Source organism: Coffea eugenioides, chromosome 6 (assembly GCF_003713205.1).
Source record: "Coffea eugenioides isolate CCC68of chromosome 6, Ceug_1.0, whole genome shotgun sequence".
Lineage (NCBI taxonomy): Eukaryota > Viridiplantae > Streptophyta > Magnoliopsida > Gentianales > Rubiaceae > Coffea > Coffea eugenioides.
In genome coordinates this window covers 44,133,108-44,205,196 of record NC_040040.1, presented here as the reverse complement: position 1 = coordinate 44,205,196, position 72,089 = coordinate 44,133,108, and the positions used below count along the sequence as shown (strand labels likewise).

The following is a 72,089-nucleotide window of genomic DNA, read 5'->3' as shown; positions in this document are numbered from 1 at the left end:
AATCCGCCTTTCAACCTTGAACATTTTGCATAGACAAAAGTAGCATTCACCATATGAGCCCAAGAATCATGCACCACCATAACATGAAGCCGTTGTTCGTAATTATGAAGACCATTAAAATGAAAAGCAGACCTCCAAAGGACCCAAATTTTATTAGATACATTAAAGAAACAAAAATCAAAAGAGAGTTTTATACGAAGAACTTCAATGCTAGATGCCTTCGCCAATGGTTCAAGAAGAACAAGAACAGAAATACTATGTAAATGAATTAATTGCTTAAAACGACGAACAGAAGATCTGCCCATTGCTCCCCTAATGTTCCAGATTAAAACACTATTCATGAGTTACAGACTGCAACGAACCATCAATGGCTTTAGAAGCTTGCCTGGTTAAGATTTGTCAGGGAAGCCTGATGTGATTCCTCCTGTTCCTGGATTTTTTTGAAACCACAGGAGTCAACCCTTCCTCGTCTTGAGTAGCCACTGGCTTGGATAAACGTAGATTTAGAGAATCACTGAATTGCTTAAAGGATTTGAACAGTGAGTTGCTAGCTGTACTCCGTATCGGCACTGGTACGTCTTCACAATCCAAAAAAGAACCACCATAGGCAGTCTTTTCTTCTTGACTACTGGGATTAATTATTAATGTGTCATCAACAATCTTACTCAGCACTAATTGATTATCTGGAATAGTCAATTGATGATCTCTCAATTCACTTTCAATAGAATGCTGTACAGGAGCAGCACGATGGGGTATTTCACCTTCTTCTATTTCGCAATTATCAGGAGAATCATTCTGAACAATATCCTTCCCTTTTAGTTCATCTTTTTCCTTTGGAATATAGGCTATGCGATTGTCCTGAACCACCTGGGTTATTTCCTTCTTTTCCTTTTGTTGCGTGTTGTGACGAAAATCCGAGTTTGCGTGACCTTGTTTGCTGCAGATAGAACAGTAAGATAGCAGATTATCATAAACCACCTGCCAGAATCCACTTCGGTCAACTCCAATCAGAATACGATTGGGATGCTCCTTTGAAAGATCAAGATCTACACACAAGCAACATTCGGACGAGATAAAGATGCTATAGCTACATCTAGCTTGAGGGGAGTACCAATTGCACGTGCAATAGAGAACAAAGACAATTTGTCAAAAAAAAATTAATTGGTAATAGTTCGAAAGAAATCCAAATTGGCACATGAGATGATTCACTATTGATTTGGAAATCGGACATCCACTTAAAGACTCGCATTGGGAAATCTGATATCATCCAAAGTCCTTTTAGCCAGCATCACTGATAGTCTTCCTCCACCAAAAATCGAATAAGAATATGCCTCTGATCCAGAAAACCTTTTGAGAAATCAGATTGAAAACCAATTGCTTTAAAAGACTTCCTTCTTGTATCAAGATTGGGTCTTCCATGTGAAAATTCTCCCACGAGTGCACATTTGAATGGCGTAGCCATTTTGGCGATATCCTCTTCAGAAAACAAGACCATTAGTTCTCTCTGAATTGTGAGACAGGCTTGATCTTGCATGCAGAAAAGGTTGGCTGATCACGCAGCACATCAGCAAAAGAATAGCTAGGGTGACCTCCAACCTCCAACTGAAGAACAGCCATGGAGGCTTAACCCTAAAACTTCAAACTTCAAAATTCAAATCCTGAGAGAGAAGGAAGAAGGATTCTAACGAATCTAACCCTTCAATCTATTAAATACATATTACCTAAGTAATTTTTTAAAATCTTTTTGTATAGTGAATGTTAATTTTATTGTTTCAAACTTCTTTGTTGCAATTTCCTCATGTCATATTGGAATATTTTTATTTCCAAATTATTTGTTCCTATTGCATTTGGTCAGATTGGATCTTTTTTTTTTTTACTCTAAAAGCTTTCTGTTTATGGTAACTAATGGGTTTCTTTTATGGAGCAAATTATCCGATTGGCCATTAAACTTTTGCAATCGTCGAGTTTTGGTCACTCAACTATTAAAAATCTGGTTTTGGCCACTAAAATGTATAAAGTTAAGATGTGAGGCTATTCTGTTAAATTTAGCCGTTAAGTTTGCCGATCTGTCTATTCGCACGATTTCCAAAGTAAAAGACAGGGTCAATTTAGGAAGTTCAACGTAACATTGAATGCTTCTCGCAAAAATCGTCACTCTTCTTCCTCCCCTCATCAAATCTTCGTCAGACCCTTTTCATCCACCGTAGGCATCAGGACCAAACCCAGAACTTCCTCTCAAGCAACCCAATCTCCCCGCCACTCGTCCCCAAATTCTCCATTTGCTAAACTTCCTTCCTCCAGTCCCTCCACCAGCAGCACCTTTTATTCAGGTTCTGCCCCGAATACCGGCTCCGGTTCTGATTTTCAACTAAATTCGTCGGTTGGTACAACCTCCGCTTCAAGCCGTACATCCCTCTCCAAGCCTCCATCTCTCCCTCCCAGAACACGCCTATATTTATGACTTCTCCGAAATCCGTTCTGCCACCAACAATTTTCTCACCAAACGCTAATCCACTTCCTCCTCCTCCTCCCAGTCCTGGCGCTACGAGCTCAACGAAAAGGACGTCATTATTTTTCAATGGAAAATCCATTAGACAATCCACGAATCTGAGCTGAGATCCAAATTATCGGTTATTTGTAAAATCCATCATAAATGCTTAATCAAGCTCCTCGGAGCTTCCATTTCAAACATCACATTTACTTAGTTTATGAATTTATCAGCGGCTCGAATCTTTCTACTTGTCTCCGAAATCCAAGAAACCCTGATTTCACCATTCTTTCCACCTGGATGTCGCGAATGCAAATCACAACGGATTTAGCTAACGGCTTGAATTATATCCACACCGCAGCCGGATTCAACATAAGTTTGGTCCATAAGTACGTGAAGAGCAGCAAAATTATTATCACTGGGCCTTCCTTGAATGCCCAAATTTGCCATTTCGGAGCCACTGAGCTATGCTCCGAGACGGAGAGATATGAATGAGGTGAGATAATGGAAGAGGAGTTGCCGGAGCTGCGGAGGTCGGGGAGTAGGGGGAGGCAATTTGAAGGAGTGAGAGGATACATGTCGCCGGAGTTTAAGTCGACCAGCTTGGCGACACAAAAGTCTGACATGTACGCTTTTGGAGTGGTGATTCTGGAGCTTTTGTCCGGGAAGGAGCCGCTGAAGTATAAATATGATAAAGCGAGTGGAGATTATAGGAAGATTTCAATTATCAATTCAGCGACGGAGGCGGCGGAAACTGACGGAGAGGGTAATGAAACGGTGGAGGGAAGTTTTGAGGATGAAAAGGGTCTGACAAATATTTGACGAGGGGAGGAAGAAAAGCGACGATTTTTGAGAGAAGCATTCAATGCTATGTTAAACTTCCTAAATTGACCCAGTCTTTTACCTTGAAAATCGCGCGGATGGACAGATCGGCAAACTTAACGGCTAAATCTAACAGAATGGCCTCACATCTTAACTTTATATATTTTAATGGCCAAAACCAGACTTTTAATAGTTGAGTGACTAAAACTCGACGATTGCAAAAGTTTAATGGCCAACCGAATAATTTGCTCTTCTTTTATGTGAATTTTAGTTTAGTTTTTAAGAAGATATTCTTTGGTTAGGTTCATAAAGCAAAGTCTAAAGAGCAAAATTAATTGCGCATTTACGAATGTGGCCTTATGTTAGTGCCTGATGGAATTTTTGGTGCTAAAAAATCTTGTTTTATTTTTACCTTGTGGGATATTTGTATCAAAGTATATTTATACCTTTTTCTTTATATATTGTTTTTGTTGCAGGAAGAATTTGGTTCCTAATATTGAAGGTATTGCATAAATAAGAGAAAAAATATAAGAAAAAAGAACATTATACTCATATGGTTTGACATTTTCAGGGTTTATTTTTCACTTTTGCTTTCTTTGGTGAGGAAATGTTTGGGATTTTACTTTGCCTTACTGTTAACGCGATAACTTCTTCATTAATTTAGCTATTGGTCACCAGATGGGGCAGTACAAACCATTTTAAAAATTTTTGGTACTTCAAGAATTGTCTTTAAGTGTCTTAGGTTGTTATTATACTTTTTTTCCCTTCTTTTTTATACTTTTGCAATAAGGAAATATTGTTTTCATAGAACCAATAAGCCTATGTTTCTTTTTTTTTTTTTTTTTGTCTGCATATACACGAATTACAATAATGATGCAACTGGCTAACTATTGTGCAAATGAACTATTTAAGAAGAATTTCTATTGTTTATTCAAGAAGATTGTTTAATCATTATATGCTTTTGTTCAGTATATTTAGGTTAGAGAATTTAAACAAATAAATTATTGGGTTGATTTTTTTAATTACTTTGACTTTGGATCCAATGTATAAAATATGTTGTTCAATATTCATGCCTATCCCTATTGTAATTTTTAATTTTAGCATATCCTTTTAAATGTTTCAAACTATTTTTGGATAATTACACTCTTTGAAGAGGTTACAAAGTTTATCTACTAAATGAATGTCTTTGTTTTCGAGATTTAAGTTAATAATAAGTTAAATAAAAAAAATAATCCGTGCAAGTGCACGGGATAAGAACTTGTTCTTAATAGAAAATATAGTACTAGTATGCTCTCATGGGATTTCAACCAACAAGTTTTTACTATTTCTTGAGCTGAGTTTGTAGAGTATTTTGGTTGTGAGAAAATCTGACACAAAGTATAAATCAAAATGGAGCTTAATGGTCGGCAACAACTGTTTTGGACATTAATTTTGTTTTAATTGTGATCTCAATTTATAATTGATAAACTTTGCAAATGCTATCACAAATGAGATATTTTGTACATAATGAAAACTCAAACAATTTCTCCTAACGCTCAACCAACAAGACCTATAGCACTTTTAAAGATGGTATAGATATAAATAAATACAAAGATAGATAGCGTAGATATTGGACTGATCAAGTAGGGTATAAACACTTTCTCGTTTTAGTCTCTTGCCTTTTGAATTGAGAGTGCCAAAATGTTAAAGCTTGAAGACGAAATCCTGTGTCGGCGACATGGTAATGAATTGTTCCAACCTAGTTGTCACAGGTCCAAAAGGTGAACTACAAAAATATCTTTTGTAGTAAATGGATTTTCTAGAGACAACTTAGATATCTTTAACTATGTTCATTTGACGATTCTCAAATCTCTTCCAACCTACAACCCTCCTACTCCTTTCTCATTTCTGGATCATTGGCCAATGGGATGATGATACCAGTAGAGCTAACACAATAACCCTACACTTGTTCAGCAGGCAAAAAAAGTAAGTGTAAATCTCATATACACTAACATTGTAGGCATCATCACCGCTGAATGTATTACACATATCCAAAATTTAAATTTTCGTGTTCAAATTTACATTAGTTGTCATTCATCTAAAACTATCAGTGTACACTGTTTGTGTATAACAAATTAATCTAAAAATTAAAAGGAAAAAAAAAGTAAAACTAGAACAACCATCCCTTCATATAAGAATCCAAATAATTCTTGGTCTTCTAGCCCTCTTTTTCTCCCTGAAATTCTTCACCAGACCTATCACTACTCAAGAAAATAATTGGGATACTTTTACAGATGTAGATTGCAATTTTCAAGAATTTGAGTCTTTTCCACCTGAAAAAACTCCAGCCAGCTCTTTTTCACCCCGGGAAATACAAAAGGTTTGGGAATGTAAGGCCTTGTTTGGATTGCGGTTTTTCGTCGGAAAATTACGTCATTTTCCGTAATCACATTTTCCTATTACCTTTTCTCCTCACATACATCAAATCGCTACAGTAATTTTTCCATGAAAAATCATGAAAAATGCAATCCAAACACAACCTAAGTTAAATGGGTTAAATGGGTTAGATGGGTTACCCAATTATACCCATTTAATAAATGGGTATAATTGGGTAACTCATTTATACCCATATATAAAAATTTAATGTACCCATATTCAATTATTAATGGGCGGGTATGGGTAAAATTAGTTAAATGGTTTTATTTGACACCTCTATTAGCCACTAAAGACAGGTTGAAATATTTATCCATATTCATCAACTTAAAAATTTAAAAAAAAATCTCCATGAATTTGCAATAGAATTGCAATTTGCTACTCTTAACTTTCAAAGAAACTCTCCTAACCTTAATGTCAATCTAACGAAATATGAATTCTATCAGTTTTTTTGAGTTTAATGACCAATTTGTCCATGATTAAGAAGTTTAACCTATTTCTTGAGTCATTTTTGTAGATGAGATATTCAAATTTCTTATGTATATTAATATGATAATTAACCATAAAACTCATCGTCTAGAAGAATAGATGTTTTACTAGTGAGAGTTGAGATTTTTGACTTACTTAATTGTGAGAGTTGTTTTTTTTATTTTTATTTTTTTTACCTATCCGAGAGAATTTTTTTCCCTTTTGCTATGAATTTGGTTCAATAGGCAAAAATCAGTATATCATTTATCTGCTTAGAAATTTTTTTGCGGGCAAGATTTTTAATGAAGCATACGTTTTGTCGTGGAATATAACGGTCAATCACTTTTTGGACATGGATAACTTGGTCATTAGACTCCTAAAGTTTGCCGCATCTATGTTCTGCTAGCTTAACCTTGACTCAAGGGTCAAAATACAAATTACAACTAGGTGCAAGTTCAGGGATTTAATGCATTTAAACCAAAACAAAACACTGTAGATTGTGGACTAAATTTTGTAACAATCACATCAACTGAAGATAAAGTGGACAAGCATCTAAGTATGCTGGTCCCAAGTCTCCCTCCAATACTGTTTTATTTTGCTTTGTGCTTTTCTAAAGATGCTAAAACTATGCTTTCTTGTCATTGACTCTATTGCCCTCAGTTGTTTCTGACACTTTGCCGCCTGAACTATAGGAGCAATCACACTTTACCCACTCGAAAAAAAATAAGGATAATTTCAGAAAACTTTGTTGAGATTTTCTACTATTTCACTTAGGACCATCAAAGTTTTAAAAACTACACTTACCTCCCTTGATTTGATACTTTTGATAACCAAAACTTAATATATGGTAAAAAAATTTAATGAATACCCTAAAATGTCTTTATCTTATGAAGTTTAATATATTATTCTAGATGATTGTAAAGTAATTTGGCACAATTACGAAGAAATGAGTCTCAAGTTTTAAATGCTAATATTTGTTGTTTGATAATAATTATAATAATAAATATATCACTATAATAGGCAACTTTTTATTGTACTTTATCAGAGATATAGATTCTTTTTAAGTTAGATAATAAAGTATCATTTCAATTTTTTTAAAGTTTGTGGGCTAGTTGAGTGGTGGAACTACCATCGTTTGGTAGTGACCTTGTTTTTAGGTTATTGTTGATTTATTCTTGATTTTGATATAAAAAGGGCGTTACAAAAAGTTAGATGATATTAAAAGTTATCAAAAAAATATTACTAGTTTGATGTTTAATATGGATAGAGATTAGGGACAACATTGATAGTTCTTCAGTTTTTCTGGTGAAATATAAGAGAAATGAATATGGAGGGAAAAGGAAAAAAAATTATAAAATCCATCCTTTGTGTAAATAGGAGTTTCAATAGAATGTTAAGGCTAGTATTGCCATTTTAGATGAACAACGTAGGTAGTTGTGATTTTTGAAATTTCAAGGGTTTTAAGTGAAATTGTTAAAAACTTCAAGGGCAATTTCTGAAATTATCGCAAAAAAAGCACTTTGCCCTTATCCTAGTAAATGACAGGCCTTCAAAACCTGTAAAAAAAATTTTCTTCCTACTTTGCCCTTACTATTATTCACACTTTGTTCCTTCCTTCAGCCGCCAAAAAAAAGAAAGTACACTTTGTTTAATAATTATCAACTCTTTATATAATATATTGAACCAGTATGAAAGTTGTAATATAATTTTAATATATAAAACTAACATATTTTATGCTAAAACATTATTGATGAAAAGTATCATGTATACAGTTCTTCAAAATAAACTTTCTATAACATTTCTATACAATGTAATTTTGTAAATTTTTTATTCAAGATAGAATTAAAAACATTTATAGTTAAAGATATACTCTAAATAATTTCTTATGCCATAATATCTTTTGCAATATTTAAAATTAACTTTAAAATCTTTAACGTCAAAGAATAAAAAAAATGAGTAATGTAAGAATTTAATAAATTTGATTTTGACAAAACATTATCAACAAAAAATTTAAAAGCACTTATCAAAACTAAGTATCAAAAGATAATGTCCAATATAAGTTTAAACATTAAAAAAGAACAAGTATGTGTTTTTAATTAATTAACACTAAAATATATGAGCATGTTTTAAAATTGTAATATTTGCTCTAAGAGTACAAAAGGGTATACGCATTTTGTTGATATCAAATTTATTAAATTTTTATATAAATTATTTTTTAATTTTTTGAGTTTAAAGATTTAAAAAAGTTAATTTTGCATATTTTAAAAGATATTATGGCACATGAGATTGTTTATAGTATGGAAGTTTCTAACTCTATCTTGAAAGAAAACTTACGAAACTACATTGTAAGGAAATGTTTACAATAAAGTTATGATTATATAGAAACCAACGGATGTTAGTGCAAGTGGAAGGGGTTTGCATCCCTTAATTACGAGGTATTAGGTTTAAAACCCATGGGAATGAAAAGAACAACGTTGAAAAAGTTTTATCCTGTAAGGGGTTCGACTCGGCTTGAACAAAATTAGCCACAGATCATAAAACGCGGGTACATGTGGTTTATACAAAAAAAAAAGTGATTATATAGAAAATTTATTTTAAAGAACTATATATTTTGGGGCAATATTTTTTATAAGAAGGGAAGAAGTATTGTAAAAGGTTCAATAATATTTCATTATTATCCCATGAAATGAAAATAAAGTCAAGATTAAAAGGAAGAGGAAGAAAAGGTTGCATATTATTTTTCTTAAATTGAAAAGGTAAAGTGTAAAAATAAAATTATTACTATCATCGTATAACTATGAAATTCTGTGAACCTCGCATCCTTGAACATCCAAACAACATGACTCTGTATTCCCTGATTTCATCAGGAATGAATCAATAAGGTGATTGATTGTTGTTAATATAGCAAGTATTCTAAAATATGACCAAAATTAAACATAGTAAGAATGTAAATTAAGGATAACAAAGTGGGTAATAGATTGTTGCTAAAAAAATGCTACACCTAAAACTTGAAAAAGTTTAGGATTAATTATTGCTAACAAAAATAAAAAAATTTGAATCTGACCAAATAAATTAAGGTAATATATACACATGGCAGAAACATAGGACGTCCATGACAGGACATGAGAATAACTAATTTAGTAACCTACCACATAGGAAACCCAACATCGTTTTATTGGAGTTTTTGGCCAAAACACTCTAGCTCCATTTGGATTTGAGAGTTTTTCAAAAACTTGTTTTTCATCTACAATGCTACAGTAAAAATTTTACAAAAACAACTTCAAAAACACCATATCCAAACAAATATTTTAAAAACAACTCCAAATATACAAAAAATATATTAATATATATTAATATATAAATATTATATACAAAAAAATATATTTTGTTTAATAAATATATAAATACATATATAAATATTAATACAAAAATTAATATACAAAAATATAATATATATAAATATATATATAAATATTATATACTAAAAATATATTTTGTTTAATAAATATATATTTATATATAAATATTAATACAAAATATTAATACAAAATATTAATACCAGACGGGACGAGGGGTTAGCCCCTTAAACCAGGAACAAGTAAAGAATAGAGGAGGAAAGCATAAAAGTTAGGAAGTGGGTCGCAGCCGGACTGCCACTAGTTAGTATAGGCGGTTGAACCAGCCATGTATAAACAAAATATAAAGAATATTTAAAGACAAGTTAGAATGTTAGTTCAGGCGGTATAACCAGCCATATATGGTTAGTATAATCAAAACAAATAAAAACAAGTAAATGAATATGAATGTAGGTGGCTCAACCAACCATTTGATTGAATTAGAATACAAGAATATAAAAGAAAACTTACAAGGATATGAAGCTTGGACAAACTCCTTTGTTTGATCTAAAAACTAAAATATAAAAACTAAGAACTTGTTTGTAGAGAGAGGGAGGAGGATTCTTCAAGCTAGAGAGAGAAGTAGCTTTGAAGAATTGGTGTAAGAATGGTGTGTGGAATGTGTTGGGTTTGAGGGGTATTTATAGCAAAATTTTCGTAGTGCTACAGTACCCGCTACAGTAATTTGCTACAGTGTCGCTACAGTGCGCGCTACAGTGCAACGTTTGTTTTTTGTTGCCGTGTTTGCATAGTAACTTGCCGGTATTGCTACAGTGCTTCCGGTGTTACAGTAAAAATGATTTTTTCTGAATTTTGTTCTTGATTGAACCAGCTTTTCCAATTGAGCCAGCTTGAATATTTTGTTTTTAGAAGATAATTGCGGATAGCTCTTGTTTTGTCTCTTGAATCATTTTGTCAATCTCAGGTGCTTGTGTTCCCCCTTGATGCTTGATCCATTGTTTGTGAAGAATTAGCCTCTGAATTTTTCTTCGCCTCATGAAGCTTTGATCCTTCAAACTGCGAACTGTATAGTTTGTTGGTTTTGCCACAATGTTGTTATGTTGATACCGAAGATAGGGAGGAATTCTTTGTCCAGTTTCAAAGTTGTAAAATACAACATTGAAGAATCTGATCCTATCTTCCCTGCATTGATGTTTGTGAGAATAATATTCTTTTTGCGATAGAATTATTGGTAAGATATTGAGGTATCCATTCGTCGACTGTTGCTGAATTTGTCATTCTTCCTGCAAAACAGAATTTGAATCAAGAAGTTGGGGTATTATGCCCTCGTTTGTAGTGAGATAAGGAACAAGTTTTTGAATAAAAGGTGTTCCAAGAATAACATTATTGGATAGTTTTTTGGCTAGAAGAAATATATTTGGAATAGATAAGGAGGAGAATTGGATTTGAACATTTGTTAACTTGAAGTTAATTTCAAGTTTGGATCCATTAGCTCCTCTGAGAATTTCTTTGTTTTGTTCAAAGAATTGAGGTGGGATAAGGCTTTCAAGAATACAATTTTGGTCTGCCCCCGTATCAAATAGGGCTTCAGTTTCGATCACGTAATTATTATTAATTAGCAATCGAATCTGGACCAAATAATCCTTGTCTTCCTTGGGCTTTTTAGAAAGTTGTTCTAGGAATTCAGAATCCTCTTGATTGATAGGTTCCTCAATTGGTGTTAGGTTTTGAAGAACAAGGTTGTTACGGTCTTGTTTGGCTTTAATTGATCTAATCTCTTCTTTGAGCAGATCAATTTCTGTTTGAAGGTGTTGTAGGGTTAAAGGTTTAATAGATTTGGAAGGAAACCTTTCAAGAATGTCTGTGAGATTATAGGTTTTAAGAATTCTAGGATCTCTGGCTAAGGGATTTGAAGAATTTGTGGCTTGGTTCAGGGATTCTTTGAATTTGTCTAAATAGAGTTGTCTTTTCTCTATTTCAGAAGTATCTTCAATGATGTCAAGAAGAAGGTTTTGATCTTTTGTCAAAACATTGATGGTAGGACCTCCTTCTTCTTTGTCACTGGTGGTATGAGAGGAAGAAAATGTTAAAATATCATCTTCTAACTGATTGAGATAATTCTCTTCTCTTTCAGAATCATCAGTTTCTGATTCGATTAGAAGATTTGATATTTGGGTTTTAACTTGGTCTTCTAGCCCTAAAGTACTGATCCTTTGGTTAAGTTTACAGTAACGGGCTATATCATCGATTTGAGAGGGTTGGAGACGTTTTTGCTGAACGATTCCTGAACAAAATTTGGTCATGGGTATACAGATATGGTGGAGAAAAAAAACTCCCTCAAAAATCAAGTCGGAAATTGATCTGGAAGGCAGCTGGTTGACCAGCCTAATCGAAGCTTTCCAGCCGAAAAAAAAAATTTTTCCTTCCTTCGCTGATTTCCTCTCGCTTTTCTTTCTTTTGCCTCTTGTTTTTCTTCCTATTTTTCCCCTCTGATCTTCCCCAGATTTCCCCCTCCTCCTTTCTTTCTTTTCTCCTTTTCTTTTTTCCTCTTCCTCTTCCTTTTCTCCTTCGTTCCTGAAACCCTCTTTTTCCCGAAGCCTCTCTAGCTCTTCCCTTTCTATTCCAGATTTTTCCTCAACCCCTCTGCAGTCTCTCTCGCTTTCTTGCTCTCCCCAGATCCTCTCTTCCCTCCCTCCCAGTTCCTTCTTTCTTTTTTTTTCTTTCCCTTGTTGCCCGCAGCTTCTCTTTTTTCTTTCTCTCTTGTTTTTTCTTTTCTTTTTTTCTCTGTCGAAGCCTCTCTAGTTTCATCCTCTTTGTTCCAGATTTTCCCCCAAGCTCTACACCTATCTTGCCACCTAGCCCCTAAATGTTGTGGTGTGCAAAAAGCCAAAATCACATGGCTCATTTGCATGCATTCCACCTAACTATGTTACATGTATTCCACCTATTTTCATTTTTTCATTTTTTATTTTGTTTTTCAAAACAAATTTAGGGTAAACAAAAATGTTAAATTCCTTTTTTGAGGTTTGCCTTGCAAATTTTCATTTTATTTTGAAGAAATTGAATTTGAAAAGATAAAAACAAATTTTTGTGAGAATTTTCTTTTTTCAAAAATTTAATGCAAAAAACGTTTGTTTTGTTGATTATTTTTTTAAAAAAAAGAAGATGAACCTAATTCAAAAAAAATAGCTAACTATCATTTTGCACTTTGATTAAATAAAAACATAATAAAGTAAAATTCAAATTCAAATTAAATGAAATTAAAATTTTGATGTCTACAGCCTGCTCATCTTTGTCTGAGTTTCAAAAAAACTCGAGACAAAGACGTAGACACCAAATACTTATCTGTAGTTATTTTGTTGCGAACTAAAACAAGCAAACATATAATGGTCTTCAGTGGGAATAAAACCCAAACCAGCCGTAACAATTGGTCAACGGGATAAAACCCGAACTTGTCATGAAAATTGGTAATTGGGATAAAGCCCAAGTCTACCATGAAAATTAGTCAGTGAGATATAACCCGAGCCTGTCGAAAAGTTGGTCAATAGAATAAAACCCAAGCCTGCCGAAAATTGATCAGTGGGATAAAATTCGAACCTGCCATAAAATTGGTCAGTGAGATAAAATCCGAGCCTTTTTCGAAAATTGGTCAGTGGAATAATATCCGAGCCTACCAAAAATTGGTCTTCAAGTTTGCAAGATTCTGACTTGCGCTTTTTCATCGATTTCAGTCATAAACACCTGCATAGAGGGGTTTAACATGCACTTGAATTTTTTGCAAAATATTTTGTTTTATTCTGAAAAGTAATGATGTCAAATTCTGAAAAATAGATTCGAATGTATGTTACTTGACTCTTGGGCGAAATCCCACAAATTTGTTACAAAAAATTTGCTCTAGTTTGAACCTATTTGGCGAAATCTCACAAATGTATCGTAAAAGTTATTGCCCAAATTTGGACTTATCGAGCGAAATGTCACAAATTAAAAACTTTGCCCCAGTTTGGGCCCATTTAAATTATAAAATTTCATTCGAATGACTCTCCATTTATTTGGACAAAACAAGAAAAATGTGTTTCCTAAAATTTAGAAAATGATCACATACTGACATGCAATGTGAATAGAAATTGCATTTTTCAAATGAAGAAATTTAAATGTCGTATTTAAACTCATATTCAAAACAAAACCAAATTGTGAAAAATTCCTCCCTCGCTTTATAATCGGTGTTGAGGGTAATGGGTCACCACTTCTTGTTAGCTCATCTTTCAGAATCAATCAAATGGGTGTTATTTCTGATTTTGAGATGGCTAAAGGAAATGGTATTTCATGATCTGCCTAGCTTTTGTGTCCAAATTGTATCTAACCCACTCAATATCATATTTTAGTGAAACCAAATAGTTTGTTATCCTTATTTCTTGAGAAAACTCAGTCAACATATAAGCTCTATAAACTTGTAATATATGGGTAGGAACGATAGCTAAATGTGGAAACAGATTATGACCTTATGATCACGAGTGATTGGTAAATACCTTAGACGCATGATCCTTATTTCAAGTTGTCATGGAAGACAAGTCAGCGATGGACTTTATGAGCTTGTAATATGGTTTGAAGACGATGGTTAAAGAAATAAGATTTTCAAGGACAATGCATTTAAGATCACATTTCTTCCCAAAAAATTGCCTCAGTTTTGGACTAAAAAATCTTGAACTTTATTTGACTTTTATCATCGCTCACTAGGGGATTCAGCATTGAATCTCTCTGCATTTTTTCATTTTCTCTACTCTTCTTCTTTTCTTTTCACATTTTCCTTTTTCTTTTCTTCTCTTTTTTTCAATATCGAAATACCAAAAATGATGGAATTGAGGATCCCCTAACTTTTGAGATTATAGAGGCCCCCCCTCTCTTCTTCTTCTTTTTTTTTTCCAAAATTGGAGTCCAAATATTAATGGTAGAATCAAATTTTCTCAACTTGTGGTTCCCTCTCTTCTCTTTAATTTTAGCATTTTTTGCTTTTTTTTTTTGAAAATTCTCCACTCTCCTTCCCTAATGTGGGGTGCGATCATAAGTGCTTTTGAAAAGAACCACACATTTTAGCTCAAATGAGGATGCAAGGGACAAATAGTATTTAGATTGTAGAAACGATGGCCAAAGCATCATTCTTACGACTCATGACAACCAAAGTAAAGAATAACTCATTGAAAATCCATTCCTTTTTTATATTTGAAAATTTTACCAATGTAGGGTAGTGATCATTAAGACTCTTATTTGAAACAAAATTATTCCTTTAAAGGCTCAAATGGTAAAACCTGTATAGATAGAGAAACGAATGCTTGAAACATCATTCCAAATTTTCAAAACAAACAAGAATAATGTACATTTTTACTTTCACTTAGATGTGGATTGAATCTGGTTAGACACAGTGGACATTTCTCAAGCAAAGATTGCCCCAATTTACAGTTTGTCAATCAATGTGACTGATTTTTTGGGAGATTAATAGAAGTGGGCAAAATATGAATTGTACAGTAAAGGAGAAAAAGGTATTGCATTGGGTCTTTTAAGACAGACCAATCAGTTTGAGTGACCTCTTTTAATTCCGAGCACTCTTATTGTATAGTTTGGATCACCAATCTAGTGTATGCAAAGATTTTAGAAAACATACACTTGTGAATTTTCAAGCAAGAGGTTGAAAAATCTCAACTTAGTCTTATTTCTTAAAATTCATCATGAAATCTCCCAATGAGCAAAATAAAGAATGAAATGTACATAAATATATACAAAATAATAATTGTCTCAATAAAAACTTTATTATTGCAAATGTTTGAAAAAATTTTTTATACCACTATAATACAAATGAGAAAGGAAAAGTCTCTAAAGAGCACACTTTCAAAAAGGATTTTTTTTTAACAAACAATTATGGAATCTCTCAAATGCTTTAGATTAACGCCTCCAGATGGATTCTTCAAATTTTCATTGTAGGGTCTGCCCAAGAATCAAGTAATACTTGTAATTTTCAAAATTTATTAGATCAAAATTGTTATCAGATATAGAACAAATATTTTTACCTTATTGAGACATCTTTTATAAATGCAGGGGAGGGGAGAAAAAGAAAAAATACCCACAGTTAGTAAACAAAAGTATAAAATCGATATGCATATCCTATGGGAGAACCCTTTTATGCCAAGGGTTGGCCTAGAATGAAAATGCAATCCTTTAGGATAGGCACCATACAATACCTGATGAATCCAGTCAACTTGTTGAGATTCGGGTGAAAAGTAATTTGAAAAATTTGGCCAATTAGAGTGACAGGAGACATTTGTCCTAACAAAATGAGGGCAAAATCTGAATGGGTTGATTACTTTGATTAACACATAAAGTGATGTGTGAAAGAGCCTACTCTTGAAAGGATTGTAATGTCTCGACCAATTTATTCAGTGAACCTTAGATCGAAACCCTAAAAGAGAATAAACGGGCCAAATGGATCGGATAAAATTAATAATTTATTCAAAATTGACTGGATTACCCTAAAAATGGGTAAACTGATCAAATGAACTGAATGAAATTGATGATTTATTCAAAATTGACTGGATCACCCTAAAAATGAATAAATTGGTCAAATGAGTTGAATGAAGTTAATGATTTATTCAAAATTGACCGGATTGTCCTAAAAATGAATAAACTGATCAAATGAATTGAATGAAATTGATGATTTATTCAAAATTGACTAGATCACCCTAAAAACGGGTAAACCGGTCAAATGAATTGAATGAAATTGATGATTTATTCAAAAATAGATTGAATTGTCTGCCCATTGGTAGTTTCAAAAATTCATTGCGATGCATTAGTCTATGAGCCTTCTAAAATCAAGATTTGGCCTCAATATATTTACCATCTCAACAATGAGGAATTATTTGTGAATTTCTTCAAATTAATGTCCTTTACGTAAGCAATTTTACCAGTTTTGACAAAATGGCCAAAAATGATTATTAGAAACTCATATTCTAATGTGCAAAAACTGTTCCATCATTCTCAATGTCGTCATCGCAGAAGGGATCGGATCCTACCTTATCTCGTGTACTACTCTTTTGGACGGTACAAAAAATATAGACGTACAAGTCTCATTGGATTACATATCCGAAACACAAGGTAGCTTATTCCTAAAGTGGGATTCCCTATGTGGCATTCCCTTCTAAAGTTTATACATGATGCCAATTTATCAAAACAATTAAATATGCAATTTTGAAATGAAAAACATGACCTAAAAGGACCCTTTGTATGCCAGGGTGGGCCTAAAATGATGTGCACTTATTAACCTACAAATGTAATACATCGAAATTTAAACATGCAATAACCTATCTAAGAGGGTTAGGTTCTAAAAGAGTATCATGCCAGAACTCTTATTTCTAAGGCTTAATGAATGCAATAGAACAAAGAAAAATTAGTTCAATTGATATATGACACATAACACATTAGAGTAAACAAAAATAATATGAAAAAATAGAAGGCAAATAAAGAAAGAATGGTGTAATCCCTCCCCTCGTGCCTAATGATCCTATTCGGGTAAGGTTGACTCTATCTTAGGTAATTTCTAATATGGATGCATGAGATTGGATTCACTAATACATTTAGATTCGATAAAGTTTCAGGTCCCCAAACCTTCAGACCAAAGGCGAAGGGTCATCAATCCCAAGGCCTAAGAGTCGATGGTTCGAATGATCCCTCGGACATTGCTACGCGCACGTTGTGCCACGGCCACATGTCCAAGTGGATCGATCCTAATCCTAATAAGGAAGAATGGTGTGACAACCACTAAAAGTAAAAAGAAATGAGGATTATAAGGTAAAACATATGCACGTATGAAGTGCTCATTTTGAAGGGAGGGATTAAATACCATCAAATACGGGTGAAGGTTCTAGGGTGGCTATCCCCTCCCCCAAGATGCAAGCATGATATGTAAATATAAGTGAATGAAAATAAACACATTATTCATCATATACACGGATATCGAGATGTTGGCGCGTGTTAAGTGCAAAAAACCCTAAAAAGGAAAAAAAATGCAACCTAAAACCTCCAAATGTGATATGAAAAAAAGGTTAGAAAAAGAAAAAGATCGACATAATCAAATGCTCGGACTCTCTAAAAGTCCCCAGTGGGGTCGCCAAACTGTCGCATCCCATTTTTAAAGAAAAAATAAAATTACGGGTTTATAAAATGAATTTTGATTTATTTTGAATGAAAATGAGTTTTTTTATTTTTAGACAATAAATAAAGACAAAGGGCCTAAAATGGGACTTAATAGGGCGACGATTTTGGCTCAAAAATAATAGTTTAGAAAGGGTTTTTAGGAAAAAATAGAAGTCGCCACTTAGTATAGAGTTAAGGTATACCAAGTCACCTAAAATGAATTTTAAGTAAAAAGTAGAGAAAATTCTTTTTAAACGACTCCAAGTTTTCGAAAATCAAGAGAAAAAGGCTCGGGAGTCACAGTTGAAGAAAAGGAAGGCAAGGATAAAATCCAAGGCACCCTTTCAACCTAACTAAGGTTAGTTGCGTGAATTAGTCGAAAAAATTTCTTTAGTTTAACCTAAAAAACTTATCATACTTGGATGTTACTATATGAATACAAACCAAGATCTAATGGCTATCGGAAGGGTCAATATGTCTTTTCGAATTTTAATTGGTGCAAATCACATTAATTGCGACGCCCAAAAGTGATTCTTTGAAGAGGTCATGAATATGCAACAATGAGACTTGAAAAAAATAGAAAAATTATAATATACAAATATACGTGACCTAAAAGAGAGGGATGCAACATAACGGGTACGGGGGCTAAAATTCGTGACTCAATTTTCCTTTTTATAGAGGAAATACGAGCGTGCTAAGAATAAGAAGTCATACTCGTCCATATCCCATATTTAACGGGTACTCCCTAACCTAATCAAGCAAATGCACTAACCTATTTCTAATTTTTCTTACATAGAATGCAAGTCTAAATGTCATGTTTCGCACATATGGATAAGGGATATTCACATAGAGGAAATATCATGCAAAAATGGTAAAGATCCTAAAAAGTAGAAAATATGCATGAAAATGTAGTGATTGTCACTCAAACATGATCTAACGTGTAGACAGTCCCTAAAGGTCTAACATTGGACTAGCCCATGTCTATAAGTTCTCACTAGCGTTGGACTAGTGAGAAATCGGAACAAAGGACCACAACTCGTATTGGACTAGTGTGGTGATATCATGCATTTATTATAACTAAATAAATCATATAAAACATAATAAAAACAAGTAAACACATAAATCACATCAAGCACATAGCACATAAGCATGATATCTAAATGCAAAAACCCCAAAAAACCAACTAAACACGTAAACACACAAGCATGCAAGCACACAAGCAAATAAAAGCAAATAGAGACCTAACTATTATATTTGGGGGCCCTAACTACAATCTAAGAGGGGGATTTGAAAAATAATACCCTAACTATTACATTTATTTAACTAAATACATATTTGGCGAAATTAAAACCTATCTATTACATAATCTATCTAAATACATGTCTTGAACCCCCTATCTATTACAATTTGGTATTTAAATGCCTCTCAAATAATCAAAAATTAAATTAAAAAAATATACAAAATTAAAAACAAATAAATTGAATAAATAAATAAAATAAAAAACATGCAATTACACACATAAAATCACATAGAAGCACATAGGAGGATTTAAAATAACACAAAAAGATACCTCCCTTGATGTAGTAGCTAATTGGGGTGTGGATTTGCCCTATTTAACTCCAAAATTAACAAAAATCATCAAGACACCAATTTAATTAACAAATAAATCATAAGAAAATGGAAATAAATATAAAATCTATCAATTTAGGCATTCAAATGGAATATAACTAATAATTAAAAAATAAAAGTAACTTCTATCTAAGAAATCAAACAAACAAGGACTTAATTGCAAATATTGAGAAAATTTTAGGGGCTAAATTATTATTACAAAACTTTGGTGTCAAAAATTAAAGAGAAATAAAATTAAGGGCTCAAAGATAAAGCCTACCAAATCCAATGCTAAAATCCACAAAAATAAATCAAAACCCATTTGCTACACTTGCTAAACCCAAAATAAAATATCACCCAAATCTCTAAACTTTTGTTAAAATCCAATAAAAATATTAAATCGATCAAAATTATTAAACCTCAAATTCCCTCCTAAAACTTATGAATAATCTGTCCAAAAATCACATTAAAGCATGCCAAAGAAATTAACATTTTAAGGGACAAAATTTGATTGATTTTTCCAATTTTTTGGGCCATATCTGAATTATTTAAAAAACTAAGGGTTAAAGTGCAATTTTTTTGGAAAATCCCATGCAAAGCCACGAAGCTTTCTTCTCCTTCGCTGGTTTCTTTCTTCTGCAAATTCATGGGTTTCCATCCAAGCGGTTGTTGTACCATGAAAAAGGAAGAAATCAAAACATGATTTTAAATGAACAGCCCAAAGTCAAAATCTTTCTCATTTTCCTAGCAAAAAATATCAAACGTCACTGGGCTCCTCAACCTTTGTCGGAGGAAACAAATTCTATGACCAAAGAAGAAACAAAAGGAAGGGAACGAATAGTAGCAAATATACGCAGCTAGAAAAAAATCTAATCAAACCATTCTCATGCATTGTTCTCCTCCTTTTTACAACGAGGGCAAATGATATAAGAAAACACAAGTTTCCATGGCTCAAAGCTACCCCACTCCAGATTCATTCACAAAAGGAAACAGACGACTCTCATTCATGGACTCCAGATAAATCCCCGGGACATAACTTTACTTATGAACTGCAAGGCTTGCAAAGATAATCAAGGACAAGCATTTACATTAATTTCCAAATCTTATCCTTTTTAGTCACACAAGATACATCAGACCCAACAAAACCATAGAACCCACACCATAAGCTCATGAAAGCATAATTTTGATGAGTTAGAGATTTTTCCTTTTGTGGATTGCAACAAGCAAATGAGGGATTAAGAGTTACCTTTGGTGTGTGAGTATGTCAAACAACCGCAGGAAGTTCGAGGAAAGTAAAATCAAAGCTAGAATCTGGAAGTCAACCCTTGTTGCAGAAAATTCAGCAGTGACAAGAAGGTCAGCACTTTGGGCCACGATTTGAGAGGGTTGGAGACGTTTTTGCTGAACGATTCCTGAACAAAAATTGGTCATGGGTATACAGATATGGTGGAGAAAAAAAACTCCCTCAAAAATCAAGTCGGAAATTGATCTGGAAGGCAGCAGGTTGACCAGCCTAATCGAAGCTTTCCAGCCGAAAAAAAAAATTTTTCCTTCCTTCGCTGATTTCCTCTCGCTTTTCTTTCTTTTGCCTCTTGTTTTTCTTCCTATTTTTCCCCTCTGATCTTCCCCAGATTTCCCCCTCCTCCTTTCTTTCTTTTCTCCTTTTCTTTTTTCCTCTTCCTCTTCCTTTTCTCCTTCGTTCCTGAAACCCTCTTTTTCCCGAAGCCTCTCTGGCTCTTCCCTTTCTATTCCAGATTTTTCCTCAACCCCTCTGCAGTCTCTCGCGCTTTCTTGCCCTCCCCAGATCCTCTCTTCCCTCTCTCTCGGTTCCTTTTTTCTTTTTTTTCTTTCCCTTGTTGCCCGTAGCTTCTCTTTTTTCTCTCTCTTGTTTTTCTTTTCTTTTTTTCTCTGCCGAAGCCTCTCTAGTTTCATCCTCTTTGTTCCAGATTTTTCCCCAAACTCTACACCTGTCTTGCCACCTAGCCCCTAAATGTTGTTGTGTGCAAAAAGCCAAAACCACATGGCTCATTTGCATGCATTCCACCTATTTTTGTTTTTCCTTTTTTTATTTTGTTTTTCAAAACAAATTTAGGATAAACAAAAATGTTAAATTCCTTTTTTGAGGTTTGCCTTGCAAATTTTCATTTTATTTTGAAGAAATTGAATTTGAAAAGATAAAAACAAATTTTTGTGAGAATTTTCTTTTTTCGGAAATTTAATGCAAAAAACGTTTGTTTTGTTGATTTTTTTTAAAAAAAAAAAGAAGATGAACCTAATTCAAAAAAAAAATAGCTAACTATCATTTTGCACTTTGATTAAATAAAAATAAAATAAAATAAAATTCAAATTCAAATTCAAATTAAATGAAATTAAAATTTTGGTGTCTACACATATGTACTAGGATCGCTAATTTTTGTCAAGATAAAAAACAACTTGTTTTAGTTCCTCCATAGTAACCTCCCGCAGCAAAGAAATATTTTGGTCAGCAGATACAAGAGCAAGGATATGTTGAGAACTCTTCCGCATCACTTATATCTTCTGCCGACAAGAGGTTCTTGAAAAAATTCTCAGCCTCTTATGAAATTTGCTCTTCATCTTCAATCCATGCATTGTCTCTATCTTTGATTCTATGGATCATAAACTTAGCTCTTTTATCTCAAGCTGATGCATGAAAGAAACTTGTGTTACTGTCACCATCTTTTAACCACTTCATTCTTGCCTTTTGACGCCGAAACTCCTCCTGATTTTTTAAGCTTAATAGCAGTTGAGCTTGAGCACGATGTAGTTCACTTCTTGCCTCTATCGTTTGCAATGTTTCATATTGAATTTCCTTTTGCTGAACTTCCAACTCATTTTGCTTAACAGCTTTAAAGATGTCACCAAAATGTTGCTTGTTCCAATCCTTTAAACAGCTTTTCAGCCTCTTTAACGTGAAAGCCAAAGAATACATACCATACCCTTGGACAGGCATGCCCTAATTATCACGCACCACTTGAAGAAAGCTAGGATTTGAAATCCAAAAATTTTGAAACTTAAATGGCTTTGGCACTAAAGAGCTATCAGTCCGCATTTGCAATAGTAGTGGAAAGCGATCTAAAATAGCACGATTGAGTTGTTGGACTGCTATGTTTGGCATAAAATTAAACCATTGAAATATCCTATCTAGCCGCTTCCAAACTCTAGCGCCAGCTCTAATTGCTGACCACATATAGGAACTACCTGAAAAAGGTAATTCTTGAAGGCAACAGTTTGAGATTGTAGCGTTAAGATTAGCAATTGCTCCCAAATCTTGAGCAACTTTTCCTACATATTCTGTAACAGAAGTTATCATATTGAAATCCCCACCTACTAGCCATGGCCTTGTGATTGTTTCAGCAATATATCCTAGCTCTGACCACAAAATCCGCCTTTCAACCTTGAACATTTTGCATAGACAAAAGTAGCATTCACCATATGAGCCCAAGAATCATGCACCACCATAACATGAAGCCGTTGTTCGTAATTATGAAGACCATTAAAATGAAAAGCAGACCTCCAAAGGACCCAAATTTTATTAGATACATTAAAGAAACAAAAATCAAAAGAGAGTTTTATACGAAGAACTTCAATGCTAGATGCCTTCGCCAATGGTTCAAGAAGAACAAGAACAGAAATACTATGTAAATGAATTAATTGCTTAAAACGACGAACAGAAGATCTGCCCATTGCTCCCCTAATGTTCCAGATTAAAACACTATTCATGAGTTACAGACTGCAACGAACCATCAATGGCTTTAGAAGCTTGCCTGGTTAAGATTTGTCAGGGAAGCCTGATGTGATTCCTCCTGTTCCTGGATTTTTTTGAAACCACAGGAGTCAACCCTTCCTCGTCTTGAGTAGCCACTGGCTTGGATAAACGTAGATTTAGAGAATCACTGAATTGCTTAAAGGATTTGAACAGTGAGTTGCTAGCTGTACTCCGTATCGGCACTGGTACGTCTTCACAATCCAAAAAAGAACCACCATAGGCAGTCTTTTCTTCTTGACTACTGGGATTAATTATTAATGTGTCATCAACAATCTTACTCAGCACTAATTGATTATCTGGAATAGTCAATTGATGATCTCTCAATTCACTTTCAATAGAATGCTGTACAGGAGCAGCACGATGGGGTATTTCACCTTCTTCTATTTCGCAATTATCAGGAGAATCATTCTGAACAATATCCTTCCCTTTTAGTTCATCTTTTTCCTTTGGAATATAGGCTATGCGATTGTCCTGAACCACCTGGGTTATTTCCTTCTTTTCCTTTTGTTGCGTGTTGTGACGAAAATCCGAGTTTGCGTGACCTTGTTTGCTGCAGATAGAACAGTAAGATAGCAGATTATCATAAACCACCTGCCAGAATCCACTTCGGTCAACTCCAATCAGAATACGATTGGGATGCTCCTTTGAAAGATCAAGATCTACACACAAGCAACATTCGGACGAGATAAAGATGCTATAGCTACATCTAGCTTGAGGGGAGTACCAATTGCACGTGCAATAGAGAACAAAGACAATTTGTCAAAAAAAAATTAATTGGTAATAGTTCGAAAGAAATCCAAATTGGCACATGAGATGATTCACTATTGATTTGGAAATCCGACATCCACTTAAAGACTCGCATTGGGAAATCTGATATCATCCAAAGTCCTTTTAGCCAGCATCACTGATAGTCTTCCTCCACCAAAAATCGAATAAGAATATGCCTCTGATCCAGAAAACCTTTTGAGAAATCAGATTGAAAACCAATTGCTTTAAAAGACTTCCTTCTTGTATCAAGATTGGGTCTTCCATGTGAAAATTCTCCCACGAGTGCACATTTGAATGGCGTAGCCATTTTGGCGATATCCTCTTCAGAAAACAAGACCATTAGTTCTCTCTGAATTGTGAGACAGGCTTGATCTTGCATGCAGAAAAGGTTGGCTGATCACGCAGCACATCAGCAAAAGAATAGCTAGGGTGACCTCCAACCTCCAACTGAAGAACAGCCATGGAGGCTTAACCCTAAAACTTCAAACTTCAAAATTCAAATCCTGAGAGAGAAGGAAGAAGGATTCTAACGAATCTAACCCTTCAATCTATTAAATACATATTACCTAAGTAATTTTTTAAAATCTTTTTGTATAGTGAATGTTAATTTTATTGTTTCAAACTTCTTTGTTGCAATTTCCTCATGTCATATTGGAATATTTTTATTTCCAAATTATTTGTTCCTATTGCATTTGGTCAGATTGGATCTTTTTTTTTTTTACTCTAAAAGCTTTCTGTTTATGGTAACTAATGGGTTTCTTTTATGGAGCAAATTATCCGATTGGCCATTAAACTTTTGCAATCGTCGAGTTTTGGTCACTCAACTATTAAAAATCTGGTTTTGGCCACTAAAATGTATAAAGTTAAGATGTGAGGCTATTCTGTTAAATTTAGCCGTTAAGTTTGCCGATCTGTCTATTCGCACGATTTCCAAAGTAAAAGACAGGGTCAATTTAGGAAGTTCAACGTAACATTGAATGCTTCTCGCAAAAATCGTCACTCTTCTTCCTCCCCTCATCAAATCTTCGTCAGACCCTTTTCATCCACCGTAGGCATCAGGACCAAACCCAGAACTTCCTCTCAAGCAACCCAATCTCCCCGCCACTCGTCCCCAAATTCTCCATTTGCTAAACTTCCTTCCTCCAGTCCCTCCACCAGCAGCACCTTTTATTCAGGTTCTGCCCCGAATACCGGCTCCGGTTCTGATTTTCAACTAAATTCGTCGGTTGGTACAACCTCCGCTTCAAGCCGTACATCCCTCTCCAAGCCTCCATCTCTCCCTCCCAGAACACGCCTATATTTATGACTTCTCCGAAATCCGTTCTGCCACCAACAATTTTCTCACCAAACGCTAATCCACTTCCTCCTCCTCCTCCCAGTCCTGGCGCTACGAGCTCAACGAAAAGGACGTCATTATTTTTCAATGGAAAATCCATTAGACAATCCACGAATCTGAGCTGAGATCCAAATTATCGGTTATTTGTAAAATCCATCATAAATGCTTAATCAAGCTCCTCGGAGCTTCCATTTCAAACATCACATTTACTTAGTTTATGAATTTATCAGCGGCTCGAATCTTTCTACTTGTCTCCGAAATCCAAGAAACCCTGATTTCACCATTCTTTCCACCTGGATGTCGCGAATGCAAATCACAACGGATTTAGCTAACGGCTTGAATTATATCCACACCGCAGCCGGATTCAACATAAGTTTGGTCCATAAGTACGTGAAGAGCAGCAAAATTATTATCACTGGGCCTTCCTTGAATGCCCAAATTTGCCATTTCGGAGCCACCGAGCTATGCTCCGAGACGGAGAGATATGAATGAGGTGAGATAATGGAAGAGGAGTTGCCGGAGCTGCGGAGGTCGGGGAGTAGGGGGAGGCAATTTGAAGGAGTGAGAGGATACATGTCGCCGGAGTTTAAGTCGACCAGCTTGGCGACACAAAAGTCTGACATGTACGCTTTTGGAGTGGTGATTCTGGAGCTTTTGTCCGGGAAGGAGCCGCTGAAGTATAAATATGATAAAGCGAGTGGAGATTATAGGAAGATTTCAATTATCAATTCAGCGACGGAGGCGGCGGAAACTGACGGAGAGGGTAATGAAACGGTGGAGGGAAGTTTTGAGGATGAAAAGGGTCTGACAAATATTTGACGAGGGGAGGAAGAAAAGCGACGATTTTTGAGAGAAGCATTCAATGCTATGTTAAACTTCCTAAATTGACCCAGTCTTTTACCTTGAAAATCGCGCGGATGGACAGATCGGCAAACTTAACGGCTAAATCTAACAGAATGGCCTCACATCTTAACTTTATATATTTTAATGGCCAAAACCAGACTTTTAATAGTTGAGTGACTAAAACTCGACGATTGCAAAAGTTTAATGGCCAACCGAATAATTTGCTCTTCTTTTATGTGAATTTTAGTTTAGTTTTTAAGAAGATATTCTTTGGTTAGGTTCATAAAGCAAAGTCTAAAGAGCAAAATTAATTGCGCATTTACGAATGTGGCCTTATGTTAGTGCCTGATGGAATTTTTGGTGCTAAAAAATCTTGTTTTATTTTTACCTTGTGGGATATTTGTATCAAAGTATATTTATACCTTTTTCTTTATATATTGTTTTTGTTGCAGGAAGAATTTGGTTCCTAATATTGAAGGTATTGCATAAATAAGAGAAAAAATATAAGAAAAAAGAACATTATACTCATATGGTTTGACATTTTCAGGGTTTATTTTTCACTTTTGCTTTCTTTGGTGAGGAAATGTTTGGGATTTTACTTTGCCTTACTGTTAACGCGATAACTTCTTCATTAATTTAGCTATTGGTCACCAGATGGGGCAGTACAAACCATTTTAAAAATTTTTGGTACTTCAAGAATTGTCTTTAAGTGTCTTAGGTTGTTATTATACTTTTTTTCCCTTCTTTTTTATACTTTTGCAATAAGGAAATATTGTTTTCATAGAACCAATAAGCCTATGTTTCTTTTTTTTTTTTTTTTTGTCTGCATATACACGAATTACAATAATGATGCAACTGGCTAACTATTGTGCAAATGAACTATTTAAGAAGAATTTCTATTGTTTATTCAAGAAGATTGTTTAATCATTATATGCTTTTGTTCAGTATATTTAGGTTAGAGAATTTAAACAAATAAATTATTGGGTTGATTTTTTTAATTACTTTGACTTTGGATCCAATGTATAAAATATGTTGTTCAATATTCATGCCTATCCCTATTGTAATTTTTAATTTTAGCATATCCTTTTAAATGTTTCAAACTATTTTTGGATAATTACACTCTTTGAAGAGGTTACAAAGTTTATCTACTAAATGAATGTCTTTGTTTTCGAGATTTAAGTTAATAATAAGTTAAATAAAAAAAATAATCCGTGCAAGTGCACGGGATAAGAACTTGTTCTTAATAGAAAATATAGTACTAGTATGCTCTCATGGGATTTCAACCAACAAGTTTTTACTATTTCTTGAGCTGAGTTTGTAGAGTATTTTGGTTGTGAGAAAATCTGACACAAAGTATAAATCAAAATGGAGCTTAATGGTCGGCAACAACTGTTTTGGACATTAATTTTGTTTTAATTGTGATCTCAATTTATAATTGATAAACTTTGCAAATGCTATCACAAATGAGATATTTTGTACATAATGAAAACTCAAACAATTTCTCCTAACACTCAACCAACAAGACCTATAGCACTTTTAAAGATGGTATAGATATAAATAAATACAAAGATAGATAGCGTAGATATTGGACTGATCAAGTAGGGTATAAACACTTTCTCGTTTTAGTCTCTTGCCTTTTGAATTGAGAGTGCCAAAATGTTAAAGCTTGAAGACGAAATCCTGTGTCGGCGACATGGTAATGAATTGTTCCAACCTAGTTGTCACAGGTCCAAAAGGTGAACTACAAAAATATCTTTTGTAGTAAATGGATTTTCTAGAGACAACTTAGATATCTTTAACTATGTTCATTTGACGATTCTCAAATCTCTTCCAACCTACAACCCTCCTACTCCTTTCTCATTTCTGGATCATTGGCCAATGGGATGATGATACCAGTAGAGCTAACACAATAACCCTACACTTGTTCAGCAGGCAAAAAAAGTAAGTGTAAATCTCATATACACTAACATTGTAGGCATCATCACCGCTGAATGTATTACACATATCCAAAATTTAAATTTCGTGTTCAAATTTACATTAGTTGTCATTCATCTAAAACTATCAGTGTACACTGTTTGTGTATAACAAATTAATCTAAAAATTAAAAGGAAAAAAAAAAGTAAAACTAGAACAACCATCCCTTCATATAAGAATCCAAAAAATCCTCCACCAAATTCAGACAGCAAAATGTGTATAATTGCACTTAACATGGTATATTAACTCTCCCATATGGAGTAGCTCAGTGCGTACAATCCATGGACTGACCCGGTCGAGTTACCAATTCCCTTTTCCAGCTCAATCGGTTCAACCGGCCAAGTCACCAGTTCACTTTTTTAAATAAAAAATCTGAAAAAATTAGTGATGATCCATGGTGACTAATGATTACGAGTGATAACTGTAACCACAAAGATATTCCCAATCCCCAACTTCTTTCGCTTTATCCTCATCGCCTAAATATATAGCTCAAGTTTAAATTTAATAATTTTGATCGTATAATTGAAAAGATAAACTTTATTTTGAGTAATATATTCCAAACAATATTTACATATACTAAAAAAATTCTCCTGCCATGAAAAATGAAAAAAGAGTAAAAAATGATTACCGTACCTTCTTCTAACCATCAAAAAAAAGAAAGTTCAAACCATCGTACAAAAAACAAAGGAAATTTTCAAACCAGAAAACAAAAAAAATCTCAAAATACACACAAGAAAGAAAACTTCAAATGATTGAAGTAAAGAAGTGATCAAAAGAAAGGATGGCCGTAAAAAAAGATGAGTGGCGAGTGATTATACACGAGAATGGAGAGAGGAGAATAGTTTATAGATGAGACTGAATATATTAACCTTGGAAATCAGAAATCAAAGTCATGCAAGTGTAAAATAGATTAGGTTATACAACAGTTATCGTCTCCAAAAAAAAAAAAAATTACTTTAGAGTGAGAATGGAGATTACAGGGTGAGGAAGACGAGAAGACAGGCGGCAGATCTGGGGGCTCGAGGAAGAGTTTGTTTTGAGTATTTGAGGGTTTCTCTTTTTTTTTTTCTTTTCCTTTGCAGATATCATAGAGAGAGAAAATTAAGTGCTAAACAATTTCCAATCGTGCTTGCTGTACAATGGCTACTTCCGTATACTCTCGTGCAACAGGTACCAAGTTCGAACCTGGACACCAGTGAAAACTTTGGCTTTTTTGGCAAATTTCAATACCAATTGAGAACCGGACTCTGTTGGTTCGGCTGGTTTACCACTTTTGAGGGTAAATTACTATTTCCGGCCGGCATTACAATGGGATAGGTTTCATATGCTCGATTCCGGTTCAACCGGTCGATCCAGTCCCATTTTAAAAACACTGGTCAGTGTGTACATTTACAGCGACTATTAGCCAAAACAATAAACTTTGGCATCAGTAATAAGGCGAGAATTGCATCAAAAAGAACTGAAACTGTGGAATTTGCTCGCTAAAGTCGGTTAAAGTCAGATCCCTAAATCTTTCTTTCAAAGTATTCTGTACTTGCAGTTGAGAAGTTCGAACAGAAAAACACCTTCACTATGTCCTAAGCCCTTGTACTTAATCTGTGAAGAAACGAAGTAAAACAGATTAATGTGAATACCGAGTTCAAATGTCAGCTTTTTTTTTTTTTTTTAATATTGAGCAGCAATTTAGATTACCTCCTCCTCCATTTCTCTGTTGCCGTATTTTTCCTGTCAAAAGTTCCCCTAGAGGAGTCTCTGGGACAGGTATCCACTTCCCAATAGCAGCAAGAGGCCAGCTGTGGTCAAATATAAAAAGGAAAACGAACAATATCAAGTAAACTCAGCATATTTGTAGGGAGAAGAATCCACTTCACATATAGTTTGAAGGGATTTTATACAGCAAGTCACCAACAACAGAATCAAACACACCACACATATAGACTCAATTAATTATATGCAAGCCTAATGTATCCAACAATTCATAGTAACATATCTCTGACCTGATCAATCCGATGACTATGGACACAAGCCACAATTTCCAACTGAGTCTAACCGTGGAAGTGAATTTACCGAGAAAGAAGATTATAACCACCTATAGAAAAGCGACACATAAGAAGTATGACACTATATAGTGCACATCTCAATTAAAAGAAAGGATAAACATGATACCTGAAGAACCACTGTAAGCCCAATTATTCCCATGAAGAGATGGTTCTTAGTGACTCCTTTGAAAACGTTGATCTCATCAGGTTTTCGAGCATTAAATTCATTAAAAACCTGTGATTTGAATGACAAGCTCATTCAGGTACTCAGTGAGAGGAATTAAACCAGAATATCAGATTGAAATAGACAGCCGCATGTAGCATTTAATAAGCAATATTTTAAGAAGTTTAGGCAAAGAAACAACCCAAAAAGCACCCAAGAATACAAAAACCTATAATTTGCACAATCATACCTAAAATATTGGCAAACTTCTAACAGACAGCATTACATTCTTTATTCCTTAATGGAAATTTTCAGTCAATCACGAAAAGTTCTAAGCTTTAGCCTCCTTACTGAAAACATTCTGCATCAGACTAATTGGAAAAACAGGTTTTAAACCTTCAAGTGAGTAAAAGTGAGAGATCTTGACCTCAAGCACGCAAGAGACATAACAAGGGAGACAAATGTGCAATCAAGAACAACATGCCTCACGTTTACTGTTTAGTTGCATGCAAAAGCTTCACCAACTATTTGAACCAAGTTTCGATTTTAATTACATACACATTGGCCCAAGAAGCAACACAAAACCATGTACCAAAATTTCTAACCATGTTGGTCATTCAAAATCAGATGAACAAAATACTTCAGAATGCAAGTACACCTTTATAGGATATAATCTAAACAAGCATACAAGTATGTATAGAACAAGTTAAAACCATGGCATTATACAACAGTATCCAAATTCTATTCAATCCCAGTCATTAGAATGATGAATTACCTGACAAAGGACAAAAGCATTGAATATCAGCGTATTCTTGACTTTATTAGCATGATCAGCATTGTCATGCTCCAGATGGAGGATACTTTTGCCACGGAAATTCAGGATCAGAAGGACTGTCACTTGATAAAGAGCCTGTCATTTTCCAAGTTTAGTGTTAGACAAATTACAGACAGGGAAACTCATTCCTTTCCACTTTCAAGCAATTCTGAGAGCTCAGAGCAGTTCCAAACAAATCGTGAATACCTGAATCAACAAGTTCCTCCACATTATATTGGTTACGAGAGGCTCCCTAACAGTAGGAAATATACAATCAGCATTCATTTTGTAATAAAGTCAGTTAAAGAAATAACTGTTTCTTGAGTAGTCAGTCTAGATAACAACAATGCAGTAGCAACTAATATGACAAATAATATAATCATGCTTCCAAATTCTTAACATCTAACAAATACCATGGCATCCTGCTATCAAAGCTACATTAAGGCCCAGATGAGCCAAGCCTTTTCAATTTCATGCTTGGCTTGATTAATGTTTAACCTTAGCTTCAAAACCATATGAATGTATTTAAAGCTCAGCTCATGAAGGAAACTAGTTGTTCAAGCTCAAGTTCAGCTTGGCTTGGCCTGCTTAATATAAACTAACATCATGTCATGTGTTAAGCTTAGTTCATTCATAAATGAACGCACTCAAAGCAAGCCTATTTGAGCCAAACCCCAAAGCTCAACCAAAAAATCAGTTCCACGACCAAACAAGAATGAGCAAAAATTAAACCTCTATAAATGATTATGCATCTTACTACCCCGGTTTGACAAAATCAGAAATTTACCCCCAAAAAAGACACAGAATTATTGAAAAAGACTACTGCTGCAAAAGGCATACTTGGAATACTTTCTTGTCACTCTTTAGTAAAACTAACCTTCGACCAACTGGAGGTCTGGTCATGAGATGATCCGTGGGTGGTTCAGTTGCCAGCGCAAGTGCACCAAGAGTATCCATGATAAGATTCACCCAGAGAAGCTGCATAAGCAAATCAATATACAAATCAAATAATGTAACAAGTTAATATTGGCATACAAGCTTATGCGCACAAATACCAGTACGAACACCTGCTCTGATGCAAGGGTACACACTTGAAGACATAAGGTACTGACTCAGATCTTTTTTTTTCATGCATGTTAGTGATTTTCTATTTTCGTCCTGTTATCGAGTGAGATCGAGGGAAGGAGATACAGAGAAGGATCTAAACCTGCACAGCATTCAGCGGGACATCACCAGCAGAAACAGCAGCAACAACATTAATTACTAGAGCTGCAACATTTACTGTGAGCTGGAACTGAATAAATTTCTGAATGTTGGCATAAACAGATCTACCCCACCGGACCACCTGCAGTCAACAGAAAAGCAGAAATCAGGATCTAAACAAAATAAGTAGTTCTAAAAGTTAATGATGACAAGACAACGTTCTTTCCACTTTCAAGCCATGCATAATTTATCCTACTTTTCAACAGAGCTCAATTAGAGAATCATGAACTTGTTTGAATAAAACAAAAGGACAAACAGGAAAGTTCAAGCCAAAAGGTAACAAAAATGTAAACAACATCTATTTGCATTTTCAAACTACTAAGGTAGCCTCACCTTTACCACAGAAGCAAAGTTGTCATCCAGTATAATGATGTCTGAACTCTCTTTGGCAACTTCAGTTCCTTGGATGCCCATGGCAAGACCAATGTCCGCCTACAATGTAAGAAAATCAAGGCCATAATTACTCTTAAGAACGGTTCCATTCTCACAGACAATATTAAAACCAAGCACCCAACGAATACTCTTTGGCCTTATTTTTCAACTGCTTATGATTGTGTAAAAGCTGATTTTAAAAAGTCAAAATCAGCACCAGAATAGATGCTTCTGATTTTCAGCTTTTTGGGCCCCAAAAATCCAAAATCATAACATGAAAAACAGTTGAGAACACAAAAAAATAACTTTTTCAAAATCAGAATCTAAAATCAGTTGAGAACAAAGGCCTTTACATTAGATAGGGAGGTGCGAAGAACAAGTAGAACGGTAACGCCAAAATAACCTGGCAGTGGAAGTCCGATCAACCAATTCCACTGCACTTTCAAAAGCCCCACTAAATTTACTATGCTTGGGCTCCCAGATGTACCATTCCTTATAATCAAGTACATTTCACCACCAATCCCCCTTCCTCAAAAAATACAGCAACAAAAACCCACATTGAGGATCTGATCCCTATGCTGCATATAAACTAAAAAACTACTCCCACTCAATGACAGGGTAACAGAGTACACAAAACATGATGTAATGCAGGAGACTCAAGTCATAGGACATGTTGATAGACTTTCTACCACCAGCCACAGAATAAGCAAACCTCATGTAATGCAGGAGCATCATTAGTGCCATCTCCGGTTACAGCAACTACATGCTTCTTCCTCAATGCTTGCACAAGTAAAAGTTTGTCATTGGGGGATGATCTTCCCATTACCTACGCATCAAATTGAATTAATCCAATGAACAACTTTCCTAAATCCATTTATGCAGGTGCGGCCAATTAATTTTGGATGCTATTTAATACACAGATCTTACAGATATCTTCTCAGCAACTTCTCGTCTTCGTTCTTCAGACATGGCACGAAATGCCTTTCCCTCGATCAGATTTGGCTCAGTAGCATCAGCATCAGACGTTAGTATCCCACATTCTAAAGCAATTGCTCGAGCAGTGTTGAGATTGTCACCAGTGACCATGCGTACCTAGGAATTCCAGGAGAGTTAATCATGATGGTGAGAAATCCACCAGATAACAACTTCCAAGACAAATCAGAATGCCTCTGCATTTTTGCCCATCTTAATGAAGCATAAACATTCTTGAGCAAAAAAAAACCCTAAATATTATGCCGAAAACAAAAAGTTGTATTCAGGAAAGAAAACTGGAGAAGTGAAGGAAGTTATCCAAAGTTCATGGTTTACCAAAAATATTCAACAAAACAAACTAGCATAGTCACTACCTGACAGACAACATAACAAAATCATAAGAAAAATTCAAACTAAATGTACAGCTCTTGGCACATTAGTGCCGGTTAACACAGCACATTCAAAAGTAAAATGTCCGAAAATCCAAGACCAACTGCTCACAATCACCAAGTGCTGGAAAGCTTTAGGAAAAGGGAGTTGCAAATTTACCATCTGGCAGGTTCTTTTTGTTTTTCTTTTTTGATCTTTTCAAATAACAATGAAAAGAATAGATGTATAGAGACAACAATTTAATAGTTTGACACTGAAATATTACTATCGCATAAGATTGCAAGCACAGTTGTCCAATGCATGCATGTTCTTCTATTTTAGCTTATGTAATAATACAGTATCACCCTTTAGCAGGAAGGAACTTTCTAGCTAAACTTTTGCCAAAACTAAAACTTGGACAGTATTGCCATCAACACTAAGCCAAAGGAAGCTGGCAAGTAATCAGTAGTATTAATGAAGACAGGATGAATCTGCATGTATTGGTGAAGATATTTCAAAACATAAGCGGTGAAGATGTGGCCCAACTTGACCTGTTCAAACAGGACGGTCTAGGGACTTTTTTGTGCTGAGTACAAAGATGCGGTTTAAATGTATGATCACACATTTAAGACAAACTCAAACAATCATCCACTACAACTAGATGATGATGCCCAGCAACTTCATTTTCAGCAAAAAGAGGAGAATCAATAAACATAATGCAGAGGCTGAAATATGCTTTTTGAGAAACATTGAACCTTTTTCATGGAAGTATGCAAACTCTGCAGTAAACACTGCCGAGACATAAATCTCTAAGAATACCAAAAAATGACTAGGATATTCAAGCATATTCCAGGTAGGACAAATAAAAATTTCCAGTCTAAATTTAGGTGATAAGTTGCCTCAACAAGGTCTACATGCAAAAACAGATTACACAGGAAAAAAGGAATTTCTTGAGTGATAGGGGTTCAAACTTGCAAAAACGTCTAATACAGATTTAAATGTGAAAGAAAGTACATCATTAACACAAATAAAATTCAATGTTAAGTTGTGAGGTCAAGTAGTACATGAAGTACATGATCAGTGAAAGTAAAAGTTATATCAGCCTTTACATTGACCAAAAAACTAAGAATAATGCCTATCAGTTAAAAGGTATATTGGTCTAATAGCCCATGATCATCCAATTCACACACTCGTAAATAGATAAAAAATAGGAAAAGTTATACACCTTAACACCAGCATTTATGCAAAGCTGGACAGCATCTCTAACACCTGGCCGGCAAGGATCCTGTATCAAAATATGCATACCATCAGTGACATATTAAGAACCATGGTGGACAAACTCAAGCTGAAGAAATGACGAGACTGCACTGAACATACAGACTCCAAAATGAAGAAGACATGAACTGGGAAAAAATTTAGTATTCCTTAGATTTACCCTATAGACAAGAATCCAGTCTCCATACCACCCCAAACAATATCAAGTTTCCAAGAAACGCAAAACAAGAAAAAGGGAATAAGAAAATCAAATTAGGAAAAAAAAATGAAAACCACTGGCCTAAATGAGCAAGCAGAAACACAGGAGGAAGTACAACAGAATCCAAAGCATCTTTGTCAAGAACAACCAGTATAATCAGCTGGGACAGAGAGGATGTGGAAAGGATGGGGGATGGGAAACAGGTGTGTAAGAGAACAAAGTTTCCTTTTGTGTGTCCACATGATAGGACCATCAGATAGGACTGCTAGAAAAACAACAAAAGACAAACAATTAAGCACTTGGCTCTAACCCAATTCAATTACCTTAGCTTGAGCTTGAGCAAGTTTCATTATTGAGCTATAATTCGAAACATTTGGAAAAGCCGAAGTTTAGGCTTAGTTTGGGAGTTTAGGATAGAAAAGAAAAGAAGGGAAAGCTTAAGTTATGAGAGAAGAGAAGAGAAGAGATTGTTATGTTGTTTGGGAGTTTTGAGAATTAGTGGAATGATTTTGGACATAGAAGTCATTAAATATTTGTTTAAAACCTTTTTAAGGACAAAATAGGCATTTTAAAAAAATTATCAAGCTTTCTCCAAACTTTCTTCCCATTTCCTTCCGATTTGGGAGGAAGCATTTTGATAACTATTCATCTTTCCGTTTCCTTTCTTTTCTTTCCTACTTCAAACTAACAAATGAAGCAAAAGTAAACTTTCTCTTTTTTCCCTTTCTTTTCTATCCAAATCCTCCACTCCCAAACGAACCCTTAGCTTCTTGGTTATCATAAAATGAAAATATTAAGCCAAAATATGTATATACATTATAAGCATTAGATATTCTTGGAAAAAATATATGAGCTCAACTAAAATAGACAAGGCATGGAAATGCTCCACTATAAATGGAACAAGTATTCAACTTCTAGCTGGGCAACCAGAGAGCTGAAACCATTCATTAGACCCAAAGCCTGGGTCAGACAAGCGTGAAATAATCAATAAATGGGCAAACAGAAGCATGTCTTAAGCTTCCAAGCCTGGGTCATAATTGCTTCCAAGCCTAAAAGACAAGTACAGGAAAGGAATCTAGTGGTCTATCAAACAAAAAAGGTAATTGCATAATTTCACACAAGTTATATATGAATAATTGGACATTGAGCATTATAACATCAGTGCAGATTAATGTCTACCACAAACTTTATGATCCAACTTAAAAGTAACTTTAGAAGTGGAGGGCAAGAAGACAAAATGCAGCAAATCCAGACAGTGAAACAATCATTTAGTGCACATTTTGCCCAAACGACAAAGGCAATATAAGAATTTTTGCAAAATGGGAAGTAAGTCTTAAAAGTGTCCAACATTTGAAACATTAAAAAATGACCAGCATTTTCCAATACAAGTTTAAAAATGATAACAAGTAGTCCCCTCATATCATTTTCCTTTCCAACTTTGACCAGGCACACTTAAAAGAGGAGCACATATAATCCACCAGTCACTTTTGACAAAATATAGCAGGTTTACCTTCCCAACAGAACTGAACATTTTTACAGTCAAAAAGCTTTATGGAGGAATTTTATGGAAACTTGACGATCAATAATCCAAGACTATTGGTGCTGAACAATTTCCTTCTGACAGCTAGCAAACAATATCTGGCCCACAAAAATAGGACCGCGAGAGTACCTTGATACCAACAATAGCAAGCAAGACAAGCTGCCCCTCAGGTAACTGCCAATTACTGAGTTCCTCCTCATTTGTTGGAACATCCTTGCCTTCATGATGGCGATATGCAATAGCAACACAACGCAAACTTCTAGCAGCCATATCCTCAATTGCTGTCTTAAAATCTAACACCTGTAGATACACACAGAAAGAGAGAGATACAAAAAATCAAAAGAAATAGGATAACTAGTTTGAAACAAAGGTTTAAAAAGTTATGCTCAAATGCATAAGCTTTCAATTTAATCAGGATATTCAACATCAATGCATGGAGGATGGTTAAAAGTCAGTCATTTTAAATGAATGTCACAGCAGACTTAGAAAACAAAAAACTATACAACAGATAAAGAATAACAGAATTGCAAGTGTGTGAAGAAAAAGAATAAAAAAAAATGAATGATTTTGTCAGACCTTTTCTTCAATCGGTTGGATCCCATCATTTTCATCCATATAAGCAGTGCATGAAGCAAGCACAATCTCAGCAGCCCCTTTCCAATGAACATGAATGTCAGAATCTGGCTGCATAAATAACAAAAACACAGGAGTGTGATGACCAAAATTCTGCAAAATTAACAATCTTACATTATATTCAACTTTTTATATCCACAATTTAATCCTTAACAGTTAAGAATGCTAAGCAAAAGACCTTGAAACAGAATCACAAGAAAGTAAATTAGTGTGGCACGTTAAGCAAGTATCAGAATTTTGTGGCGGAATTTCTCATTACCAGTTTCACAGCAACACCTCCTCGCTTTTTCTCTGAGTTGAATGGAAAAGCATGGATGATTGATGAACTTGATCTAATAACGTCAAAGTTCATCCCAAGCTACAAAAAGGCAATCTATTAATAAAACCAATATTCTGACCAAATAGGAGCATAAGAAAAGAATGGTAAATAACAGCCAGAATGAGATTGGGGAATTACATTTAATCCCCATTGAAGAATAGCCTTTTCTGTTGGTGAACCAGAGACCTCTGCATCTCCACCACCCTGTGTTAACCATCACAATCAGTTAATATTTTTTACTTCCTCATTTAATTATATAAACACAAAAGCTTCACATAAAAACAGGACATCCTTGGGAGTTGTTGAATATATCTAGATACGTGTGATATATTATACATCAATTATAGGGATTAGATAGCCTGATTATTAGCCTGATTATCCTAGTTTAATTATAGGAAGTAGATAGCTAATTATTCTAGCTTGATTTTAGGATCTTGATAGCTTGATTTTAGGATCTAGATTATTTCACTCTTGTATATATATGTCAGTTGTACTACTCACATGAGATGTGAAGGAATGTCATCCCAAAATATCTTCCTCTCTTGCTTCTTCTCTTTCAGGAGTCAACAAGAAGCGAAAAGTAATCACTACCAAAACCAAGACAAATCTTCACAATATAGACAATTTTCTTTTTTGACGCTTCAAACGAAGTAAATACTTTGGAGAGAAGGTGTTCCCTTGGAAAATTGGCTCAAATTGATATGTTCTATAATCTTCATAACTAATTCGGGTTCCTTTCCTAGCTGTCACAAGAAGTCAAAGCCTCCCAAAAGGCAAGGGAAAATCAAAGAAGATGGATGTTTTACAAAGCTCAGCTGATCTAAACGCTTTAAGTTTACATCCTACATGCAAAATCTTATATCCCGGTCCAGCACATGATCAGGGTTTCTCAGCTTTTCCAGGGATTAAAGCTGTAGCAACTAATAGATTTCGTGCTCAATTATAATGGTCTACTTTTAGCCACTGATCCTATTAATCATGTATGCAGAGAAAAGCATGATACAAGAACTCCATGGAAAAAAAAGTTGTGTACCAAATGACAATTTTATATCAATCAAATTATTGACCTACCTCAGGCAAGAACACACTGCCAGTAGAATTCTGTGCAATGCCTTCAGTAAGAAGAGAAGTAAGTTTAGGAGGCAAAAGTGACTTATCGTCAGGCGGATCAACCTTTTTCCCACCAACATAGGCCTCAACCACAGTCATCTGTAGATTAGAAAAGAATTGTGATCCATACGAGAAGACAGAAATTCTAAATCTTTCTCTATGGTCCAGACCTGCCAATAGGTACTGAAAATTACAGACACAGCAGAAAAGGAGAAAATCCCACCAAGAGGTACTGAAACCCAAGGACAACAATAAACACAAAAGGACAGTGATAACTAGAGGAGATGGAAAGAGTCCAGGAAGATAAACAAGAAGAAAATTGACCTGATATGACAAGAAGAAAATTAGCAAAAGGTGGATAGTGTAAATTGACCTGATTCAAAGTCAAGGTTCCTGTTTTGTCACTGCAGATGGTGGTAGCAGAGCCCATTGTCTCGCAAGCTGAAAGCCTCCTTACCTACATTTTAATCAAGAGTGTGTAATCAAAACAGTAGCAGGCACCCCTTTATACAACTATCTCCCAATGTAACTAAGTAAAAGACAAAGCTAATCAAAGTCCATGAAAACAGCCAGAAGGGAGATAATATTTACTTACCAAGGCCTTGTCCCTCATCATTTTTCTCATTGAATAAGCAAGCCTACAGGAAAATTTTAGATCCCAAAGTTTAGAAAATGATTGAATTACAAGTATATCGGCATGTAATGCATATATACACATGCATTTGTTGCCAAGGCCACCCATGCTATTTGATCAGATCAACTGAAGCAGGTTCAAATGGACTGAGATGAGATAAAAGATAAAAAGCATATAGTGGGAATAGAAAAATGGCTAAATTTAAGCAAGAAAAACCAGTAAATCGTGAGGGACTATCCAGTTAAACAACAAATGCCTAATGACAGCACTTACTGGACATGAATATCATGCACATATACGACTAGCAGCATTGCATATCATTGGACTGAGAAGAGAAAGAGTGGTTGAAATCGAGGGTAGGAATCATGATTCAAACTCACGTTAAAGTCACAGCTAAAGGAAGCCCTTCTGGCACAGCAACTACCACAATGGTCACCTACAGGTCCTTCCAATATTAGTCAAAAACTTGAAATTGGCATATTCAAACTTAGACAACTAAAGAGGAAATTAAATGAGCAGAGTATACATACTGCAACAGTAAAAATCTTGATGGCTCCATCTATAGCTGTACTAGCTTTAGTTCTCCCAGCTTTAAACTGGCGACTTCCATCAGTGTTATAAGTATGGCCAGTAAAAAATCTATACAACAACAACACAATATTGTAAGCTGCAGAATATAAACATGATTGTGAGGTAGATTAAGAGAATAAAACGAAATTCAGATTTTAAGTTGCAGAAGATAAAACATGATTTCAAGGTAGATTAAGAGGACAAACAGAAAACAATCACACAACTGTAAACCAACCTGATGAAAAGGACAATGAGAACAATTGCAGCTACAGCAAGACCAACTATACCAATGAATGTTGCAACACCATTTAACCGCACCTAAGAACGTATCATACACTATAGTCAGGCTTAAATCATGGCTACAATCAAAATGAAGACACCATGTTAACATCTAACAAAGAAAACACCTGTAGTGGTGTTTCTTCACCATTGTCTTCGGAAATACTAGCCATCAGCAAGCCCCATTCAGTATTTATCCCAACATTAGTTACCTGCAACATACAGTATTCCAAATTTGCAGCTCAAAGTTACAATAATACACAAAGAACATCTAGCCAAAAGATTATGAGCAATGATGAATGTATAGGAGAAGGAAAATAGCGCAAGTTTCTAGTCTGCACTTATCCTAATAGTCTAAACAGAAAAGTAATTTCATATCATAATGCTAACATATCCAGTCTAACAATCCAATCTCTGATTGCCTTTCAAAGGCAAGATATTCCAAAAACCTTGAGATGCATTTGGACAAGACATTATTTGAAATAACAAAATAGCATTTTCTATGATGTGATGGATGTGAGATGAAAATTGGTTGGGAATATAAAAAGGTGGTTGGAAAATGTTTTCGTGATGCAAGCAAATATTTTTTGGCAAAAAAAAAAAAAAAATTGGCATCCAAACAAACAGCTTGTTTCTACTCCTAAGGTAACCCCAAGAAATTGCTTCAACGATGCAAGGCTAGTAGAACATGTCGACCACAATATTTACAGAGATGTGCCTGAACTGAAGCATGGAACTATACAGGGGCTCCCCTGCAACATCCCTAAGTTTTGTTCCACATCAGATATATATTATTCCAGAAATTCAATAGTAAGATGGATAGAAGCAACTTCCTAAATCATTTGTCATAATGGTTCAGGCTCTAAGAAATGAGTTCATGCACCCATAGTTGGTTTTTAAATCCACACTGAATATCTAAGCATAGGGCGCTAACATGCTTCAATCACGTAGACAACTTATATTTGTCTGAACGACCACCAACAAACAAGCACTAACACAAGTTACTAAGCACTCGTACCTTGCCAAAGAATCCTACATAACTAACTTTCAACACACCTTAAAAACCAATTGGACTTTACCAACTGTAACAATCTAATATGACAATGTACAATCCCAGTATCAGTTGGAAAAGATGACTGGTCTAAAAGTTTCTCAAGAATACTACTGACATGGGAAAATAAGCATACTCCCATTAGCATTACCCCAATCAAAAAGTCATCAGAAAGCAACCTACCACCTTCTAGCTAATAAAATTCACAGGAAAAGAATGACAAATACAAAAAACATGCAACAGGCTATAATTTTAAAAAAAATGGAGATTTATTTTTGGGCCAATGGAATTGAAACCAAGCAAATAAAGCTGCAAGCATTATTAGGTGTAAAATGGAAAGGCACAAAAATTTTGAAATAAGAAGCGACCAATCATGTTTCCAGAGAATCTACAGAAATCCTTCATATCAGTTCAATAATGAAGGGCAAGAGATCAAAAATACATTGGTCCCCTACGCTCGCCAGATCAGTTTTGCTAAGTTTGCCAATGGTGCTTGCAATTCAAGGTGTTGAACTGCTGAGTGCTAATTAATTATATCTAAAGCAAAATGAAATGACAGAGTTTGTGCTTATTATGCTGCCATTAATCCAGGAATTGTTAAGTATGTTGTGACCAGTTCGAAGTGCATTCCTCCATGTTCATCAAAAGGAAATTTTCAGAAAATGCCACAAGAGATAAAACCACAGCGTAAATATTTTTTAGTAAACAAGAATCATAAATATCTTCATCCTCTTTACCAGCATGTTTCCATAACCATCAGCCACTTTGCAACCGGACATAAGAAATGGTGCCTTTGAATCCTTATGAACCTGTGAGAAAAATTATTGGCTCAATCAACAATAGCAAGACTCATACCCAATATGTACTGGAATAAATTGCCACATTCACACTTACAATCTTGCTCTCCCCAGTCATACTTGATTCATCAATTGCAAGAGAATGACCAGAAACCAAAATTCCATCAGCAGGTACCTGTAAAAAATTTGAAGTATGTAAGCATAAAGGTGCAACCACAAGGATAGTAAAAATCCAGAACATGAGAAAAAATAAAGTTCATAACCACCTGGTCACCAATTTTGAGAGGTACGATATCACCAACAACAATCTCAAATATTGAAACCTCGATTCTTCTCCCACCTCTAACCACCTGCAATTCAAATTTCTCAAATTATGAGAGTGGACAAAGGCTCCAACGAACAGCACAGGGTTGTAGATTACAAACCTCCAAATGTATATTTTGCTTCTCTTCATTCAAACTTTGGAATTGGAGTGATTGCCGATAGTCACTGATGGCTACAGAATGAGAATTGAAATAATATTATGCTGACAAACTAAAGTTGGAAGTGCCAAGGAACCATAACAAATAAGGCATTCAGGTATATGCATGTCATCAAGATTGACAATGAGAGGTGCTGCAACCCAATGGACCACAATAAACTTAAACATTAACCATTAAAATCATATGCAAGTGCATGGTACAAGTAACCAAGGACAACAATTCTACAAAGTTCAAACAGAATTTATTTAGACAAGTTCTCTTCCAAAGTATAGATGAGTGCATCAAAATGCACACAATTGCACAGAGCTATAAATACAAAGTGCAGTGGGAACTGGGCCATGATGCACAGCTACTGCACTCCATTGACAAGGTAAAAAGCCATTTACTTCCACGCTGGAAAGATGATTGTGATGTCATAAATAGATGTACATACAAATCTATAAACTTGCCCTAAGATGCAGCTACAAATGGACCCAGCATGATACAAACCTTGGCAATAAGGACTAAAACAAATGTTATAGTTCAAGGAGCACACTTTACCCTATTTTGTTAGGAAAAACCAAGAACATGAGGTACAAATCCCAAATGCCATTCCTCTTTTCTAATCATTGAGAAATAACTTTCATCCACCAGAAGCATACTCTCACAAGGAATAATGTATTTGAACAACACATTCTCATGTTATGTAAAGGCATAGGGATACAAAGTTTCCAAGATCTATCTAGAATTACTATATGTTAACAAATCATTTTTGGGCATCCCAGTTTAGTTGTATATGCACAATAAATAAATCCAACGAACTACAGCACCAGACATTTGCTATGTCAAAACAAAAGTGGGACTTGCTCTGAGTTACTTGGTCGTGCTTCCAAAACTTTGTGTCAAGTCGATTGCTTAACTCATCATTATATTGACTTGCTTCTAAAATGATGCTAAATGGTCTATATGACAATTGAGATTTGAGATTTGACTAGTCAAAAAAGATAACTGACTTTTGAAACAATTAGCTAATTCTGGCTCCATGACAAAATTGCCTTGAAGTATGAGAATTCAGTTTAATAATGCACTCAAGTCATGACGTGAAACATAATTAACACTTTATTTAACATTCTGCAAGAAAAAATGTCTTTGTTAAACCACAAATTTAGCTTGTCTCCTACACCAGGAATGGCGCTTCTTTACTTGTCTTCCGAGGGAAACCCAAAGGAGCCTCATGAATTTAAACTACCAACTACTTTATAGCATTGGACCAGATCTTGCTGGGGTGACAAGTTCTTATTACATGACTACTTGCAAAAAGTATCATATAAAAATAGTGTCTTCTATTGTTGAGACAAGTAAAATGAGGAACATTTTGTTCTGACTGACCATAACTCTTAATGACCTCAAGAGGAAGTCAGACAGCAGGGTTGATGTAAAGAAGCTCCAAAACCAAAGAAAACTTTCCTTTAGAGGTTCAATAAGGATTTTGTCAGAGTGTTTGCTGTATTTCCCAATATTACACCTACAAGCAACCTATTGAAGTCCAGAATTAAAACAAATGAGAGAAACGCTAAACCATAGCAACACCTTAGGATAAACTTGTAATATGGATGTAATACATTTCATTCAGTTCTCCACAGAATCGAAATTAACTGCATTTCTGGTCATTAATTAACCACACATTGTACCAACTTTCTTTGCTAAACTTGTCATAATACCTGTTACAACAATGACGATAAAGACAGCCAACGCGATACTTCCACCATCATACCATCCTTCTTTTATACCCTGGAAAACAACATATTAGACTATGGCAAGACCAAATCAAAATTAACCAATCAAAACATGTCAGCATTTTCCATTTTCCACTCAGATTAGCTAGTAAATCACAAATATATTAAAAAAATACTTTAATCTATAAGAATTTGATAGGGACAGATACCATTCTTGTCAGAAAATCAAAAGACAAGATTTAAAATTCATACAACTAACAAAATCATGATCTCATAACATATAGTAGTACAACAAAATTATTAAACAGAAAAAACTTTATAGGGCTTACAATTCTCAATTCAAAATAAGTATTAAGAGTGAACTTATCCTTAAAATTAAAAAATAATAATAATAATTAGAGCAAACTCAAAAATTAAGCTTACCTCTGTCTTTATCCCAAGGGCCAAAGAAGCAGCCGCAGCTACCATCAAGATGATTAAAGTAGTGTCTCGACAAGCTTCCCACAGAAACCTCTATAACACAACTCACAAATAAGCAAGTTAACGAGGCACAGCTCATGATGCAAATGGTTCAATAACTCAATGATTTGCAGTAACATACCCAAAAGCTTCGCCCTTTCTTCCGCGGATAAGTATTGGATCCAAATATATTCTTCCGCTTCAAAATATCTGTCTCATCCCCACGAATTCCTTTCTCAAGACTAGTTTTTAACTTTTCAGCTACACCTTTAACCTGATCGTAATACACAGAAAAATAAACAAATTCATAGATGTGCATGATGCTTGATACAGTAGGAGAAAAAGGAAAATCGTTGCATTGGACTAACCCCTCCATATTGCTGCAATGCAGAAATCTCATGCTCTCTTGACATTTGAGAAAGCTCCTCCTGGCTGATATCAAAATCTCCAGTACGAGTCGGTGTTGGAGGCTTTTTCAAAGGGGATCCTGGTACTAAAATTACAGACATACATGACCAAAATGTTCAGTGCTTGCAATACATGTAATGCTTTTGAAAGACAATGGAGATAAGCAAGGAAAAAACCCAGAAGTATGAAGCAAAAACTCTATGCATCTTGAACTTCTATGCTTTCCAGTAAAACATTTATTAGGATCAAATTGCATAGGCCAACTAAAAACCCAGAAGTATGAAGCAAAAACTCTATGCATCTTGAACTTTTATGCTTTCCAGTAAAACACTTGTACATTAAGTGCAGTAAAAGCGACATTGACAGGATCAAATTGGACAGACCAACTAAAATGACAAAGCATTAGTTTTAATGAAACTTGAGATGAAAGTAAAGAAATAGAAACAGAGATTTCAAATGTTAGCTTTACATTTTACTAGCAAAAGTCATGACTTAAAACACTAAAACATCAAGTCAGCTGCCAATACTACTCCCGCATCAACCATATCAGTGACAAGCAACCTTTCGCAAATAAATTGTTCTCCATGCATTTTACGAGTCTATTTAGTTTAACAGCATTACTGAATGTTATCTACATCATTCGATGGCGGAGGTGTCAAGTTGATGTCCCAAGATAATCACACAAATACTCAACATCCATGGCCTTGGACGTTGTTTGTCACCCCTCAATAAGGAATTCCGTTGCATGTGCAAAACAGAACATGAGGAAAACCATTACTCAAAAAGTAGCATCAACCTTTATAGGCAAAACACTCAACAAATATTTCTCATGTTCAAGATCCACACAGGCTTGAAGTAGCAACACTTCCAAGTCATCTCATCCTATGCAAGAAAACCACATCAAGTATCGAAGAAATCATATTGCCAGTGTACATTTAATGATGAAATGACTTTCAAAAGAATAGCAAAGCATGCTCCACAACAAAGAAATCGCATCATTGCTGAGGCAGAATGTAAAAAGTCAACGGCTTCGAGCTAAAAAAGCCTCCAGCCACAAATAAATTAAACCAAAAAGCATACAATCATGCATGACAACCGAATTATAGAGACAAAAGACAGATCTAGGACCAAAATTTGCAAAGATACAGGAGAGATAGGGATTGCACAGGCATTGCAGGTCAATAGTCAAACTAAATGTGAACAAGAAGAAATTCCTATTGTCTGTATGTGTCAAATAGCTAGCCCCCCTGCTCGAAAAGTTCAAAGATGCTCAAAGAAAGCCTGAAAAATAAAATATTATCTGAAAAAAGAATTTCCACCCATGAGGAATGGATGAAGATGAGTACAAGGAGAAGCAGCATAAAAACTCTTCTTAGTCTAAATTCTGCATCTTGCATTGAAGCCAAAATCCTGAACAACAAATAAACTGTACAAAACAATAGAGCAAGTAATTTACCATCTACACCTTGTGCAGCTGCTTGGAAGAGAACAGCAGCCTGATAGAAGTGTTGTGCATTAACAGGAGATACACAAAAAAATAAGAATGATAATTCTCCAAAAAGAATTGAGAACCAATATTCACCCGAATAACTTGTGCATGCGTTCTAATCTTAGCTAAAAGTAGCTTCCTCTCTTTATCCTTTTTCAAGTCCAATGTATAGCGAAACCGTCGAGATGCATTCAGCACAAGAGCAGCTTGCTGAAAAATATAAACAGGAAATCCATTTGTCAAACAATCGGCAACATTCTCCCAAAGAAACTTTCCAAGAAATAACATAACTAAAATGGTGCCCTTCTTTCATTGCAAACTTCGAAGTTAGACACATTAATATCCTCGCCTTATATTCTCAATACAGCAACTTATATTCCAAACTCAAATAGTATTAGTCATGTTCAAAAATGCCGTTGTCTAGAAAATTACATTGAGAAGTTGGGCACATTAATCATGTTTCGAAGTAAGACACAATAACATCCTCGGCTTATAATTCTCAATACAGCAACTTACATTACTAACTCGAATACTCATCATTTAATCGCATCTCTACATGTGATCATAATTATTAATCATGTTCAAAAATGCTGTTATTCAGAAAATTACATAGAGAAGCAAGTAAACAAGCTCTCCAGCTGTACTGTTGCTCAAATATTCTCTAACTCTCGTGTTCTTTTCTTTCATTTCCAACCACTTCATTGCATTCACAAGCATCTGACGAGTTCAGTTCTAATCGTTAGATTGCTTTCCTTTGCGGAATTTTTTATTTCCCTACATTAATTGTCTGTCAAGTACTCAAATTGACAGCTACAGTCTTGACACTTAGCATCAGTCAGAGCATTTCTTGAAAATCAATTTGCAGCTCTAAACTTCTACTCAACCATTTCAGCTTCTTGCCCTTGGAATTTTTCTTCAAGTTCCTTCGATTTTATGAATCTATCGTGTTCTCATAAACTCTATTTTACTCCCAATACCTAAATTTTTTCGTTCTTCAATCCCCTCTCATTCAGTTAAAGTTATCAAACCTTTTATCAATGTAAGAAAAACATTACAATAACTCAAAGAAATCTCTGCCACACGGTATGCCATGCTATATGCCATAGGTACACATTAGCTAATCTAGAGCCCCATTCAAAGCCTTCTTTCAGGCTAAAAATAAAAGAATTGTCATGACAACCATAGTTGGTTACTACTACTTGGTCTGAAGCCTTGTTAACCTAAACCTCGACTCACAAAGACCATATGCAAAATAAGTGCTCTAATTGTTGAGATATTTCACAATATACTAAAGTTGGCAATACTTGGGGAACCATCTTCCTACTACTTGTGCTGGACAGATTTCATATATGTCAAGTCTGGAATTTCAGAAAAATTTTTAGATGGATACCCACAAAATCTTATTACATCAATTATTTGGATAACTGCTGTTTTCTTGCTTAGCTATCAATTACAAACTAGAGGCTGAAGGAGGATAATCTTTAGTTTAAAATGAGAAGTTGAGGTGACACTGAAGTTTATCAACTGAAATCAGAAACACAGAAGCTGAAGCTGCACAGAAGAGAAGCAAATAACTGAACTTCTGAAACTTAAAGGGCCATGATCCTGTATAAGGATGTAACCCTTTTAGCTTAAGATGCATGTCCGAGGATACAAACAGCTACATCTAAGACTCCAAAAGATAAGCTGAACAGGTTATTTATAATGCATAAATTTATAATCAAAGAAATTTTAAGCAACACAATAGATATATGTATTTGTTACAATATTGCAGATATCCACTACACCACATCCTGCATCAAACCAAGTTCCTCCAATTTTTTACAACTATAATTTTGCAATTTGTATGTTATATCCAATATTCGCAACGGAGGCCTTTACTAAGATCCCACTCTTTTTATTCTGCTATGAAAAGCCATCACCAAATAGTATTGAAAAAATATCTCCTTTCCGATTAATAATCCAACCTCTGTATCCATACCTCACCCATTGCTATCAACTTCACTCGCCCATGTTTAACTTCCTTTTCCACAAATTCTCCATACTCTATCAGCTTTCACTCTTTCCAAAATTTCTGCAAAAATATTCCTAGACAAAATTCTAATAACCAAAAATTCGCTCAACAAAACTTTCTACCAAACAATCTTTCGCTACACTAAATCCACTTACATTGCCAGAAATAAAAGAACTAAAAATTACAAAAATGCAAACAAAAAATAAAAATAAAAACTACAACACATACCCGCCACCTCTTCAATCGATCAATAGGGGCACTTTTGGTGCGAACAATATCAAAAGGCCCTCCAGAAGTCCCCTCGTCGTCGTCGTCAGTAGAGCCATTGCCGACACGGCCGATTCCAGACTCCAAATCAGTGTCGCTGTTCCGATACCGCCTATACGGCGACGCAGGCTTAAAATCCTCACTCATTCTTCTTCCTGTTGGCGTTGAATTTCTTTAAATGCTGTCGCAGGAGAGATGACACCGATTGGAAAATAATTTGCACTGTTTTTCGAAAACAAGTTGCACTCTCAAACGGACTCATAAATTTTCATCCAACAAAAGATCACAAATGCCGAGAAAACTACAGTAAAATCCAGAAATTCTGCTTCGGAGAATGCGCTAGGGTTTGGTTGCTGTCGGAGGAAGACAACCGACCAAAATGCATATGCATCAAAAGTCCCGCAATTCACCGGCTCATGTGAGCCATACATATATATATGCATAAAAAATCAAGAGAATATGCACAATTAAGGCAGTTAGTCAGTGATTAATATTAATACTTTCCTTAATTCTTAATGCAATCTAGAGAGAGATGAAGAAAAGGAGTGATTCGATTTACCGTCTGGGAACTGCAGGAGAGAGAATGAGGTCGAAGGAGCAGAGAAGAATAGAAGGAAATTTCGGGGAAGTTTCGCTCGCGAAAAACACTTTTAAAACAGTTCTGTTTTTTACCCTTTTTTTAATTCCAAAAGGGTGTCAGCACTGGAGGTGAGCAATCTTGGTATATACCAAATTCATACCCAATTTTATTTTTAATTTGGTAATTTGAAATAGGGTATTTAATATTTAGTATAAAATGGTCTTTATCAAATTTACTGAATTTTAATATGATATGAAATAGATAATGAAATTTTTAATTTGGTAATAATCGATTTTAAATTTAAATTCAATAAAATGAAATAAGATAATATATTATTGTATTCGAATACCAAATTAGTTTATAAAATTATATATTATATAGATAAATGTTATATACTATTAATATATTATATAGATAAATGTTATATACTATTAATATATTATATAGGTATAGACTATTAATAATAGATAATATATAGTATTATTATGTACCTATAATAAAAAATATAAATAATGATTTATAATATACTATTTTAGTATTTATTATATGATTATAATAATATAAATATACAATAATGCATAACTATAATACTTACCGTTTTATACATAACTAGAATTAGATAATAAGTATAGTACTAAATATTAAATATAATTATTAATTAGAATTTAGACATTGATTCAGCATACATGTTTGGGTTATTAAATATTTGAACGTGTAACTTTTAATTTGCAAGTATTAATATACTCTAAATTTACATTACATATACAATATGTGAATTTATATTTTCTAATCACTAATCTTGTTTAATGTAAGTAACTAAGCAGTATGATTAAGCAGTCTAAGCGAATGTATATGAATTGCATATCAACATATTAGTTTGTTAGCATTCACCGTTGAAAGCAATCAAGTTATTTACAAATTAAACATTTAAGTTATATAAAAATAATAATAATAAATGTAAGTTTAATACAATACATCATTTGTAAATTATAAGTATTTAAGTGTATACAACTATACAAATGAATCCCATTTAATTATGTGAAAATTACTATCTAATTTGGTTATAACCAGCTTCATAATCATTTTCGAATTCAATTCGGTAACGGAATAAATTTTGTAATTTCCAATTCTAAATTGAAAGCGATTTAAAATTTTACAAGTAAAATAATCAAAAAAATCAAATTCAAATAATTAAATAATCGAATTTGTACCTAATGCACACCCTAATCAACACTTTTGGGTAATTACTCTGATAGGTACCAATAACTTGCAATAATATAAGAAGTTGCAATTTGTGAGACGGTTCGGTGAAATTGACGGTGTAATTTCATGGAAGAAAATGTGTTACCATAAGTATTACATCTGTCCGCATCCCTCGATGTGGAAAAACATGTACGGCAGAGGAAATTGAGGTGAAAATCCAAGAGAAGGCTACAGACGACTGAACGAGTCAACTGTTGAACTCGAACGAGAACGGTCCAATTTGAATCCTATGATCAAGTTCGGAGAAAAATACGTGTGCTTGTAGATACTTTTCTAAATGGAGCTCGTTTCAAATTTGTGATTAGTGAGTATTGAATTAAGTTGAGCCACGTTTGTGAATCGACTCATTTGTTGGCACTGATAGAATTACTTGTATTGCTTTCAAGTCAACGTCTTTTGCTAAAATGATTTTAATAAGTATGATGTAGAAGAGATGCTTTATAGTACTTCTTTCTAGTTATTCAAATCTTGCAATTCAAATTTTTGAGAAATGTGGAAAAATGCTCAAAGATATCTAAGAAAAGTAAAATGTAAAACAAATTATTATAATTGTTGTGTAAAAGCTCAAGTATATCGAAGAAAAAACACTATTTTGCAATTGGAATACATAAGAAATAAATTTAGAATAAATCTTATATACACTGAAAATGTATACATTATCACCATTTAATTCATGATATATATGCAAAATTTGAATTTATCATTCATTCAACGCTGACAGTGTATTTTTTTCCTCATACAACGCTGATAGTATATTTTATTCATGATATGTATGACAGTGCTAATCCATAAACTTGTTTAACTGCTTTTTTTTTCTCCCCCTCTTGATACCTATTGTCAACTATTTGTTTATAAGTCATACGTGGGTGTTTTTCTTTTCATAATGTTCTAATATGACATGATGGCACGTTCAAGCTGATTTTAAGACATTGACTAACGCGAATATTTGGCAAATAAAAGGTGCTAATGTGGGTTAATCTTTGAAGTTATGGTTTGCAACTTCATAAATACACAAAATCAACCTTACATTTTATTTGTTCATTGAGACGATAATGTTGACATAAAGAAAAGTATCATTACAAGACTACCAATTTCAGTACACTCTATTGGTGAACTTTATGTTAGACAAACACACTAAATAAAATTTTTGGAGTGATATTAAAAAAAAATAAAAAAAAGTACATGGATGGCAAAAGTCAAAGTAATTTACCTTTATGATTTTGCTTGGGGTAGAAGTAAGAAATCAATCAATTTTTGGAAATTACTTCTGGAAAAGGTTTGTGCCCCTAAAAAGGTGTTGGGTAGTTATGTACTTATGTGGTAACTGTTTTTTAATTCCCAAATACCTAATAACTTTTGAGTAATTCATTAAGTTGGATCTTCCTTGTTGATCACCCAACACACAAATAGAAGACCTTAGTCTACTTTGACATTGATAGTCCTGTAAGCCAATACGCTTTAAAAATTTGTAATTTTTTAGAAGGTGAAAAAAATAATGCAAGTAGTTCAATTATTTTAAAACATCTAAAATATTAGTTCAGGTTTACTGAAGTATTTGCCCAAACAGAATAGGTTTCTTCTTCGTTTCGTAAAGACTGATTTGGAGGGGTAAATCACAGTTGATAAAAGCGGATTTGAGGTTTCTTCTAAAAACTAAGGTTCTGTCCAGTTCTATCTAGTTGTGTAAATTGTCCCAATTTCGGTGTAAACTAAAATATTTTTAATATAATCATAAGTTTTACACCAACTCAATTATAATTCATATTTATACCACAGCTGTACCAATTTACACCAAAGTTCTACTCCCTTCGTCCCACTTTGATAGTCCTGTTTTCCTTTTTCGTCTGTCCCAAATTGTAGTCCACTTTCCAATTGAAAAATGTAGTTGTATTTTAATTTTTCTAAAATACCCTTATTCAATGTAAGTTGTTGTTACTCTAAACCTACCCCATTTAATGAGAGTTTATTCTTTTTTTACCATCAATTCAAGTTCCCATAAAGTTGTACTCTAATTAATGTGAGGGTATTTTAGAAAAATAGCTACCTAAATTGATTGTTCCAACAAAATTAACTACTTTTTCTTAAACTGTGTGAAAAAAAAAACTAGAACTATCAAAGTAGGACGGAGGGAGTATTAGTTTATATAACTAGACAGAATTGAAACCGGGGAGGCCCTATTTCCTCGATGGAGCACACCATAACAGTGGACAGTGTATACCTTGAAATTTCAGTTGGAAAGTTAGGGATTTACCTTAGAAACTTCAGTTGGCAAGTGAGAAAATCAGTGAAGATAAGGACTTACTTTCATCGAAAATTTTCTCCTTAACGTCCAATTCATAGAAAACATTAGACATTCATGGAAGATAAGGATAATTTCGCGGAAATTTTGCTCCTCAATATCCAATTGATAGAAAACACTAGAAATTCAGTGAAGACAAGGACTTAATTGCATGGAAATTTCACTCCTTAATTTCCAATTCAATTCGTAGAAAACACACAATAAATCTGATCAAACCATGAGCTATTAGTCACACTTTTTCTCTACCAGACAAGGAACACGGTAGGTTAACTGTTTGACGGCAACTATTATATTCTTCAATTTTCAACTCTGAAATCACACAAGAGTTTCTTCTTGTCCATTTCACCATCAGGAACAAATCGGGTAGTGAAATTTGCATTTTAGATTTTAATTTCGAGATTTCATTGACTCTATATTCATATGCAAAAAAAAGGGGATAATAAAGTAGTAAAAAGAAAATATCGTATTTCCATACCACCAAAAAAAATCTTGCAAAGCATGACGAGCCTTTGTTACCACAAATTATCGAGACACACTCGATGCCTGTGCTCCTCATTTAAAAATGTTATTAGAAAATATTAAGTGATGGGTAACTGATTGATCGAGTAAAAAGGGGGAAATAATAGGTTAGTGGGATAAGTAAGAGAGGATGTGGATACTGAATTAAGGAAGTTTTGGTTGAATAGTATTTCAGATTGAGACAGTGTTGGTTGAGTAGTATTCCACTCGGACTTGGATAGATTTACAGGAAAATTTACACCAAACAACTAGGAGACTTTATTATTGTGTGTGTATATATATATATATATATGTGTGTGTGTGAAAGTAGCTATTTTAATTAGAGGTTTCTCACTCCTTTATGGCATGCCTAATTGAAGAGAATTAACGGGTTATGGGTCATTTGAGTTTTACCCATATTGAATATTATATTATATGTTTTAAAATTATCCTTAATTTTAAAATAAATTTAAAAAATAACTAATCTTATCTTAATGATATCTACATTCTATCAAATTATTACATAGAACTATAGTAAAGCCTTTTTCAAATTACAATTATTAAATCTTACATATTCCATAAATTACTTTCTTTCATCACTATATCGTTGATTAGTATTCAAATTGTTCATCATCTCTTTCCTTAAGTTTGAATTAATTTAGTATGAAAAAGAGAATTAATTGTTACACCGACAGAATTACCAATATTGTTGAAAACTAAATATTTATTGATGAAAAAAAGCGGATTATTGGATCTTTTCTACTTAATTAAATGTAAATATATAGTTCTAGGTTTATGGTAATTATAAAAATTTAAATTATCTAAAAGAATACTTATAAAAAAAAGAATATCTACCAAGTTTTTTATATGGGATACATTATTTGATGTATACTACCATATTATAGTAAAAGTATGTAAACAAATTTGTAAAAATTAGTAAATAATTAAACATTTAGAATACATTATTTTTTTAGAGTTAATATTAATGGACATGTAGCATTGTTGTTAAATTTCATATTTAAATTATTCATATTTATATAAATTCACACTAAATTAAAAAAAAAAGACCTTACTAAGACACGAGCAAAATTCTAGTTCTTCATTGATTAAGTTATTGAAGATCAAATTTTCCTAAACAACATGGACCAATTGGATCAAATAGCAAACCAATCTACAATAACAAGTAGTTAAAATCTCTACCAATTTAACTAGATTTTCAGAACAAAACAAATAGATTATCTTTATAAAAATGTTTGATCATATTTCATGATGCATTTTGGGTTCACCTATCTAGTGCTCTTAAGACACCAAATAAGACGTTGGTCCGGTGTTATTTTTTTTTTTCCCCAAAAATGGTGATCTTATTTCTTTATACGTTTAGGATCATCTATTTGGAACACTAAGGGCTCCAAACATGAAATGGACTTGGTATTATTTTTTGCTTAGAAGGGTAAATGTTTTCCCCCAAATGTATTACAATTCAAGAAGTGGATGATAATTTTTTGAGTTTAATAGTAGGTTCACCTTCTATTTTTGTGTGTTTATATGATGCCTTTAGAGAAAACCTAAACCTAAAGATGAGATAGTTTATTCTTGATAGAGAACAAGACAATTATGAAGGTTATTCCACTTCTTGACACAAGTACCATGTTTACGTCTCACTATTATATATTTACAGAAAATCAATTACAGCTAAGCCGAATTTGGGCTCCCTTGGAGAGTGGTTAAAGCTTAAGGTTTAAGAACATAATTAAGGCATCTAATCTCAAAGTTGTGACAAGAGAACTTTTTTTTTTGAGGAAAGGTGACAAGGGACCTTTTTTTTCATTTTTTTGAGTACTAGACCTGTTTGGATTGCATTTTCCATGATTTTCCACTGAAAAATTACTGTAGCGATTTGATGTATACGAGGGAAAAAGGTAATAGGAAAATGTAATTAAGGAAAACGACGCAATTTTCCTGCAGAAAATGACAATCCAAGCAGGGAAAATCTCTAGAAAACACCTAGGTTCCTTAGTGTTTGTACTAAACCATGTTTGAACTTGGTGTCAAGATTGAGTTAAAGCATACATACTCATGTTACTATCAAAGTCTTTAAATTGTTGTAAGACGTTCTATTTAGTTAGTATTTTAATCTTCAATTTCTTCAGCATTTCCGCTATTTTTTTTAACTTTCATTTACTTCAATAATTGAATATATGTAAGTGTTAGTTTCTTTACCCAAAAACTACGTCCTTATACTACTATAATGATTTTACATAACTATCAACATGAATGCTCGTAAATGGAGAGGATTCTAATTTATAACGTATATACTAAATTTCAATATTATAGTAAAGAGACATTACTCCATATAAGATCCATAATCCACATAATGCAAAGTACGTTGCAAGTGCCAATTTAATATATACATAATGTTTAATATTCCCAAAGTAGCTCAAATAAGTTTTGTAGGTGGTATGATTTCTCTAACCATGGTCTCCTTGATTCAGAACTTGAGAAAGCTCATAATCCAATTCCTTCCCATGTTTTTCAAAAATATGTTTTCAAAAAAATTTCAAACACCGTTCCAAAACATTCTTGTTTCTCTTAGATACATTTACTAATAAATATCGTATACTAAATTTTTTTTTTTTCTAAAAACGGCTCAAAAAACATCCATAGACCATTAGTGTGTTCACAAGATAGATGGAACGTTAACGTGATTGGTGGAACAACAAAAACAAATTGGGATGATAATATGGGGTAGGAACAGTTGTATTGCATTCGGTTTGTATAGTTACTGGACATATTATAATTTTTTTTGATATACAACTGCATTACATTATCACGCCAAATATATATAAAATACTTTATTTATGTATATTAACTTTTTCTCGAATATAACAATATAATATAGGGTTCATATGAATTAGGTGTTTTTATAACTTTTTAAAAATTTTTGCTATAACTTAGTATTTTAAAAACTTGAGTAAATCTTATATACATTGACGGTATATATATTATTACTATCGAATATACGATATATATATATAAAATTTGAATTTCAAATTTAAATTTAAATTATGTGTCATATATATAATGGTTAAAGTGCATATACTATCACTGTATACAAAATTAATCGTAAAAACTTTCACTATAAATTTTATATTGGAGGTGTCTTTGAATTTAAAATTTTATTAGGTATTTTTAAAATTTTCGTTTTCTCCCCAATGGCAGCCACCTATCACTCCTCCCCATCGCTTACTCAAACTACCACTAACAAACAATATTGCGTCCCTCTCCAGATCCACTTTCTCTTTTCTTCTCCATATTCCTTTTAAATTGGTCAAAACCAAATCGAGTCATCGCAACTAGATCTAGTCGCGAGTAGGGAAGGGAATGAGTGCGAAGGAGGGGAAGAAGGGAGGGGAGGGAGGGAGAAAGCGAATGAAGGAGGAAAGAGTAGGAAGTGATACGTACAGTGAAGGTGGGGTTGATGGAGGTATCAATGGTGGTGCTAGGGAGAGGACAAGAAAGGAGCATGGAAAAAAGAAGGAAAAAAAGAAGGAAAGAGGAGAAGTGGGAAGAGGAGGACCGGAGACATAGAGTGATGGTGAACGAAGAAAGGAAGAGGTGGTAAATTTTTTTTATTTTTAAGCATTTTTATTAGATATATTTGAAATTGTATTTAGAGTATTTTTTGAAGTGTATTATTCTAACGAAAAAGTGTGGTTGTGTTTGGATTGCATTTTCCGTCATTTTTCATGGAAAAATTACTGTAGCGATTTGATATATGTGAGGGAAAAAGGTGATAGAGAAATGTGATCACGGAAAACGATAATATTTTCCGACGAAAACCTTCAATCCAAGCAAGGCCTGTATTACTCCCAATCCAAACGGAACCGTCAAAAGGTTGCAAGTACAAGTGTACAACAACCGACCAGACGAAAGCACAAAACGTGCTGCCGTGTCTGACAATTGACACCTGCGTGCAAACGGTGGGGTGGATGACTAGGACTTTGACGCATTTTTTATTTTCTTTTTCACATGTTTGGTACCTCTGTCAACGTTTACACTTTACACGCGTTTCTTTTAGGTGAAGACGTTGGCGGTGGAGCAGCCAAAAAGGGACTTTGGAGTCTCAAATGGTTAAGGTATCCTTCTTTCCAAGAATTGTGGATAACACGACTATCTTATGAGAAGGGATAATTTTAGAAACCTCCCTGAGGTTTCTATAATGCCATCGAACTCCCTTAAAGTTTAAAAAATTACACATACTTCCCTTATTATTTAAAATGACAATTTTACTCTTAAATATTTTAGTGAAATTCCTTTATTTGGTATACTAATACTTAGAATGAGTTTTAAAATTATTTTTTCATTCTTCTTATTCCTTTTTTTTAAGTTTTCACCAATAAAACTATAGAACTACTATTATTGCCTCTAGTTTCTATCATAACCAAATGTCGAACTAATAATTTTTTTTGACGAGTTAATTTTATATGTTATCCAATATTTTTGCTGATATTTGTTTTCTATATTTTGGTATTAAAATTAATAATAAATAAAAAAGAAGGGCCTAAAGGCACTACTAAATTATGATAATCCTGCTACTCTAAAAATTTATAAATTCTAAATGAATTATTTCAACATTTTCTTTTCTATCTTATATATCTAAATCCATAATAAAATACCATTAAAAGTATTATATCATAGTAATAAAACTATTATTATAGTTGTTTATAGTAGATATGGACATGAAAATTTTGGTACCTTTTCCTTATAATTATACTAAATAATCTTATAATTATATAGAAAAATAAATTAAAACTCATTACACAAGAGCATTTTTGGGTATTCATTTAAAAAATTGACCAAATCAATATTATTTTAAAATTTTGTTACTAAAACAATCAAATTAAGGGAGCTAAGTGTAATTTTTCAAATTATAGGGGAGTTCAATGAAATTGTTAGAAACCTCAGGGGAAGTTTCTGAAATTATCCCAAAAAAAAAAAGAAGTTCCTTTATATTTGTGCCTTATCTGGAACTTCTTATCCTTATGCCTTGTCTGGAACTTCTTCTATTTTGGGACAAATGGATCATTTGCATGTGGCCAGCAAAAGAGTTTTATTATTACAGACTGGGATGGCTTGCTGATGTGCTGTTACAGCTTGCACGACTAAATCGTTACGCAAAAAAGACATCCAACAGCAACCAATCCATTACATTGCATACGTTTTATTAGATTCGGCAAAGCAAAAAAAATAAAAATAAAAATCAATAATTGACATTTATAGTACAAATAGTTTATTATTAGAGAATATCGATTTTACTCTTTTATGCATTTATTTTGTGAATCTTATTTGTTTTTCAGTATAGCGGAAAAGTTATTCTTTTTTGTGGGCACTTGAGAGTTTTATCTTACTATTAAGTATTTCTAGCAAAACTAATTAAAGAGTTATTTTCTGAAGATCCGACAACACACAATATTGATACATGTGCTTATTATTACAAGTTAGTTGTACTATTTGTCAACCATACGTGCTTCTTTTTATCTTGGTAAGAATCACTGACCAATGTTAGCAGATATATTTCAGTATAATTTGTCTTGAAAACGTTGAGAATGGTTAAATCAATACACGGTTAAATTGCCAATAATAGTTGAGTTTCTTCCCTCTTTTGATGATCTAGACAACTTTCTTTTTCTTCTCTTCTTAAACCATTTTGGGGCTATACTGACATCATAATGCACCTAATTCATCCCAAATTTGTCATGCGAATCCAGACAATTTACCTTGTTTGGAGTGTGATTTTACGCAACAAAATTTTTACATTTTTCGTAAACACATTTTTCAATCAGTTTTTTACTTCACATACATTAAAAATCGTTACAGTACATTTTTCTATAAAAACTCCTAAAAGTAGCAATCTATACTAGGGATATGTACGTTTCTTGTTGCATTAAAATCATTTTTCTAATTTAAATATAAATTTTAAAATCAACCCCATTTGATGCCTTTCTTAACTAGAGTCTATTAGAAATTTATCACCCACTGTTCTTTTTACATGCATCCGAATCGAGTTCTTCATAGTTTTCTCTTTTCTATTAAATAATATTTTTTAAATATCCGGGTGTCAAAAGGATGGAGATACGTGTGATGCTTTTATGCTGCCAAATATTCTTGAGACCTTGACGAAGTTAGTGGATTTGCAGTTGAGAAGCAAGACAGCACATATATCAACAAAATCGGGAATAGCATATTTCAGCAATAGACGAATTTCAACTTACACAATTGTGGTATGGGGAAATCCAAGTGGAACTTCAGCTGCAATTGGCGGAACAGGTGTCCTTTTATGGTGGTCTGATCTGATGTCTTCCTACTACAACCTTGACAGAATTATTTAAGAAATTAGTATTATTTAGTAAACAAGTTTAATAAATAATTAGACAATTGAAAAAATATTTTGAAAGTGCAGCGGATTTTTTGTCTTATTTCTTGTTCCACTCTTTATCACATTTTTTTATTATATTACTAAAAAAATTGTTTGTAGAACATATCTCGAGGATATCCGTAAATCCTAATCTAGAAGTTGAGATAAAATCTACAAAGAATTATTCTATTCTTTAACAAAAGTGCACAATTTTGAAAAAAGTGGAATTAGAGGAAACTTCTTGGACTCCTGATAGAGCTGCACATTTTTTTGCCAAGATTTTCTTCTCTCTCTAATTATTGTATATGGAATAATGCCCTTCCACATGTTTGCATAATCTTTAGCTTAAGCTACCAAGGTTTGGATCCATCCAAATTCTCAAACATGAGCCATATTGTAGCCAACAAGGAAATCCTCAGGGGAGTTTTCGAGGTTTGGATGGTATTATTAGGTTTAAAAGAATAAAGTCATCTTTATGACTACTTAGATCTTCAAGAAATTCATTTTGCTAAAAACCAAAGTTCCATTCGTAACCAATTATACCCCAAACTTCAAATCCAATGTTGGAGACCATATCAAAACAAAAATAATCTAGCCTATCACTAAATCTCCAAAAATATTAACATCTTAAATATAGAGAAGCTTTACTTTCACAGGAAAACCAAAAACTAATTTTAAAGGGAAGACTAGAAAATTAAAAATACACATATATCAGTTGTGGAATGGTTGAAAGTATTGGTAGATGTTTTTGGAGGGAATTGAGAGAGAGTTATGGGAGAAAAGAGGGAAGATGGAGAGAGAAGGATGAATTCGTAATTGAGAATAGAGTGAAATTAAGGAAGAGAGAATGGACAGTTCTTGGTTATGAGTCGAAGAGATAGGGCTTCTTTTTTTTTTCCCCTAATGTATATTTCTCATTGTGTTATATTGTGAATCATTGATTAGGCGAAGGTCATTATAGTCATATTATTATCCTAAGCAAGGTTAGTTTATTTTTAAAACTTGAGAGGAGCTAAGTGAAATTGTCATAAATTTAGAGGAAGTTTATGAAATTATCCCTTATTAAAATAGTAGTAGTGGAAAAATTAAAAAATATGCAAGTGAACCACGGTCTCAAAAGGAAAAGCAACAAGATTTTGAAAAAAAAAAAGGGAAAAACAGGTGTCTTCTGTTTTCTGGTCAAGGTAAACATTTGTGAATAGTGGAAAATTATGTAATTGAACCACGGTCGCAAAAGGAAAAGAAATAAGAATTTGGAAGACGGGAAGCTATAAACGTGTCTCTTGTTTCAGGGTCGCAAAAGGTATTGCAATTGTCACTCAATTATAGTGTGTGCACTTCTTCTTTGCAGAGTCTTCTACACTTTAAATTGTTTTGAGTTTTAAAATCATATCCTTTTGTACATCAGTTTGGCTAACTGGTGCTAAAATCATACCCTTCTTAACAAGTGCTTATTAGAAATCGAACACCCATTATAAAAAAATTTACTTTTTTCACGCGTTTGAATCTAATTCTTCATAATTTTCTCTTTCTTATTAAATAATGTTTTTTTTTAAAAAATATATGGGTGTCAAAAGGACGGAGACAAATGCTTTTATGCTGCCAAATATTCTTGAGATCTTGACGAAGCTAGTGGATTAGCAGTTGAGAACTAAGAGACCAGTTAAATCAACAAAATCGTGAATAATATATTTAGCAATAAACAAATTTCAACTTACCCAATTCTGGTTTGGGGAAATCCGGGCGAAACTTCAGCTGCAAATGGTGGAACAGGTGGCCCTGTATCCAAGTGGTCTGATGCCTTCCTACAACAACTTTGACAGAATTACATAAGCTTATATTACTGTAATGTTTAATAAACAAGTTTAATACTTTATTCGTCCCACTTGGCATTCTTGTTTTTCTTTTTTTTATCTATCATAAATTATAGTTCACCTTCCAATTAAAAAATATCGTTAACTTTTAAATTTTCTAACATATCCTAATTTAATTATACTTCATTATTAATAAATATATCCTATCTTATTTAATACAATCAACTTTTTCACTAATAATTATTTTGATATATGTCTTGAATGATGCAATATATCTTCATTATTACTATTATAATTAGTGTAAAATATATACTCCATTTGAATTAGCTATTTTTTAGGGTATTTTTGAAATATTTTATTATAACATTGTATATGAAAAACTTTTAGTATAGATATTTTTGAAATGTTTGATATATTGTATGCGTGAGAATGTTTTTTTGATTTTTTTTTGTTTGTGTATTACCATAGTATTGTATTAAAAAACTTATTTTTGAAAAATAGGCTAATCTAAACGGAGCCATAGTGATTAGTGATACTTCTAATATTAATGTAAGTGTATTTTTTTTAAAAAAAAAATAAGCTAGATTTATTGTTCTAACAAAGTTAACTAATTTTTTTTAAACTGTGTGAGTAAAAACCAAAACTATCAAAGTCGGATGGAGGGAGTAAATAATTAGGCCCTTCGTCAAAATAATAATAATAATTTAGCTCCATTTGAATTGTAAGTTTTCAGAGCTATTATAGAAAAATATGTTGTAACGAAATGATGTATATGAAGTTGAAAGATAATTAAAACATATGTTGAGAGAATTTTTTTGCAAAAACTATCAATCCAAACAATTGAAAAAGCCTTCGGTGTGTTTCTAGAACATATCTCGAGGATATCCCTAAATCCTAATCTAGAAGTTGAGATAAAAAGTACAAAGAATTGTTCTATTCTTTAATGAGCACGCCGCTGTTAGCTTCCTAAATGCACTAAAAACTTCCTAAAAGCACATTTTAGTTTCTTGATATTCGAATTGATTGGCACCAAGTCACAAGAAAAGGAAGCAATGCTGGAGCTGCATTACATTGAAAGTGCACGATTCTGAGAAAAGTGGTAATGGAGGAAACTTCTTAGACTCCTGAACGCTATACCTTTTTTTTTTTTTTTGTTTTTTATCACCATCTACACGTACTTCTATTTCTAATTTTACTCTAACCTATATTTGGGACGTGACCTAACAGGGTTACGGAGATTGAACTACCATCAGACCATACCGATACACTAAACACCCATACGAATCTAAAAGAAGCCATTTTAAGTGGTAACTGTGATGGAAGGTAAGGTCTATAATTAGTTGCATATTTTTTTGCCAAAATTTCTTCTCTCTCTCTCTCTATCTAATTATTTTATATGGAATAACACCCTTCCACATTTTGTATTGCCATATATATATATGTATGTATGTATATATATATATATATATATATATATATAGAAAAAACTGACAGAGAAAAATTGAAGCAATGATGAAAGGTTAATAAGGAGGGAAAATGATATTTGCTAGAACAACTTTTTTCCGCAATGACAAATATAAAGTCACCTAAGCACAGATTATGTTTAAATTGAAAAGGGAATATTATTAATATTAAAAATTTTCTTTGGCATTAAAATACGAATTGTGACACCAACTGAAGCAAAAAATGAAGGGGAAAATTATGACAAGACCACTGAATAGGTTTTTCATTAATTAGACCATGTGATTAAAGGGATCACTGGCAAATACCAAAGTGTGATGCTATAAGTGCACTAAAAACTATTATTAAAGTAGTAATAGTGGAAAAAAATGCAAGTGAACCACGGTCTCAAAAGGAGAAGCAACAATATTTTGAAAAAAAAAAAAAGAAAAACAGGTGTTTTCTGTTTTCTGGTCAAGCATTAATAAATAGTGGAAAAATATTTAGGTGAACCGCGGTTTCAAAAGGAAAAGCAATAAGATTTTAAAAGACTGGAAGCTGAAAAGGAAAAACCATTGTCATTTGTTTCCGGGTCGCAAAAGAATAAGTAATTGTTGCCCGATTGTAGTTCAAATCCTGTCCCCTGTATTGTGGGATAACAGTACGTGCACTTTTTCTTTATAAAGTCCTCTGCGCTTAACTGTTTGAGGTTTAGAATCATATTTTTTTTTACATCGATTAGAGAAAATCTTTATACAAAAATATGGATTTTTCTAATAAGTGCCCAACCTAACATTCATTTGATTTATCATGTATATACATATACTAACAATTATTATCCTTTCTTGCATTTATATACTTTTCCTATTTAATCTCACCAACTTTCCTTGTATTTATTAGCTTTTTCTAATTAATCTTATATTTTTAAAAATATTACATCAAAAATATATTTTAACGAGTGCTCTATGGGCAACTGTTACATAGACCCTACAAATATATACACACTCATTTTCACATTTAGACAGCAAGACCCATGACTTCCCTATAATCACAGTAATACTTGTTGAGTTTTTGTAGAAATCCATCTCATGTCCTACAAGTTTAGTTAACTTTCTATAGGAATCCTTTTTTTCCCTTTTTTTTTTAATGTTGCAATAATACTCATATTCTTCTTTTGTTTATCTTATGTATTAGTTTTTATGTTCAAAGATTTTTTTTAACAGCCAATTACAATGTCAAAATATTTGTAGCAACATAATTTTTTTTCAATAGAATGAAACAATTTTCATTGATTGCTAGAACTTCAATTGTGTTCGCTCAAAGATTTGTAGAAGTTAGGCACAAATGATGATGTAACTTAGAAAATATGGTATAAGAATTTTTAATACTTTCTTCTTGTCCACATTAATTTTTGCTTTTGTTATCTTAGAGATAAGGAATTGCTAACAATATTAGTAACCTGTAATCCACATGGTAGCTAAAGGTGTTAATATCTAATTTAAGAGTATGGTTTGTTCCCAATACAGAAGGCTATATATTAATTAGCCTTCCATTTCCAATTCAAAACTCATCAAAATATCATAACCTATAATGCAGTTTGAATAAAATAGTACCACTTATCATCAATTAGTGAACGCTGTCTAATAGTCATTTCCTTTGAAATTTAGTAATTTAAAATAAAAATGAAGTTAGCAAAGAAAAAGAGTAGGGAAACTTTGGAATTTTTTCCTAGACTTAAAAGTATCTGCTCCAAAAAGTAGTACATAAATCCCCTAAATTTTGCCCAGTTGTGATGTTTTTAGCTTAACCTAATTATATAGGTCTTCGCAATAGATGGAACCATATTTCCCTTCTCAAATTTTGATACAATATTTGTAGATGGGATAGTTTAAGTGCACAAAAGAAAATAAAAAGCATGCAAAGCATCTATGTGGGGAAGAAAGAAGAAGAACCATACCTAGACAAAAAGATTGAACTGCCTCTTTGCAGTTAACTGATCCAATTGCTTGATGTCAAAAGCTCATGCAATTAGCTGCTTCAAAACAAAGAGGAATCATCCTTAGATTGTTGTCATATTGGCATCCTTTTGGTAAGCTTAAATCTTGCAGAATACACGTTTATCTCTTTTATATTGGTCAATAACACGTTTATCTCTTTGCCGACAATAACTTACTTTTGGCAAAATTTGTCATAAAGGTATCTCTAAATAAAATACAATTTCTTGCAATATATACTGAGTGTCCAATGCCATCCTTTCTGCACGATCAGATATTAAGCATTTGACTTCTTTGCGATTTTTTTTTCTTTTTTTCCAATTTAAAAGCATATATTTGTGATGCAATTGACTCAATTGATAAGGACGGGTAATTTCTAATAAAAAATTGTGTATTCAAATCTGACTGTTAATGTGAAAGCTATATTGGTAAGTAATTTGTAAGAATTCTATAGGTGATAATCGAAATCGAACCCACCTAAACTTTCTTCTACTCAAAAAAAAAAGACAAAAAGTATTGTCGGCATAGATTTGCCGGTCTTCTAACTGGCTTTGGAGAAAAATTGACAACGGATGCGAAGGACTTCTGTGCTTCATTTATTATTTCTTTTCTTAGTTTTAACGAGTCTTTCGTAGCTTTGGCTTCCTCAAGACTACGTCAAAGAGTAAAGTTTTCTAATGTCTGAAGGCTCTGAACAAAGCTGCTTGCTAAATTTATTAATTGGCGCAATTGTGGCCTAACAAAATGGTAGCATTTGAAGTTCAGCATTTAATTACACCACAGGGTAAAGTGAGATATAATATAACAAATTTAAATGCTGTACAATAATTTGGAATAAAATTCTCTATCATACTCTAAACACTTTTTCAACTACATTTTTGTTAACATACATCTAAAAAATACTATAGTAACTTACACAAGTCAAGACAGTTTTGATTTAGTAGTTAACGTTGAGATTTTAAAAATTAGATGTGTTGATTTAAATCCTCTGTTCTCTTCCCTGTTCTTTATATCCTATCCTTCTCCTGCTATTAAAATTTTTTTTTTTATATAAAACATTTTTCAAGTAATCTTTGATCCATCCAAGCGGTATGGTTATTTTTCTACATCAGTTGCATTGTGATTTGTCTCGTAGTTAACCATGGTGCAAGCCTTCTAATTGAGACTTTAGTCAAAGAGAAAAGAAATCAATTCTACCCCGTTCATTAAGTATGCTTGAATGGGAAGTCCTTGAAATTGATGCATATTAATCGATGTCATCTTACATGATTAATCTATTAATCACTCTCTGAATTTGATAACCTTTTTATAAACACATTTTTCATTTACAGTGCATACACATACATTTGTTGTACTCTTGGTATCTGAACACTTTTTCTACTTAATTTTACGCTTTTGAAAAGCTAATAATTGGCCCTTAAGCCAATTCTTAGCCTGTCAAAAGGAAAAGCTTAGGCTGAAAGCATAAATTTAGATTTGAACCAATTATATATTTTTTTCGAAGAAACCAATTATTTAGACATGGATCCAATCCCTAATGAGTTTGAAAAAAGAAGAATTATACATAAATCCACACGAGCATGCTGTCTAATTAACAGGTATCAACAGGCACTTTTTATGATGTGTGATTAGAACTATAGATTTGAAATTATGCGCCAAGAGGTTTAGAAAAGAAAAGTAGATGGAAGTCAGATATAACATAAACTTAATCAATAACCACTTTCAAATGGCAAAATCAACATTGAAGATTGTTGCATAGGAGAATTAAGAGTTGAAACAGTCTGGATTTATACCTCTATTACGCAAAATTAGATACTTATAAACTGATCAATGATATTCTTGAAAGTCTAAATTGGAAATGTGAATTTTGACCCCCAAAAAATATGATGAGTTGAGGTTACATTTGAATAAAACCCATGGTTTAATTGACTTGTCTAGTTGGGTGAGTACCTGTTGGGTACTCGTTAAAATGTATTTCGAGTGTTAAATTTTTTGGAAAGATAAGATTAATTTGAAGAAGTATATAAATATTAGGGAAAATAATAATTATTAGTATGTATATATATACATAATAGACTAAGTGAAATTTATATATGTTAATGAGTGCCTAATGGAGGATACATGTTAGAAAAACCCTTCTTGAAGTCATTCTTGTATAGTTAGTTGAATGCAGTAAAACCAATATTGGAAATCGTCATCATGTGGAACAAGTAATTTATTATTGGAAGAAATCTAGGATGCATGCTGATTACTGAAAATCTGTTTAGGAATTAATTGTCCCTCAGCCTTAATTCTCCAGCTGTTCATGGCTTTTAGCCCGTCAAAAGGAGAATAAAATGTGTAGATTTGGGCCAGGTTTGGATTTTCACACCAGGCGGTGCTGGAAATGAAGTTCTCTCTTTCAAAGTCAATGTACACTCTCAATCTCGTACGGATAATCCGTGTATAAACACGCCAAAGATTAGAACATTTTCTCATACTGTGTAGCACGAATAGCAGAACCTTATTTAGTGTGTTGTTTTTATGCCCAAAGAACTATTATACCTTATTTAGTGTGTGGTTTTTATGCCTAAAGAACTATTATACGGGGAAAGGAATGAGTTGGGCCGTACAGGTGGAACCTCTCACTTACACTGGAAAAAGAAAAAAAATGAATCATATTCTATGAAGGGTTCATTTTGAGCTTAGAGCTTAAAATATCATTCTAGGCTTTTACTTGATCTCGATTTGGGCATGCCAGTTCAGAAAATGCTAGAAGTTCTTATGTGTTATAATGAGCTCTAAACATAATATTGAAAACCACCTACAAAAATAATAGTTATTTGGGTGCGTGTAACATGTATAAAAAGAATTTTAAACTTTAATTTAAAATCACTTGTTATTCATCCATAGCTAATAGTTTAAAACAATATTTACACTGATATTGTGACAAAGAGATCTTACAAATAAGGAATAATTCCAAAAATATCTTCTAATATTTTCCAAAATATCATTGTACCTCTTTTAGTATTGTAAAATAACTATGCTAGCTCTTTACACTAGCCCTCACTTAATAGTTAACTCATGTATCAAATAAATGGATATAAAAAAAATTAAAGAAAACTAAACAATAGTCACTTTATTCTCTTCCCTCTTTGCCCAACATTCTTTCTCAGTCCTTTTTTGGATGAAGTGATTGTGACATATTTAATTTTTCCTTTTGTGTGTGTGTTTATATAGACACACACACCCAAATATTACAAATATATATATATGTGTGTATGTATATATATATTTGCATATATATATATATATACACACACACATACATATTTGTGATTTTGATAGTTTTGGTATTATTTCTTTGGTGATTTTAATATGATTTTTTTGATGATTTTGTTGAACTTGAAAACTTAAGTCATGGATTGAAAAAAAAGAGGGTTCATAAGGAGTTAGTTTAGGCACATAGGATTGGTGTTACTATAGTTGTAATTTTGTATAAGTACTAATTTTTAATTTTTATCTTTGACAGCTGTAATTTTGTAGTTACGATAGTTGTGATAGAGATGATGTTAAAAGTGATGGTGACTTTGATGGTAAATAAAATGGTGTAAGAATATCTTTCTTTTTTCTTTTTGTTTTCTTCATCTTTAGAAAAAGGAGTACGAGAGTAGTCTAGGGTTTTCATTTAAAACTTATGGTATTTTTAAGGTTTTGTTAGACAAGTAATAAAATCGAGGGAGGTAAGTAATAATTTTAAAACTTTAAAGTTATTAAGTAACATTATTAAAAACCTCAAAGAAGTCTATGTAATTATTCCTAAAATTTTTTTGAAAAAAGGTAGCAATTTCAAACAAGACAATGACACGTGCAGAGACTGTATGGGTGTCCGTTGATTTTTGGTCCTAATTGTACAGCGGCCCAAAAGTTTGATGGAAAAATTTCAAATGGGCGGCAACAACACAGCCGTCCAAGGCGCAGCCCATGACTGCCTGCTTCTTGAGAATTAGAAACTTTCAACCAACCGCATGATCCCTCGTAATCTTTGCCTTTTCATTTATTCTTTTCTAGGGTTTAGACTTTTCTTTAAACCAAACAAGAAAAATCAACTGCTCAAATTCGATTTAGGCAAGAAGTTCATAGTTATTAAACCCGATCCGGTGAAGAACCCGATTGAGGGATTAGGTCAACGGGTCACTGGTTCAACCAGTGAATCACTGATTGAAATTCACTGGTTGAACTGATGAGCATTAATTTAATATTTATAAATATAAAATAGTAACTTTAATATACATAAAATATATAATAAAATGCTTTTAAATACTAATTATTGTACTTAGAAAAATATATAATGAATAGATAGATATTAATAGAAAATTTTACTTTATTTTATCGTACTTTTACATAAATAAATAATAGAGTCAAGTATAAAATAAAATTATATCACTTGTTTTAAAAAATATAGCATTATTTTGCCACCATCTTAAAAAAACCCTAGCAAATCGAAGCTCAGTCTTTTTTAATCCTCGCGGTTCCTCTAACTCTCTAGATTGACTACGGCTAACTACTTACTATATATATATTTAGTCATATTTCCCAAAACCCAGCATATTGATTTTCCAACTTTGCCCCATGAATTTTCTCTTCATCAATCTTAACAGCTGGAAGAAAAGTATTTCTCAAACTTTAATCTCTTCTTTGCAGTTGATTTCGAGTTATGATATCCAAAGCATGCAAGCATAACCCCACCTTTTTCGCCCTTCTAACAGGGGAGATGGAATTTAAAAAGTGAGAAAGGAAGATTTGAACCCACGACTTGTAATGTTTGGGATTTCAATAATAGCAACCTCTTCCTTCTATTTTCTTGATAGATATACTAATCTCACTTGGAAAGAAAGGGGACTGTAAGAACTTGAACTCCTAATTAACCTCAGTACAAAGTATGTACAATGAACTATAGGCAATTGCCACTCAGATATGATGCTAAACTGAGTCGCTAAAGTCACATTCAAGACCGGACATTTGTTCAAAGGATAAAATTGATCCTCAGAATAAAGCAAACACGTTTTCTCTTATTTCACATTTATTTGTGTATGATCAAATGAAAAAGCACCAAGAAAAGAGGAATGGTATATACTTGCCTTGTCACTTCCACAGATGCAAACGTTCTTTCTCAATACTTTGGCTCGACAGTCAGAATCTTTCCGCCGAAAGCCATGAATTCTGGAAGAATACAACCCGGAGTTGATAAGCACTTTTGGCATTAACTCCAGAAATGGACTAAAGTCGTATAACAGAAGATGAAAATGGTTAAGGAAAGTGTAGATGAACTTTCAGGTAATTTATCTTCGTCTGTGAACCTGAAGTTTCCAATAGTTTTTCCTTTGATTTGAAGACTGGATTGCTTCCAGTAGGTGCATCTCTCTCTGTCACTGGGTTTTAAAGCTTCCAAGCTATGAAGGGAACAGTTGGTGTGATGGTGTTGGCTTTGTTTTATATTTAGGTGGAAAAGAAGAGAGGGAGGTGTCATCGTATCCATCAATGGTACTCAAATTCAGAGTAATTTAGACTCCATTTGGTATCCGTGTCTTTCCTAGAACGATTAGATACCGAAAAATAATCTAAAATAACAAAGCCACGGACCAATTATCAGATCATTTTGGAAGCCACAAGCAGGATTGAACATAAGCCCAAGATTCATAGTATTGCACATTAAAAGAAAAATAACAAGCAAAGGTAGTTATTTTAATAGGATTATACTTCACGTATAATTCTTTGAAAGTTTTCTTCCAAAAACTTAATTGGGCGTACGAGTTTTCGCTTCTAAACGAGCACAATTTTCGTCTAATGAACGGGTACATGTGGATCGTGTCTCACAATAATGTGGATCTTACGATGGTTATCCTAACCAACCCTTTCCATACGGTAGGTCACGTCAATTGATGGCTTGGAAAATTTTTACACAATATAGACTGAAAATGGAAACGATGTTGATGGATGTGTTTTAATTCTATGCGCCTGAAAAGCTTACTGGTAAATTTCAAGGAAGATACCAAGGCGACTCGACAAAAAAGCACATAGTGATGTCTTAACTTAAAGCTTCCCCAGTACTATAAAAAGACTGAGAAACGATGACCATAGAAAGCCTTGTCAGATTTGGGACGGATACCTGACGCGTGTAAAATAAAAAAGTGATTAAAAAATATATTGACGATGTAATCAAATAAATTTTGACAAATAAAAAAGTGATTAGTGAATTGTTTGTCAAAATTTATTTGATTGTACCGTTAGCACATTTTTAATAACTTTTATTTCACACATCATATAAAAAAGGTGCTACAATATTTTTTTTTCAAAAATTATCCTAAAAAATCCACTATCCAAACTATCCGAACAGACTAAATTATTATTGTACTATGATTAAACGAAATATTTTGTTTATGTACACTAACGTTTATATGGAACAATATATTTTGTTACCTTGAGTCCTACAACAAAAACAACAATGGTAAGTTAATTGCTAAACCATCCTTC

General features: G+C 33.5%; 1 protein-coding gene, 1 long non-coding RNA gene and 2 pseudogenes across 11 annotated transcripts; 2 read left to right on the top strand and 2 right to left on the bottom strand.

The window, feature by feature from the left end:
• The first annotated feature begins 1,532 nt into the window (after positions 1–1,532).
• On the top strand, positions 1,533–3,310 carry LOC113774215 (annotated as a pseudogene).
• Positions 3,311–24,264: 20,954 nt separating this feature from the next.
• LOC113774214 lies at positions 24,265–26,042 on the top strand (annotated as a pseudogene).
• Positions 26,043–29,226: 3,184 nt separating this feature from the next.
• Positions 29,227–65,618, bottom strand: LOC113776425 (calcium-transporting ATPase 10, plasma membrane-type-like). Of its 10 annotated transcripts, none has more exons than XM_027321571.1 (37): positions 65,540–65,618; positions 62,047–62,133; positions 60,186–60,284; positions 49,235–49,495; positions 47,086–47,202; positions 46,960–46,999; positions 45,464–45,588; positions 45,238–45,369; positions 45,060–45,149; positions 44,622–44,691; positions 42,865–42,935; positions 42,706–42,789; positions 42,537–42,614; positions 42,380–42,451; positions 40,720–40,803; positions 40,548–40,630; positions 40,273–40,381; positions 40,123–40,178; positions 39,704–39,746; positions 39,482–39,565; positions 39,070–39,207; positions 38,137–38,202; positions 37,939–38,037; positions 37,623–37,730; positions 37,176–37,346; positions 35,258–35,317; positions 33,619–33,783; positions 33,404–33,517; positions 32,653–32,751; positions 32,264–32,401; positions 31,934–32,034; positions 31,264–31,309; positions 31,018–31,152; positions 30,207–30,314; positions 30,038–30,129; positions 29,733–29,833; positions 29,227–29,636 (listed from the first exon to the last, which is right to left on the bottom strand). In XM_027321571.1, exons 4-37 carry the CDS (start codon positions 49,418–49,420, stop codon positions 29,632–29,634), a joined length of 3,270 nt encoding a protein of 1,089 aa, XP_027177372.1. In that variant the 5' UTR covers positions 49,421–49,495; positions 60,186–60,284; positions 62,047–62,133; positions 65,540–65,618; the 3' UTR covers positions 29,227–29,631. The 10 variants fall into 10 exon arrangements, with proteins under 10 accessions (XP_027177372.1, XP_027177380.1, XP_027177381.1 ...); XM_027321579.1 differs by having other exon boundaries at positions 29,736–29,833; XM_027321580.1 differs by having other exon boundaries at positions 46,969–46,999.
• Positions 65,619–70,607: 4,989 nt separating this feature from the next.
• On the bottom strand, positions 70,608–71,258 carry LOC113776427. The gene is made up of 2 exons (XR_003469015.1): positions 70,916–71,258; positions 70,608–70,778 (listed from the first exon to the last, which is right to left on the bottom strand). It is a non-coding gene; the product is annotated as an uncharacterized LOC113776427 (long non-coding RNA).
• Positions 71,259–72,089: the final 831 nt, after the last annotated feature.

Excerpts from the sequence above, each read along its gene's own strand:
- LOC113776425 (XM_027321571.1), bottom strand. The coding sequence starts at position 49,420 with ATGAGTGAGGATTTTAAGCCTGCGTCGCCGTATAGGCGGTATCGGAAC. Across the intron at positions 45,150-45,237 it reads AGAAAGGGCGAAGCTTTTGG|AGGTTTCTGTGGGAAGCTTG; the intron begins GTATGTTACTGC and ends GTTGTGTTATAG. Across the intron at positions 39,208-39,481 it reads GAACCTTGACTTTGAATCAG|ATGACTGTGGTTGAGGCCTA; the intron begins GTCAATTTACAC and ends TCTAATCTACAG.